The 70,674-nt window shown below is 44.2% G+C and overlaps 1 protein-coding gene across 1 annotated transcript; it reads right to left on the bottom strand.

The window, feature by feature from the left end:
* Nucleotides 1-18,329: 18,329 nt before the first annotated feature.
* Nucleotides 18,330-38,793, bottom strand: LOC147340995 (histone-lysine N-methyltransferase PRDM7-like). The gene is made up of 9 exons (XM_086389405.1): nucleotides 38,719-38,793; nucleotides 38,191-38,314; nucleotides 37,777-37,884; nucleotides 33,350-33,399; nucleotides 22,183-22,339; nucleotides 21,244-21,345; nucleotides 20,759-21,030; nucleotides 19,769-19,836; nucleotides 18,330-18,645 (listed from the first exon to the last, which is right to left on the bottom strand). Exons 1-9 carry the CDS (start codon nucleotides 38,791-38,793, stop codon nucleotides 18,381-18,383), a joined length of 1,221 nt encoding a protein of 406 aa, XP_086245531.1. The 3' UTR covers nucleotides 18,330-18,380.
* Between the last annotated feature and the right edge of the window lie 31,881 nt (nucleotides 38,794-70,674).

Genomic DNA, 70,674 nt, shown 5'->3' with positions numbered 1-70,674 from the left:
GTAAGCAGTGAGATGCCTCTGCCACTGCTAGTTCTGGAGAGAGGACAAAACCTTGCTCCCTCCTTTTATCCAGTCTTAACGCACTGTGGCATAGCATCAGGCAACTTGAACGAAGCCAGTGTGCTGAAGCTTGTTTGCCAGCAAGAGGTGAAGAGCGTTGGTGGTGGTAGCAGATGCCAGCACTGCGTCTCTGCTTTCCCCTCCCTGGTGGTTAGGGAGGTGGCTGAGTCCTCACCTGCTGGGACTCCGTGTTTGGAGAACCCAGAAGTGATGTCACATGGAAGCATCTATTTCAGGTAGAAGGTGATGTGAGAGGAGCGTCCCTGGCCTTCATGCGTGGTGAGGACTGGGTTGAGTAACCTTGAATTTGCATAGAATTTGGCTTCGGCTTACATATGAGCCACCAGCACTGGGTGGAGTTTTGGCCAGGGGCTCACTGCCCTCCTTGAAGCTTGTCGGGTAGAAGGTTGAAAAGAAAGAGTGACTGGGTGGCCTCAAGTCAGCAGAAACCTTCCTTCAGAACTCTTTTGTGTTCATCACTCAAAAAATAAGGCACCTTTGCTGGAGGGCAGCCCCACAGAATCTTAAACTTTAAAAGTCTTTCAATCCAGCTGTCTGGCTTCTGAAAACTTAGATTGTGGGACTGCTTACACACAGTGTGCACAGAGAAATACACAGAAAAGTTCGTTGTGGTTTTATCTGTCATGGAAGAGAATCTGGAGATTGACACATTCTAGGCCATCCACCTGTGTCATTAGAAGAAAGTGGTGGATCCACATGTGTTGTCATAGAAAGATGTCAGGGATTGAGTAAAACACAAGTTACTGAGGTGTATGTGTGGTGTTACCCCATATGTGTTAAAAAAATACTACGCTGATGTGTAGAAAAAAATCTGCTTGAGTTTCTCTCCGGAGGATGAGATGGTGACACATTCTGTGTTGTATGTGTTTATTTTTACCTTGAGCATGTATTTTTTTTTTTTCATAAACCAAAAGAAGGTTAAAAGAAAGTCTCCTGTTTCAAAGTGGTCAGCCCAAGGAGCTGTGAACCCTTGGTCAGGAGTGAGAATCGGGGCCCCTTCTACCTACTGTTGTAGCTGCCCTCATGGCAGATCCTCCATCACTTTGTTGTCCACCTGTTTGCTGTTCATAGTGAGCTTTCAGTCTTTGCAAGCAGAAGGCTGTGAAGGAAGGCAGAGGACTGGCCGTCCTGTTAGGGGTCAGTGAGCAGACCTCACATGTTGTCCAGTTTCTCATTCTCTTGGCCAGCCTAGGAGTCTGTTGAGGGGAGGTATTTTTATCCGCCAGAGGAGGTTGGAATGTGGAGGGACCCTGAGGCCATGGCCTGTCTGATCCTCACGTCTGTCCTGCCTTTGTCCAGTTCCAGTGTTATGGCCTCTCAGCCACCGGAGTTGCTGCCACAGCCAGGTTTGCAGAAATCTGCCTCCAGTTTGCAGAAGCCGAGACAGTCGATCAGTCAGAATGTAGGTGCTGGGGACACCATCACTGAGAAGGGTAGCTCTGCGTGACCTGGCCATTCCAGAGGCCAACCTGAAGAGTGACTTTCAAGAAAGACCCCAGATTCAGGATAGAATGTAGATGTCTAGTTCGACTCCTGTTGGCTTAGCTCAAGGTGAGTAACCTGGGCAGCTGCATGCTAGATTGGGGCCCTCAGTGTCTCCCTGGAAACAACAGCCATAAGGAGACAGCCAGTGCTAGGCCACAGGAGGTTCAACAGTCTGGTGAGTTTGGAAAACAAAACAAAGCAGGCGTTTTCACTGGGTTTTCTTACTGTCAGACTTTCTCTCTGTGTCTTCAGTATGCTGATGTGTCCTGTGTCTCCAGGGGAAAGACATTGTGGACTGCAGTCCCCAACTTTACTTGTCCTTGGAGATGTCTTTTAGTAGACTATCTCTGGGGACTAGTGTTTCTCAGAACAAGCTTTGTGGACTAATGAGCTCTAATCCTTCATTTGTCGATGCATTTCAGACACCTCTCTAAACAGAAAGGCATGATTTAACCAATAGCTCGTAGTGTACTTGGTCTGTCAGCATCTGTGGGTTACAGAGGCCAGCAGGTGATAGCTAGAAGTCTGGACAGATACTGGGCACTCGCTGGCTCTCTAGAAAAGAACCACTCTGTGGGGAACATTCATGACTTTGCCAGAGGGACACCCTCCTCCAGCCAACACTGAACTGTGTTTTTAAATCAAAGGAAAAGAAGAAGAAAAAAATCCACATGTGTGTGAGACTCCATGTTCACCAGCTTAAGTCCACTGGGGCCTGTGGATTAGTGGGTAGCGTGGAGTTTGTGTCTCTTGCCCAGGTTTGAAACTGAGTGCGGTTAAGGGGCCTTGGTTGTTTATGCAGCCCTGGCTCTATGCCAGAGCTGGCTCTGCGAGTGTGTTAGAGATGAGCTCGCTGTGTCCCCATCACGCATGGCCTGGCCTTCTGGGGAGAACGGGTGCTGTGGGACTGTCAGGTGTCAGGTCAGGCCTTGTCCTGGAGTCAACCTATGGCCCCTGTGTCTGTCGCTTCCTGGTTTTCCTGTCCTGCAGAGATGGTGAGGGGAAGAGACCACCAGTGTTTTCCGGGTTTGAAACCTCATCTCAGAGGCAGTACAACTCTGGGCATAGTAATCAAGCCTTCGTCAGCTGGTCCCGTAGGCCTTCTCTTCCAGTTTAGTGCCCTTGGTGGGTGAGGGCCAGGAGTCCTGTGATTGAAGACCCCAAGGGGTGGGTGTGGGATAACAGTGACCCAGGGCCTCTGCCTCCTGGTTTGGGGGCCCAACCCCCACCCGCAGCTGTTCAGCCCAACCAGGGCCTGTGGGCATTCCAGGCTACTCAGGGAAAGTCTGTGATAAATGGGTTGTTGCTCCTGGTCAGCTCTGACTTGGAGGCTGGAGAGACTGCCGTCTGCCCTGAGTGTGTGTGGAGGTGGCAACTGGGGGAGGATGGGAGGAGGGAATTATTTGATCTGGGATCCTGTCCAGTGAGTGATGAGACATCTCGCTGCATCAACTCGGTTTTGTGTATCTTTACCTTCAGTTGTTAAGTCATGTTGCTGGAAGAGGCAGTGTCGAGACCAGCTCGACAAGCAGGGTTTCCGAAAGCATGATATGGCGAGAGAATGAGAAATGGGACACAAGAATTTAGAGAAAAGTGAAGATCAGGGACCAACATCGCTCCAAGGTGAAGGTGCCAAAACTGAATCCAAGCCAGCTTTATTATACTTTCAGCTGTGAAAGAAATAATAAGCGGGGAGTTAAACTATAACTAATGTGGCCTTCAAGGCCCAAGAACAAAATGATCATTAACCATTGAGTAATTAGGAAACAGTAATCAGTATCCATGCATGATACTGGATGCTTGGGGCTGGTGCACTGGGATGACCCAGAGGGATGGTATGGGGAGGGAGGAGGGAGGGGGATTCAGGATGGGGAACACGTGTACACCTGTGGTGGATTCATGTTGATGTATAGCAAAACCAATACAATATTGTAAAGTAATTAACCTCCAATTAAAATAAATAAATTTATATTAAAAAATAACAAATCAGTAACTAAGACTAATATTCTTACACATAGATTTTCCACCACATAATGTAAAACATGTGACTCTGAGATGCCAGTTGAGAAACAGTCTGGGGTCAGTTTTAGGATCATATCTTGTTTTCAAGATTATGAACTGTTCCCTCTGGACTTGTTCCAAGAGTCTCATGCCTTATAGCATCCAGTTTGTCAATAATTAGAAATTTCTTTCGCGACCCTTGCTGGGGCTTGCTTTTCTTTTATTCTTCCTGTCTCCTACATCTCCCCCTTTTTGATTTTGCACATGATGAGAAATGATGAGAAATGCCAGTTGCTGTTGTTGGCTTCTTTGTCACTTGATTGTTCTCCAGACTACACAGAAACACAAATACATAATTAATGGCACTCCCATAACCAGAGCAATTCGGTATCCAAATGTCTTGATCTGTTTTAAGGGATTAAAAGAAGAAAGATTATCAGCAACAGTATCAAGAAAATATGATCCAGAAATTACATCAAGATATTTATTAAAAGCTTTTAATACATCTTGTTGTAGATCTTGAATATCTACAGAAATATTACCTTGGTTCAATAGGTGTTGTTTAACTTTATCCCAATTGAATTGTGTCTTATTGTATTTGAAAGGCGTTACACAAAAGGAAGTATAGTTCCAATCACATCTTAGTCTCACCTGTTTTTGTAAACTGACTAATTGATCTCCTAAAAAAATAACTGATTGTTGAAGGTCGGCCACTTGGGAGGCCAACTTTCCATCAATTTTTTGTTGAGTGGTCCAAAGGACATCAGCATCTTTATGTCATTTTTGTACAAAATGAACTGTTTGTACAGATTTATGAAGAGCCATTCCAGCTATGGCTGCCGTAGTGGTAATAGCAATAATGTCTAAGATGGCAGCAATTAGTAATCCCAGAAAATGTTTAACATGTTTAAGATTTTTCAATATTTCTTCAGTAACATATAACGTAGGGCTTTCTTGCCAAGGTTGTTGTAAATCAACCAGAACCCATATGCCAGTTCTGGTTTTAAGAATGTAAATACTCTACCAACTTTCATCAAAAGGAATGGTATTATTTAAACATGTATGAAATGAACAGTTAATACATGTTACTAATCCCAAATCAGAATCATATTTTGCTGGTCTGATCATAAAAACAAAAGGAATTCTTACACAAGTCTGAATAGTGTGGGTAGAGTTTTTTGTAAAATTAAAGGTAGCTTTTGGGTTATTTAAAATATATGCAGTATATTGTCCCTTCCAAGCAATTAGTTCTTTTAATGCCATGGGTATTTTCCATAATTCATCATAAATAGGATAATGATCTAGACGAGGCACAGGGGGAGCTAATCCTACCCTGTGCCATATGAGGGGTTGACTACCATAAGTACTAATTGTCTTTTCATTATATACCCATGGGGAAGACTTTTTAGATTCTATACATTTAGGGGTTCCTGAGGAAATGGCAACCCACTCCAGTGTTCTTGCCTGGAGAATCCCAGGGACAGGGAAGCCTGGTGGGCTGCCATCTCTGGGGTCGCACAGAGTCAGACACTACTGAAGCGACTTAGCAGCAGCAGCAGCAGCAGCAGGGTCCCAAATTGATAATGGAGCCTTCTGCAACATTTAATAATAAGTGACCTTTTGATCCTTTACATAATTTCCATCTTAACCAATTTTCAATACCATGGCTAATTTCAGGAACACAATCAGGAAGGTCAGGTGGATTCATCATGCTGGAAGTTTCTTCTTTTTCTAAAAAAGTAAGGGCAGTTAACAGAAAGAGGGACATCTTATCCTCATTTGATTCTTTGACAACTGACAGCCACTTTTGATATCCTGTTTTAAGACATATACTTCCAAAACCAATACAAATAGGAGTGGCATCAGAGCCAATAGTATAATTTATTAACTGACTATCTTCTTCTTCCTTTACAATCTATTTTAATGTGTCCTAATTTTCCACATCGGTGACATTTCATATCTGTCTTTTTATTAGCCTTAGACAATGCTTGAGCCAGAAGTTGCATTTTATATGGTTCTGACTCAATATCCCGGCAAACTTTTAAGATATTCTTCTAGAGGGGCACCATGTCCTTTGAGAGGCTGAATCGCCTTTTTACATTCTGAGTTAGCATTGTCATAAGCAAGAACTTGTATCAGCATATCTCTCAAACCAGGTTGTGAGACTGTTTTATTTAAATTTTGATGTAGCCTTGCAATAAAATCTACATAAGGTCCCCCATTTGATTATTTAATTTGGGTAAGTGAAATTGAGGCTTGTCTGGGTGGATTTAGTCTCTCCCAGGCTTTTAAACATATCATTCTCACTTGAGTGAGTAATTGATCATCAAATTGTAACTGAGCTTGAATGCCAAAATGTGCCCCACTACCCATTAATTGATCCAGTGTTATATCAACTGGTGGGTTGGCTGTCGCATTTCGGTGAGCTTGTTGATTTGCCTCATCTTGCCACCAGGTCCTAAATTGTAAAAATTATGAGGTGGATAGGCAAGTTCTGGCTATCATTTCCCAATCATAAGAAATTAATTGTTCAGCTTGTGAAAGTCCCTGAATTAGTCCCATGGTATAAGGAGAATCAGTTCCATATTGGGTACATGCCTGTTTTATCTCCTTTATGGTTTTAAATGCTATGGCATTATAATCATAATGTATTCTTCCTTGTGGAAATTGAGGATCTGGTAGGATTTGAGTTACAGCCACAGGGAGAACTAAAGCATCTTCATCCCCCTGCAACTGTGCCATACGAACTCCCTTTTGTAAAGGTGTCATTTTAATAGGCACAGTTATCTGTGGTTTAAAAGCAAATCCACCATCCCAAGGGGTTTCAGGATTGAAAGGAAGGGGCTTGACCAAAGGTGCAGTTGGTCGAGAGAGAAAGATCTGTTCTTGACTTCTATCATTCTTTTAGCTCTTATTTTTCAATTTTATTGATAGTTTCTCTTCCTCATCACCTATGTTATTATATAAATTCATTTCCTCCATTTGTTCTTGTATTTGTTCTACAGAATCCCCTGAATCCGAGGTTTTGGATTGCAGTGGTCCTAAAGCTGTGCTAATAAGATTCCCTACTGACCATACAGACAAAGGAATCTTTTCGCTGCATTGGGCGCAGGCAATGCATAACTTCTTGCCATTCCTCATGCCTCAAAGTCCCTTTATCTGGATCTAGCCAGTAGCAATATTTTTCAATGGCAGAAAACAATTCTTTAAAAGAAGAGTGAGAAATCTCAACCTCCGAACTTTTTTTTTTTAATTTTATTTTATTTTTAAACTTTACAATATTGTATTGGTTCTGCCATATATTGAACTGAATCTGCCACAGGCATACATGTGTTCCCCATCCTGAACCCTCCTCCCTCTTCCCTCCCCATACCATCCCTCTGGGTCGTCCCAGTGCACCAGCCCCAAGCATCCAGTATCGTGCATTGAACCTGGACTGGCGACTCATTTCATATATGATATTATAACACCATACACAAAAATAAACTCAAAATGGATTAAAGATCTAAACGTAAGACCAGAAACTATAAAACTCAACCTCCGAACTTTTTAACAAAGTTTTTAACACTTGCATATAGTCACTATGCTTAGAAGGATTTTGCCCCATTGTTAGCCTGATTGACAAATCCGCAGGGGTGTACTTACCAAGTACTTTCCTTGTCCACCGAGCTGGCCTGATTTCCCTGCATTCTCTGCCGCTAGGAGCTAGCCTCAGAGGCTGGATTCACTTTCGGATCCCCGTTGGGGTTGACAAGCAGGATTTCCAAAAGCACGATATGGCGAGAGAATGAGAAACAAGACACAAGAATTCAGAGAAAGGCGAAGGATTAGGGGACCAACACAGCTCCAAGGTGAAGGTGCCAAAACTGAATCCAAGCCAGCTTTATTATACTTTTAGCCATGAATGAAAGAATAAGTGGGGAGTTAAACTATAACAAAATAATCATTAACCATTGAGTAATTAGGAAACAGTAATCAATAACAAATCAGTAACTAAAACTAATATTCTTATCTATAGCTTTTCCACCAGATGCGTAAAACATGTGACTCTGAGACGCCAGTTGAGAAACAGTTTGGGGTCAGTTTTTCAACCCCAGGATCATATCTTGTTTTCAAGATTATGAACTGTTCCCTCTGGACTTGTTCCAAGACTCGTGCCTTATAGCATCCGGTTTGTCAATAATTAGAAATTTCTTTTGTGGTCCTTGCCGGGGCCTGCTTTTCTTTTATTCTTCCTGTCTCCTACAAGGCAGCTGAGCTCAGTGGTTGGGGACCTGAAGGGGCTTTGGATCCAGATAGAGTGGGGACAATTCCTGGTGCTCCCTCCCTAGCTAGGTGTCTAACCCAGGTGACCCCCGTGTGCCTGCCACCTGGCCTGCATGTAGGGAGCTTTCAGCAAAGGTGTGCTGAGCTGGCGAGCCCAGATGAGGGGGCAGCGGAAGGCTGGGCTTGCAGAGTAGGGCCTTGGGGGATGACAGTAGCTGTGGGAAGTGATGCCAGGCTGGCCAGTGACACAGCAGGTATGTCAGCTTTCCCACACATGTGTTCTCTTAGCAGTGGCACAGTTTTTAAAGCATGCACTAGAGTTGGGGTTTGGTCTTGTCCCTGGATCAAGATAGAGGAGTTCTGTGGGGGTGCTTGTTCCAGGGTGTGACCCTGGCTTGGCTGCTTGCCCTCTGGCCTGCTCCACATCTGTCACATGGTCAGTGCTTCCTGAGCCTGGGCTGCTTCCTGAGTGGAAGGATATGTGGCAAGCATGTGTGGTTGGGTCCTGCCTGGCTGGTGGTAGTGGGTACAGCAATGTAGCCTCAGAGCACCTTGCTCCAACATGGTCAGGGCGTGGACAGCAGCTCTGTTCTCATTCCCTTCCTTCTTTTAGGATACAAACTCAGCTCCAGGTGGACCAAAGTCATGGGCACAGCCAGATGGAAAGCCAGCAGGCCATGAAGGTGGGAAGTGTGCCTGTGGCATTGAGGTAGGTCGTAGGAGGGTTGGGTACTTTTTCTGGACTGTCTCGGTTCAGTCCAGGCAGTCTTCAGCCTGAAGCTCTGCTCGCTGAGTGAGTCATTGCCTTTGCCCGGCATGAAGGCACTGATTTTGTGGACCACGTCAGCTCTCTGGTCTCGTTGAACATTATCACTAAAGACAGTCCCCAGGTGTGTGGAGGAGACCGCAGCACTGGCCCTGCACACCCTGGTTGACTGAGCTTCTAATGGAACAAGTTCTCGCTCAATGAACACCCACCTCCTCCCTTGTGGGGCAAGGTGTCATGTGCAGGGCACTGGCTTGTGGCCTGGATTTGTAAATCAACAGCCCTGGTAGCTGAGCTGCTTGCTTTTGGACGGTGGCACCAGAACAGGCAGAGGTTATGTGGGGTTTGTTGCCATGGTACCCTGCTTGCCACAGGGAGACACTCAGATAACTGCTGTGGTTCAGCCAGGGATGACTGAGGGCATGTGGGAGGAGGAAGTGTCCAGAGCTGTAGGTCAATGCCGAGCAGCAAGCTGAGGTGGCTCCAAGGCAGGCCGGGGTACAGTGGCTGTGTGGTGTGGCCAGGGTGGGGTGGGGCCAGGGCACCCGGCTGCCTTGGGTCTGTGGGCCCAAGGTCAGCAGGTGTTTTTGTGAGGAACCAAACATCCAGATTTCTCTCTGAATTCTCCTGGTTTTCCAGTGTTTGGGGCATATTTCTAGCACAATGCGTAGACGGCACCAGGCAGTGCCCCGAGCTGGAAGGAGAGAGATGGAGGTGTGAGTGGCTAGACCACAGTTGCCCTTTCTTCCATGACCAGCATGGGCCACCATCTTTACCCTCAGCCCTGTCCTGGCATTGCTTCTGTCTTCTGCATCTCCCTGCTGGCCAAGGCCTTGCCAGACCTCACATGTCATGGTTGAGAGTAGACACCAGCTCCACATGCCAGCTGCCCTGCACACCTGGCTGCTCTGATGCCCTGACCATGGGCCCTTCTGAGTCGGGTTGCCTTGCAGATGAAGGCTCGCCTCTTCCTCCATCTCCAGTGGGGATGTCAGTCAGTCGGTGTGGTGGGGGACATGCAGCTCCAGCCTGGAGGGTGAGGTGGAGGGAACCAGACAAGCAGAGACGGGTGGGTGGGGAGACTGTGACAAGGCCTTTCAGACCTAAACAAGGTCCTTCCAGAAGCTTTATGGAGACTGTTCACTGGGCTGTTCACAGTGGTTCTTTGCCCTCTGTAACCTCTGTTTCTGTGAGGTGAAATTTTCTTAAGGAAATTCAATGTATTTGTTTTTAATTAACAGGAAAGACAGAGGTTATTTAAATTAAAGTTGGCACAGCCCTTATGGAGGGCATCCTGGCACTGCCTGTCAATACCAGCCTGATACCCTCTGACCTGGCAGTTCCACTGTGGGCCAGTTACCCTGAAAGTGAAAACTGTTACAGCTGTGTGACACAAGATGACTCACTGCCATGTTGTAATGGCAAAAGATTGGAAGCAGCCACTTGAAATGTCCAGCAAACAATGGTACTGTAATGAAATGTTTGGCTAGAAGGAGAAAATGCAGTTTTTTACTGATCTGGCAAGCTCTGCAGGACATATTCTTAAGCGAAAAAAGTGTAGAATAGTACATAGAGTATTTTACCATTTGTTCAATAAATTGGGACTAATGAAAATACATTTTTAGAAAATGTATGTGCGTTCAAAAAAAAAATCTCTGGGGAGGCACATAAGAGGAAGGAAGTGAGGGACGAAATAGAAAGGTACATATTTTGTGAGGACATTTGATGCAGATTTGGGCTTTCCTGGTAACTCAGACAGTAAAAAATTCTGCCTGGAATGCAGGAGACCCCAGGTTGAATCCCTGGGTTGAGAAGATCCCCTAGAGAAGGAAATGGCAACCCACTCCAGTATTCTTCCCTGGAAAATCCCATGGACGGAGGAGCCTGGTGGGCTGTAGCCCATGGGGTCACAAAGAGTCCCACATGACTGAACAACCAACACTTTCACTTTTCCTTGATTTGGAAAGATGGGGCACCTGGGTGGGAGGAGTGCTTCTGTTGATTCTTCTTTCTACCTTTGAGACTTTTGATTTACTTATGGAAATAAAACTTGGTTTAGAAAATAATTCTAAACACAGTAAAATATCCTGTCAACATGTGGTAGCTTGTCTGGGAGGCAGAAGAACCCAGTAGCCCAAGAGGAAATAACAGATGTGTGCTGAATACGACCCCTCCTGATGGGGGTTACAGCCTGCCCCCCCTATATTGTCCTCAAATTTGCATAGTATCCATCCTACATTTAGATCTTTATCTTCTTTGAAGTTTACTTTTGTGTATGGTTTGAGGGATATTCTAATTTCACTCTCATTTTCACTGTTGATGCACGTCCATGCTCTCCTCCATGGTGGCTCTTACCTATTTTAATTTCCAGCAACGGAGGTGGAGGGTTTCCTTTTCTTCATGGCATGTGGTGGATTTAACATTCGTAGAGTGCTTGACAGTCACCATTCTGATTGGTGGTGTGAGGTGAGACTGAACGTGCGTCCCTAGTATTTAGCAGTGTTGACATCTTTTCATGTGATTTTTTTTTTTAATGTGTGAGTTAAAGGTACCTGTTAAAATTGGCTTTGTGGTGGTCTACTCAGTTATGAATTCTTTTTTGATGACCCCTCAGGAGACTCCAGGAGATCAATTGTTGTTTATTTAGAAACCCTTGAACCTTGTGAATATTGAATGCCCATCAACATGGCTTTCTGTTGATGGGCGGGCCTATGGCTCTCCCTGTTGTTTGACCTGAGACCAAATTATGGTGGAGGTAATGAAGACAATGGCGACCTCCTTCTAAAGATCCCATGCACGCACTGCTGCACTCAGTGCCCCTGACCCTTCAGCAGGCCACCCCCAACCCACACCTCTGTCAGAGGCTCCTGGACACTCACAGGCAAGCCTGGGTCAGTCTCTTTTGGGGACACTGCTCCTTTCTCCTATCTCCTGGTGCACACAAGGTTCTGTTTGTGCCCTCCAAGAGTCTGTTTCCCCAGTCCTGTGGCAGTTCTGTAATCAAATCCCACTGGCCTCCAAAGTCAAATTCCCTGGGGTTCTCACTCCTTTGCCAGATCCCCAGGTTGGGAAATCTGCTGTGGGTCCTAGAACTTTCTTAACAGCGCAAGAATTTTTTTTGGTGTAATGGTTCTGCAGTTTGTGGGTCATCTGCTCGGCATCTCTATGTTGGGTTAATGGTGACCTCCTCCAAGGGTCTTATGCCACACCCAGGACTGCTGCACATAGAGCCCCTGCCACTGCAGCAGGCCACTGCTGACCTGCACCTCCACAGGAGATGCTCAAACACTCAGAGGCAAGTCTGGTCAGTCTCTGTAGGGTCTTGTGATTACACAAGGTTTTGTTTGAGCACCCTTGAGTTTCTCTGGCAGGTATAGGATTTGATTCTAAACACTATTTTGCCTTTCCTACCATCTTGCTGGAGCTTCTCCTTTGCACTTGGAAATGGGGTAGCTTTTTTTGGTGGGATCCAATATTCTCCTGTCAATGATTGTTCAGTAGTGAGTTATATTTTGGAGTTCTCATAGGAGAAGTTGAGCACATGTCCTTCTATTCTGGCATTTTGTCACTTTGGATTAAAGATTTACTAAGCATGGCCCCCCCTATCAGAACAAGACCCTGTTTTCCCCACAGTCAGTCTCTCCCATGAGGAAGCTTCCATAAGCCTCTTATCGTTATCAGTCAGAGGGATAGTGGTACTGTGGTCTGTGAGCGGACCTTGTTGGATGGAGTTGGAGTGGTCTGTGTGCTGACCTGGCATGGTTTGAGTTGGGGTGTTCTTAGTGGTGACCTGGCATGGATGGAGTTTCAGTGGTCTGTGTACTGACCTGGCATGGATGGACGTTGAGTGGTCTGTGTGAAGATCTGGTATGAATGGAGGTCAGGTGTTGGTGTGCTGACCTGGCATGGATGGAGCTGGTGTGGTCTTAGTGGTGACCTGAGTGGAGTTGGACCAATGCCTTGTGAAGGTTTCCTGGTTGGGAGGATTTTTATTTATGTTCTGGTGGGTGGAGCTAGATCTTGTCTTTCTGAAGGGCAGTGGCTGGGTCCAGTAGTGTGGTTTGGGGTGTCTATGGGTTCAGTATGACTTTGGGCAGCCTGTTTACTGATGTGCAAGTTTGTGCCCCTATTTGGCTGAAGGATAGGTGAAGGGTTTTTGGCACTACAGCTTGCTGGCTTTCAGGTGTGGCTTAGTCTTAGTGTTGAGATGGAGGCCTTTGGGAGGGCACTTGCCTATTAATGTTCTGTGGGACCGGCAGTTTTCTAGTGATTGGAAGACCTAGAGTCATTAGCCTTCAGCCATTTCCTTCTCCAGGGGATCTTCCCCACCAAGTGATTGAAGTCAGGTCCCTTGCATTGCAGGCAGATTCTTTACTGTCTGAGCCCCCAGGGAAGCCCCTAGAGAATGCCTAACACCGATTAAATATTCAACAAATACATGTTAAGAATGAAGAGTATAGTCATGAATAGCAGGGATTGATTATCATGACGATTATTGTTCTTATTTCACAAGTCTTTGCTGTCAGATTATAGCAGGAATGCGCATGGTAGGATGTAAGAACACAGTACACTTTCCAACTGTGTGTTCATCTGAAAGTTTCTACGGTTGATGACAGGTCCTCAATTACCTACTAAAGACAGTGACAGGATTTTGCATTGGTTTTTATTCTCTCTCTTTCTTTAACCTTCCTTCACTTTCTCATCTACTCATTGTTGTTGAGTAGTGGCTAGGTCATGTCAGCCTCTTTGTGAACCTATGGACTGTGGCCCACTAGTCTCCTCTATCCATGAGATTTCTAAACCTCTCCTCCAAAAAAAAGCCAGGTTTGGGGAAAGAGCACATGGGCAGAGACTTCTGAGGACAGAGGGATGGAAAGGCCCACCAGGATGGGATGAGGGTCAGAAAGCTTCAGGTTTATGCGAGATCTGGGCAGGAACCACAGCTCCCAGGCCTGGCCATGGACACTGCCCAGCACCCCTTCTTCCTGCCATCTGTCTGCCCTGCCCCACATTTTCCAGGAGTGCTGGGGTCTAGACTGTGGTACTTGCTGAGCTCTAGACACAGCTATCTGCTTGCTGGTGTGTGGGAGGGGTGGAGTGCTCTTTAAGGCTGCTTGAAAGTGAAAGTGAAGTTTCTCAGTCATGTCTGACTCTTTGCGACCCCATGGACTGTAGCCCACCAGGCTCCTCCATCCATGGGATTCTCCAGGCAAGAATACTGGAGTGGGTTGCCAAGACTGGTTACAACTCTGGAAAGCGGGACTGAAAGGTGGGGGTTAATCTGGCTCCAAGAAGCTGAGGGACCTATATTGGTCCCAGGGCCAGAGGCCAGACCAGAACTGCTAAAGAAGGAGCCCAGAGGATTTCTTGAAAAACCTCTGAAACTGATTACTAGGAAGCAACACTGAAAAGACTACAAACAGAAACCTGATATAAACTGAAGTGTGAAACAAATGTAAGGAATTGTCACTGGTGTTTCATAGAAAGCTGGATTAAATGTGTTCCATAATCAGCACATTTATCATAGAACTTTCAGTTATATTTCCAACACACAGCATCACAACTTCATGGAAGGTATTTTTCATTTTCACAAAAATGAGGGGTGACAATTTGCTGGGAAGGAGGCTTGAGCTGGAATGCTCAGCACCAAGGCACGTGGTGGCTTAGTAGTATTTGTTCCCAAGTCCCTGGACGCCTGGATACCACTGGGGAGGCTGGTCCAAGCTGGAACAAAGCAGAAAGTAAACATTTAAAAAGGGTTCGATGCTGGGCACCATGCCAGGCTCTCTCGAACTCACCCCAGTCAAGCAGTGGGACCTAAGCCTGGTTAGGCTCCAGGGATTGGGTAGCAGCCCCAGTCAGGGAGTCTGGGGGGAATAAAACAAGCACTGGTTTTCTTTCCTTCTCTTTAATACCATGCCTCTGCTATGTTGCAGTATAGTCAATTTGCAGTGCTGTGACTATTGTCAGCATACAGCCGCCTGATTCAGGTATGATGAATCTATGGGAGATCTATACCCTTTGTTAGATTTTTTTCCCCTAGAAGTAAAGCAGATGGCTGAGTATCAGGTCCTCTGGATTATGTATATGAGATTCAGATTTTGTGTATACAGTGAAAGATTATTTGTGTGGATGCTCTCCTAGAGTTACACATGTAGGTTACAGATACAGATTTCTGTGTTTATGTAGAAGGAAGGAAGAAAGGGTCCCTGGAAGTTCACCGTGGGCATCCTGGAGGTTCAACAGAATGGAGGCCTCAGGACCTTGTCCTGGAGCTCAAGATGTAGGCGTGGGCCACCGCCCTTTCGAAGGAGGAGGTACAGTTCAGCGAGGTGCTGGCGGCCTCCAACCTGGACCTCTCAGTCCTGACACTCATGTCCTGCAAGCTGAAGGTAGGCCTTGAGGGCTGCAGGTAGGGCTCCGTCCCTGCAGTGCAGACCCTCATTCAGCCTCCAGGAGGGGCCGTCGTGGTTTCCTGGCCAGAGCACCCAGGCCAGTGTGCTCCGTGGTCTCCTGGCTCCAGTGTCTTCAAGGTCTCTCCAGCCCCTTCCTGGCCTTCCAGCCATCCTAGCCCAAGTCCACTCCCTGTTGCAGCTTGGCCTCTTAGCCAAGGCCACAGCTGCCATCTGCCTGGACACTAAGATGAGCTGGAAGAAGCCACAACAGGAGAGGAAGGTCTGTGGTGGCCTGTGTGGTGGGTGCTGGGAAGGCTTCCCTGGGAGGCACTTCTGGGTGCAGGCTGAGTGTCTGTTCCCTGGTGTTTCCGTGGTGGTGTGTGGCATTCCCCTGGGCTGGGCTGTCCCTGTCATTGGGCGCTGCCGGGACGGGACAGACGAGGCCTTGGTGCCCAGGGGCCAGAAGGCCAGACAACACCTGGCAGACACCCTGCCTGGAGCCGAGCCTCGTCTCTCTGCCCTCTGACCTGGGAGATGTCACAGAAAGAGTGGGCGATGTGGACAGGGGACTCTGTGTGGTCAGGCCTGGCTCTGGGGTCCTGGCCAATGGGGTGACCTGAGGCAGCCAGCCCCAAGGCTAGGTCCCCCTGGGGTCTGGGGATGGATACACACCGGGACCTCGCTCAGAAGCCTTCCTACGGCAGTGCCTCCTATGTGGATGTCCCTGCGGTGGAGTCAGGCCACACTTCCCCGACACCTTCCTCTCCTCAGTCATTCTGGAATCGAAGACCAGCACCATAAAGAATCTGCAGTACAAGCTGGCCCACGTCTTCAAGGTGCTGGGAGACCCCACCTCTCCCTCACCCAGGAGCTCCCTGGTCTTGAAGTCAGGGTGCTGACACAGTCTGAGGCCGTCTGTGTCTGCCCAGGGTCACTGGGCCTGCATGTGGCCTGGAGTGTTTGCTGCTACTGCCCAGTGCACATCCTGCCTGGTGTCCTGGGTGACCCTTGTTCTGGCAGCATACTGCTAGCCTGTCCTCTGGGGCCATTGTCAGAGGCATGGGGATCTCTCTGGTCTCTTAGGTGAACATCCACGTCCTCCAAGCAGGGGCAGGTGGGACTCTGGCCCTTCTCAACCACTCACAGAGACTTCCTGTGCAGTGCTCTGACCTTGGTATTGTCTGTCCTTTACCAAGCATCCCCAGCACTCCAGCCAAGCCCATAGCTCTGTCAGAGCTTGGTCTGTGGGGACACAGATGCAGTGTGGCCTGCATACAGCAGACACCACCACACAAGTGTGACTCAAACAAGAGCCCTGGGTCTTGGAGCCCCAGGTTAAGGCAGTGCTGTCATGGGCCCTCTCTGGTGACCAAATCCCTCGGGCTTCCCTGCCCATCAGGCCCTCCCTGGTGCTCTGAGAACCCCCGTATGTCCTGGCACAAAATTAGGGCCGTGAACTGGGCGCATGTGCCTCTCGGGAGAACTTCCATAACTCACATCTGATTGTTGGGAGGGCTGAACCCCAGAGAAGGAGTGGGGCTGGGGCCCAGCCCCTGAGTTCTCCTGGAGCCCGGCCCTCACTCCTCCTTTCCTCTCAGCTCCAAGCACTTGACTGTGTTGGGGACAAGGGGTCCCTCTGAGCTTTCTTCCTGAGTCAGACCAGGCTTTCAGCATGTAACGTGCTCTGCTCTTGAAAGGCTTACCACCACATTGTGAAACGTGCCCTTTCAAAAACAGTGGGGGGACAGAGATCCTGCCTGCATGGGTCCTGCCAGCACTGTTACCCAGATCTCAGCTTTTCTCGGAAGGGGGAATGGAATAGATGATGACAGACATGGCAGAGATGGTGGTCCCCAGGAAGGCAGGGATGGTGAACCTGAGTAACAAATGCCCAAGGGGACCAGGAACTCTGAGTGCACCCCCTCTTCAACCTCCCCAGCCATAAATCAGGGACATTACCTGAGGTCCCACACATGAAGTGGTTGGGTAGCCCCCTGTGAAGTCCTTAGACTTGAACCAAGCTTCTTCTGGACAGTAGGGACGCCACTGGCTACCATCCAGCTAAGCTGGGTAGTGTCTGTCACCTACTCACCTGGACCCACACTCCTGAGGGTGGAGACTCACTGACTTCGATCCATTTGGCTTCAAAGGGTGGCTCTTTCCATGGGGTCTTTCTTTGATGGGTATTGTCTTGAGGACGCCAATCACCAAGGTGTGTCCTGCTTACTTTAATTATCCCCTGGTGAGTCATGTGCTCTAAAAAGCTTTATATGCCTGTTTATACCACTAACCGCTGGGCAAACACTCTCCTTAAGACAGGGACATTAAGAAGATGGGTGACTGCAGCCTTGTGGTCACTCTTACCTGTCACAGACCTCTCAGAGGCTGTCCATTGGGTGAATGCAGAATAATGGTTGCTTTGGTGTGTCATAGACCTCTCAGAGGCCATGTTCAGGGTGAATGCAGGCTCATTTATTTCATTGACTCTTAGTCCATTTAACATGCACTAGGAAGCCCTGGTTAAAAATACATCTCCAGCCAGACTCCTCACACCCTCACTTCCATGCATCTTCAGCCAGCCCACTCTCCCCTCATGTCTGGCAATGAACTGACCTCTGAGGGGACTCCCCACTGCTGTCTCTTCCCAAAAATGAACCGAATCATCATCTTGGCACAAAGAATATACCGCTTGCAGCTGAAAGCCGCATGGTTGTTCTGTGTCATCCAGGAAGACCCCTGGGGCCTGCACATGGACACAGGTGCTGAGGCTTTGGTGTTCTGTCCAGCCTCCTTCCTCTCCCTCTGTGTTTCCTCCCAGGACCACTGGCATCGCCTCTCTTCCCGGCCCAGGGGCTGCAATACTGGCTGCTCCCCTGCGTGAAATCCTTTCCCAGAGGTGTTATCTCTGCAGAGATTCTGCTACACCATCCTGCTCCACACCCCACCCCCTGCTCACTCTAATCTGAGGCACTTTTCCTGCACCAGTTTTGCTTAGAGCACCAGCCCCTGTCTAGTATGAATCCAGTGCTGCCCCAAGGCAGTGGTTCTGTCTGTTTCAGTGCATGGGGCCCTAACTGGCACAGAATATGAACTCACATGACAACAACCTGAAACAGTAACTGAATGCAAATCACTGTACACATGTCACTTAGAAATGTGGAGTAAATGAGGGAGAAACAGGTAAAAGTGAGAGTGCTGGTAGGTGCTAGAAAACTTGCTTTTAGCTTCTAAGACTTTCAGCAGAAGGTGATGGTACAGGTTTTTTGCATGAAGTATTGAAAATTAGAACTAACATTTTAATATAAATATTTTTCATAACAGTCATGAAATGAATCAAATTTTGAGGAATTTTAATTGTGACTTGACTGACTTTACACCAGATTGTACTATGGTTCAGAATCGGACCTGGGAAGCTCCCCAGAATGGGGTGGGGTGCTGGAAGAGGGGTGACCCTCTACTCCCCCGGCTGCAAACATGCTCTTCCCCCTGCTTTCACACTTGATGCCAAGTTTCTCGCCATACTCATCCCCATACCAGACCAGCAGCTCACAGCCAGGCCTGACCACCTGGCAGGTTCTGTAGAAGATCTGCCCATGATACTGGAAGGCCACCAGGTTCTGCTCCTCATAGTGTCGGGCACAGTTCACATACCTGGGGTTGAGGCCAAGAAAGGGAAAGAAACCACAGGTGATGAGTCCCCTCTACTGTCAGACCATGCCCAGCTCCTTGCCTTCAGGCTGAGGCCACCATGGCTCCCACTGCCCCTCATGGGGACTGTCTGTTCACACCTTTGACCATGGCATGTGAATTCCTATTTCCAGATCCTATTTCTCATCCTCTTCCTAGCTGGAATGCTTTCCTCTCCTTACCTAATTAGCCATTGTACAGAGCCCAGTTCCAGACTTGTTTCCACCTGGACTGTCTGTAAGACTGGTAACCTCCAGCTCCTCTAAACTCTGAATTAAGTTCTCTTTCATTTCACAGGACTTGGTGCTCTTAGGCTAGCATGCATCCCTCAGCACTCACCCCAACCTGCCTTTTCTCCCGAGGCTTTTCTCCAATCTCCCCATGTGTATCCAGGGTCCTATTCACTTGCCCACCCCCTCCCATGGAAACTTGTAGAGTGCTCTGACATAGCTTGAGACACACCACAGTAATAGTTTATTCACTTTCTCTCTGCATTGATGAAAGGAGAGGCCCTCAGAGAGGGGGCATGCTCATGGCCATTCTGCCCCACATTCCTCCCCAGGCCTCAGGGCCCACTTCTCACTGGAACCCAGCCTAGGGAGGTTGTTGCCCACGTGGACTCAAGGTTTCCCATTTTAGGTTATCCTGGCACTGTGCAGTTATTCAAAAATAGAAAAATTAAGGTTACTATTTGTAAAATCAACTGGCTCATGTCTGTCTTCAGCATCTTCTCCAAAAGGACATGGGTTGTGTGATCTGCTTCAGTAATGAAGTTCACTGTCTAAACTGGGGCATAAGGTGCTTGGTAAGTGTCAATTAAGTGAATTAAAGTGTCCCTGGTGAATCTAGACTCCTCAAGTTGTTTTCAAGTACCTCAGTTTTGTTGAGCATATAGACTTATATTTTGAGGGCACATGCTATATTTTTCTTCTTTTCTTTCTAACATATTTTGAAATGAAAGAGCATGATATGGAGGGAAAAGAGGAAAGAAGATGTAAAAGCTATTGAGGGAGACGGGTTGAGAAGGAAAGGGGTGTGGGCTTCAGGGAGGAGTGGAGTCTACAAACTGCAGACTCATTGCACTCACCTCATCCAGTTGGCCACAGACGTGTCCTTTCCATCCACATACTCGTAGCTGTTTCTCCCTTTGGTGATCTGAATGTCAGAAAAGAGATACAAGCTTTCATCTTTATTTATTTTTTTGGTGGAAGTAATAGAATAAATTATTCCCTCTGCTGTCATTCTGCTCTTCAGCCTGCATGGATTCAGCTTCCAGTCAGACCACATGGTAAGCTCCTTAATCATAATTTTAAGTCTGAGTCTATTGGCACATTGAAGGCAAGGGCTCCACAAGGAAGGAGTCACTTCTGTATGCCTGTACTGCTGTCTCTCACCTCTCCTCTGATCTTTAGCTAGAAGTCCTGTGTGCCTGTACCACTGTCTCCCACATTCCTCTGATCTTTATATAGAAGTCCTGTGTTTATGTAGTCCAGTAGTCATGTATGGATGTGAGTTGGACTATACAGAAAGATGAGTACTGAAGAATCCATGCTTTTGAACTGTGGTGTTGGAGAAGACTCTTGAGAATCCCTTGGACTGCAATGAGATCCAACCAGTCCATCCTAAAGGTGATCAGTCCTGGGTGTTCATTGGAAAGACTGATGTTGAAGCTGAAACTCCAATACTTTGGCCACCTAATGCGAAGAGCTGACTCATTTGAAAAGACCCTGATGCTGGGAAAGATTGAGGGCAGGAGGAGAAGGGAACTGCAGAGGATGAGATTGTTGGATTACATCACTGACTCAACAGACATGGGTTTGGGTAGATTTTGGCAGTTGGTGATGGACAGGGAGGGCTGGTGTGCTGCGGATCATGGGGTCGCAGAGTCAGACACGACTAGCGGTTGAACTGAACTGAATCTGTGTTCATGCCCAGTGCACACAGTACACAGGGCTGACTGTGTCATTGCCGACCATGTCATCACCATCTGCATCCTTTAATGTAGATATGAAGTACCCCTCCCAACACACACAAGCGATTAGTGGCCAGAGGACATAGAAAGAGGGTTATTTCTCACCAGCCAGGAGTATCCACTGTTGATGGCCTCTTTATCATCTGTGATTTGGCCCTCGTAGGGGCCAAAGTGCAGGCCCAGAGGCAGATGAGACGCCTCGTTCCACACTCCAAGCCCAGCCTCAGGGATGCCTGACAGTTTGATACTTAACCCAGGGGGCAAAGTGAGGACTGAGCGGTTGGCATGCCCCTTTTCCACTGCAGAGTCCTTTACAAAGGTTGGGGGCCCGTGGGCATCACAGCTGTCAATGAAGAAGTTCTGACACTCCTGACAATCTGGAGGTGAGAGCAACAGGGATGAGGGGAGGTATAGTGATGTTGGTGGTCGTAAAGACCTTCAGAAAGAACTGGGGAACTCATGGCATTTGGCCTTGATCCTGTACCCCAAGACATAGAGGAAGGGGATGATAGGAGAACCAAATGGTGAAGTGAAGTTATTGGATCAAGGCCTCATAACCCCTTCATGAATGGGCCAGCGGGGTCACTCACAGAGGTAGTCATCATCCTGGGGCTCGCTGACCTCTTGGTACACATGGCCCTTTCTTTCTCGCAGACTGTACCTCTTCATGTCAGTCTCCTTTCTTCTGAGTTCTAAGATGGAGAACAGAAGCTAAGCAAGGATGGTGGGGTCTGGAGAGTTAGTCACTGTTTTATCAGAAAAAACAGTGATCTGTGAGATCTCATACTTGTCAGCTATACACTTTGTCAAAACTTTTTCTTTCCATTTATTTTTCAAACTTTTACTTTTGTATTTTATTGTTTTCATGTTACATTATTTATTTATTGGCCACGCTGCATGGCCTGTGGGATCTTAGTTCCATGACTAGGAATGGAACCCACACTTCCTGAAGTGGAAGCATGGAGTCTTAACCACTTAACCACTAGAAAGTCCCTTCTCTATACTTTGTTTGTTCTGCCTTTATCTAGTAGTTCAGGATACTGAGATTCCACAGATGCCCAGTTCAGTGTTATCTTCCTGCACTTCCTGTTAGTAGGTTTTACTTCCCAACCTTCTTACTTAGGAAATGGTTCACTGACACATCTATTCAGAAAATAAATGTTAAGGGCACATGACACATAAGGCATTGAGCAGAGGTCTGGGCATAAACACTAATAAAGCATGGTCCCTATTATCACAGCTGGATTTATTGAACCACTTGTATGTGTCAGCAGTATTGCATTTAATGTAATGCTTTCAAACACTGTATGAGTTATGTATCCTTATCTTCACTTTACAGATGAACAATCAGGACCTCAGAAAATGTATAAGATTTTCCTCAGGTCCCAGTGCTAACTTCATGTCTCAGATCAGTCCACCTTAAACCCATGTCTACCCAAAGTCCACACCACACACCTACGCCATACTTTTTACCTTTTCTACAGGAATTAGAGGAACCAATTAGAGCAACTCTCCAAGTTTTCTCTTACCGACTTTTTGTCTGGAGTGCTGTTCAAGGGTCCTTGTTTCTCGGGGAGGGTTCGCTGGTTTCTGAGCCCACTTGGAGCCACTTGTATTCAGCAATTTTGCTGCTCCTTGCAATTTCTTCAAACTGGACACCTTACTTAATGGTCCCCTGGACTTTCCCTTAGATGTGAGTAAAAGAGAATATGTATTTCTTTAGTTCTTTAGGACTGTATGAAGTGTTTTCACATGCATGACTTTAGTTAATACTTTTAAAATTATTGGAAATACCTGATGGAGGGGAAGTCTGAACACTGGAATGTAAAACAAGGACCTAAGTGGGTAATGAATCAAAACTATAATTCATATCTTAAGGTTATTCCCCTTCAACATTCTGCATAAAGGTAAGAGCAAGGCAGGGAGAATAGTTGGAGGTCAGGGAAAGAAGAGGGTAAGGGCTCATAAGGAAATCCGTGGTTTTTCTATTAATTAGTGGATGTTTGATGGTTGAGGAAGGATGAAAAATTACAGAGGGGACAAAACACATCTGGAAAGTATGGTGACAAAGCAGTGAGATTGAGAAGAGAAAAACGACTGGCAGAAGGACATTTAGACAATAAAGAAAATGAGCTGAACGTTGCAGGTTGCTATGTCCTACAATGTTCGAATTAAAGTAGCTGGACTCATCAATTCTGCTTGAAGAAGGCTGTACGACTAGCTGGTTCTCCTCAATTTCCTGATGCATAAATAGGTATACATTCTAATTCTCAATGTTACAGTGGACATGAAATTTAATAATATTCAACAAATCGTTGTGTGAGCTATTTAATACAGTATGAATGTCAGCATACACCCTTGCCATCAATATATTCCCTCAACTGCCTCTATAATTGAAGTCTAGCTCACAAATACTATCTTCAGCATTCCTTGAATTCTTATTCCTAGATGAAAACTTAAATGTGGAGTCACTCATTCACAAAACATTCAGGAGGCCCTCAGGGGCTTTGAGCTGAGCCTGGACTTCTGAGAATTAAGGGGTATGGGCTAGGCTCTCAAAGCTGACAACACAGGGGCAGGCTAAACAAATGATTCCATACAGGATAGTTGCCTAATCAGAGCTCAGAGGAAGGGCTTGTTACTTCCTCCTACAAGAATAAGCATTTGAAATCATGTGCAGATGATGAGTTTCTACTCAAAAGCAAGTAACCTATGTGAAGTCCTTCAGTTACCTTTTTTTTTTTTTTTTTGGCCACTGACTTAGCAGTTCATTTATCACTGTTATTTTTGTTTTCTTTACAATATTGTATTGGTTTTGACATACATTGACATGAATCTGCCACGGGTGTAGATATGGTCCCAAACCTGAACACCCCCCTCCCACCTCCCTCCCCATCACATCTCTCTGGGTCATACCAGTGCACCAGTCCCGGAACCCTGTCTCATGCATCAAACCTGGATTGATGATTCGTTTCACATATGATAATATACATGTTTCAATGCCATTCTCCCACCCTCGCCCTCTCCCACAGAGTCCAAAAGACTGTTCTATACATCTGTGTCTCTTTTGCTGTCTTGCATACAGGGTTATTGTTAACATCTTTCTAAATTCCATATATATGTGTTATTATACTGTATTGGTGTTTTTCGTTCTGGCTTACTTCACTCTGTATAATAGGCTCCACTTTCATCCACCTCATTAGAACTGATTCAAATGTATTCTTTTTAATGGCTGAGTAATACTCCATTGTGTATATGTACCACGGCTTTCTTGTCCATTCATCTGGTGATGGACATCTAGGTTGCTTCCATGTCCTGGCTATAATAAACAGTGCTGCAATGAACATTGGGGTACACGTGTCTCTTTCAATTCTGGTTTCCTCGGTGTGTATGCCCAGCGGTGGGATAGCTGGGTCATATGGCAGTTCTGTTTCTAGTTTTTTAAGGAATCTCCACACTGTTCTCCATAGGGGCTGTACTAGTTTGCATTCCCACCAACAGTGTAAGAGGGTTCCCTTTTCTCCACACCCTCTCTAGCATTTATTGCTTGTAGACTTTTGGATAGCAGCCAATCTGACTGGCAATAATGGTACCACAAGGTGGTCTTAATTTGCATTTCTCTGATAATGAGTGATGTTGAGCATCTTTTCATGTGTTTGTTAGCCATCTGTATGTCTTCTTTGGAGAAATTTTTATTTTGTTCTTTGCCCATTTTTTGATTGGGTCATTTATTTTTCTGGAATTGAGCTGCAGGAGTTGCTTGCATATTTGGGAGATTAATTCTTTGTCAGTTGCTTCATTTGCTATTATTTTCTCCCATCCTGAAGGTTGTCTTTTCACTTTGCTTATAGTTTCCTTTGTTGAGCAGAGTTTTCAATTTTAACTAGGTCCCATTTGTTTATTTTTGCTTTTATTTCCAATATTCTGGGAGGTGGGTCATAGAGGATCCTGCTGTGATGTATGTTGGAGAGTATTTTGCCTATGTTCTCCTCTAGGAGTTTTATAGTTTCTGGTCTTACATTTAGATCTTTAATCCATTTTGAGTTTATTTTTGTGTATGGTGTTAGAAAGTGTTCTAGTTTCATTCTTTTACAAGTGGTTGACCAGTTTTCCCAGCACCACTTGTTAAAGAGATTGTCTTTAATCCATTGTATATTCTTGCCTCCTTTGTCAAAGATAAGGTGTCCATAGGTGCGTGTATTTATCTCTGGGCTTTCTATTTTGTTCCATTGATCAATATTTCTGTCTTTGTGCCAGTACTTCCTCAAGACTCAAGACTTCCTCCAGGGAGCATCTGTACAGCCCTCTGTCCGTCAGAAACTCAGCCATATACCAGAACCCCAAGGACGGCCCTTCTAGCTCCTTCTCCCATCTGATGGCTCCTCCTCTGGCCTCCAGTTCCCGGCAAAAAAAAAAAAAAAAAAAAAAGATGACTGTGGTTTTGTAGTAGAGCCTGAAGTCAGGCAGGTTGATTCCTCCAGTTCCCTTTCTCAATTTTGCTTTGGCTGTTCGAGGTTCTTTGTATTTCCATACAAATTGTGAAATTATTTGTTCTAGCTCTGTGAAAAATACCGTTGGTAGCTTGATAGGGATTGCATTGAACCTATAGATTGCTTTGGGTAGTATACTCATTTTCACTATACTGATCCGTCCAATCCATTAACAAGGTATATTTCTCCATCTACTTGTGTACTCTTTGACTCATTTCACTAGTGTTTTATAGTTTTCTATATATAGGTCTTTAGTTTCTTTAGGTAGATATATTCCTAAGTATTTTATTCTTTTCGTTGCAATGGTGAATGGAATTGTTTCCTTACTTTCTGTTTCTATTTTCTCATTGCTAGTGTAAACAAAGGTAAGGGACTTCTGTGTGTTGATTTTATATCCTGCAACTTTACTATAGTCATTGATTAGCTCTATTAATTTTCTGGTGGAGTCTTTAGGGTTTCCTATGTAGAGGATCATGTCATCTGCAAACAGTCAGAGTTTTACTTCTTCTTTTCCAATCTGGATTCCTTTTATTTCCTTTTCTGCTTTGATTGTTGTGGCCAAAACTTCCAAAACTCTTTTGAGTAGTAGTGGTGAAAGTGGGCACCCTTGTCTTGTTCCTGACTTTAGGGGAAATGCTTTCAATTTTTCACCATTGAGGATAATGTTTGCTGTGGGTTTGTCATATAAAGCTTTTATTATGTTGAGGTATGTTCCTTCTCTTCCTGATTTCTGGAGGGTTTTTTTTTTTTATCATAAATGGATGTTGAATTTTGTCAAAGGCTTTCTCTGCATCTATTGAGATAAACATATGGTTTTTATTTGTCAGTTTGTTAATGTGATATATTACCTTGATTGATTTGTGGGTATTGAAGAATCCTTGCATCCCTGGGATAAAGCCCACTTGGTCATGATGTATGATATTTTTAATGTGTTGTTGGATTCTGTTTGGTAGAATTTTGTTAAGGACTTTTCCATCTATGTTCATCAGTGATATTGGCTTGTAGTTTTCTTTTTTTGTGGCATCTCTGTCTAGTTTGGGTATTAGGGTGGTGGTGAGCTCATAGAGTGAGTTTGAAAGTTTACCATTCTCTGCAATTTTCTGGAAGAGTTTGAGTAGGATAGGTGTTAGCTCTTCTCTAAATATTTTGGTAGAATTCAGCTGTGAAGCCATCTGGTCCTGGGCTTTTGTTTGCTGGAAGATTTCTGATTACTGTTTCAATTTCCATGCTTGTGATGGGTATGTTAAGATTTTCTATTTCTTCCTGGTTCAGTTTTGGGAAGTTCTACTTTTCTAAGCATTTGTCCATTTCTTCCAAGTTGTCCATTTTATTGGCATATAGTTGCCAATAAATATTAGTCTCCTATGATCCTTTGTATTTCTGTGTTGTCTGTTGTGATCTCTCCATTTTCATTTCTAATTTTATGGATTTGATTTTTCTCCCTTTGTTTCTTGATGAGTCTGGCTAACGGTTTGTCAATTTTATTTATCTTCTCAAAGAACCAGCTTTTGGCTTTGTTGATTTTTGCTATGGTCTCTTTTGTTCCTTTTGCATTTATTTCTGCCCTAATTTTTAAGATTTCTTTCCTTCTACTAACCCTGGGGTTCTTCATTTCTTCCTTTTCTAGTTGCTTTAGGTGCAGAGTTAGGTTGTTTATTTGACTTTTTTCTTGTTTCTTGAGGTATGCCCATATTGCTATGAACCTTCCCCTTAGCACTGCTTTTACAGTGTCCCACAGGTTTTGGGTTGTTATGTTTTCACTTTAATTCATTTCTATGCATGTTTTGATTTCTTCTGTGATTTGCTGGTTATTCAGCAGCGTGTTGTTTAGCCTCCATATGTTGGAATTTTTAAATCGTTTTTCTCCTGTAATTGAGATCTAATCTTACTGCACTGTGGTAAGAAAAGATGGTTGGAATGATTTCAGGCTTTTTTAATTTACTAAGGCTAGATTTATGGCCCAGGATGTGATCCATCTTCGAGAAGATTCCATGTACACTTAAGAAAAAGGTGAAATTCATTGTTTGGGAGTGAAATGTCCTATAGATATCAATTAGGTCTAACTGGTCCATTGTCTCATTTAAAGTTTGTGTTTCCTTGCTAATTTCCTGTTTAGTTGATCTATCCATAGGTGTGAGTGGGGTATTAAAAGTCTCCCACTATTATTGTGTTATTGTTAATTCCCCCTTTTATACTTGTTAGCATTTGTCTTACATATTGCAGTGCTCCTATGTTGGGTGCATATATATTTATAATTGTTATATCTTCTTCTTGGATTGATCCTTTGATCATTATGTAGTGTCCTTCTTTGTGTCTCTTCACAGCCTTTGTTTTAAAGTCTGTTTTATCTGATATGAGTATTGCTACTCCTGTTTCTTTTGATCTCTATTTGCCTGGGATATATTATTCCAGCCCTTCACTTTCAGCCTATATGTGTCCCTTGTTTCGAGGTGGGTCTCTCGCTGACAACATATATAGGGGTATTGTTTCTGTATCTATTCAGCCAGTCTTTGTCTTTTGGTTGGGGCATTCAACCCATTTACATTGAAGGTAATTATTGATAAGTATGATCCCATTGCCATTTACTTTATTGTTTTGGGTTTGAGTTTATACACCCTTTTTGTGTTTCCTGTTTGGAGAAGATCCTTTAGCATTTGTTGAAGAGCTGGTTTGGTGGTGCTGAATTCTCTCAGCTTTTGCTTGTCTGTAAAGCTTTTGATTTGTCCTTCATATTTGAATGACATCCTTGCTGGGTACAGTAATCTGGGCAGTAGGTTATTTTCTTTCATCACTTTAAGTATGTCCTGCCATTCCCTCCTGGCCTGAAGAGTTTCTGTTGAAAGATCAGCTGTTATCCTTATGGGAATCCCCTTGTGTGTTATTTGTTGTTTTTCCGTTGCTGCTTTTAATATTTGTTCTTTGTGTTTGATCTTTGTTAATTTGATTAATATGTGTCTTGGAGTGTTTTGCCTTGGGTTTATCCTGTTTGGGACTCTCTGGGTTTCTTGGACTCGGGTGACTATTTCCTTCCCCATTTTAGGGAAGTTTTCAACTATTATCTCCTCAAATATTTTCTCATAGTCTTTCTTTTTATCTTCTTCTTCTGGAACTTCTGTGATTCGAATGTTGGGGTGTTTAACATTATCCCAGAGGTCTCTGAGGTTGTCCTCATTTCTTTTAATTGGTTTTTCTTTTTTCCTCTCTGATTAACTTATTTCTACCATTCTATCTTCTACCTCACTTATCCTATCTTCTGCCTCCGTTATTCTACTGTTGGTTCTCTACAGAGTGTTTTTGGTCTCACTTATTGCATTATACATTATATACTGACTCTTTTTTATTTCTCCTAGGTCCTTGTTAAACCTTTCTTGCATCTTCTCAAATCTTTCCTCCAGGCTATTTATCTGCAACTCCATTTTATTTTCAAGATTTTGGATCATTTTCACTATCATTATTTGGAATTCTTTATCAGGTAGATTCCCTATATCTTCCTCTTTTGCTTGGTTTGGTGGGCATTTATCCTGTTCCTTTACCTGCTTGGCATTTCTATGCCTTTTCATCCTGTTTGTATCGTTGTGTTTGGGCTGGCCTTTCCCTATTCTGGCAGTTTGTGGTTCCTCTTTATTGTGGTGGTTCCTTGCTGTTGGTGGGGTTGAATGGTAGGCTTGTCAATGTTTCCTGGCTAGGGAAGCTTTTGTCGGTATTCTGGTGGGTGGAGCTGGATTTCTTCTCTCTGGAGTGCAATGAAGTGTCCAGTAATGAGTTTTGAGCTGTCAGTGGGTTTGTTGTGACTTTGGACAGCCTGTATATTGAAGTTGAGGGCTATGCTCCTGTGTTGCTGGAGAATTTGCATGGTATGTCTTGCTCTGGAACTTCTTAGCCCTTGGGTGGTGCTTGGTTTCAGTGTTGGTATGGAGGCATTTGATGAGCTCCTATCAATTAATGTTCCCCAAAGTCAGGAGTTCTCTGGTGTTCTTAGGATTTGGACTTAAGCCTCCTGTCTCTGGTTTTCAGTCTTATTCTTACAGTAGCCTCAATTCTCCATCTATACTACACTGATGATAAAACATCTAGGTTAAAGATGAAAAGTTTCTCCACAGTGCAAAACACTGAGAGAGGTACACAGGGTTACATGGAGAAGAGAAGAGGGAAGAGGGAGATACAGGTGAACAGGAGGAGAAGGGGGGGAATCAAAAGGGGAGAGAGTGAGCTAGCCAGTAATCTCCTTATGTGCTCTCCACAGTCTGGATCCCTCAGAGATGTTCACAGTGTTACAAAGAGAAGAGAAGATGGAGGAAGTATACAGAGGTAGCCAGCAGGATAAAAGGGGGAATCAAAAGGAGAGAGACAGATCTAGCCAGTAATCAGTTTCCAAAGTGTTCTTCACAGCTCAGAATACACAAAGAGATTCACAGAGTTGGGTAGAGAAGAGAAAGGGGAGGGAGGAATTAGAGGCAACCTGGTGGAGAAAAAGGAGAGTCCAAAGAGGGAGAGAGCATTCAAGCCAGTAATCTTGCTCCCAAGTAAAAACAGGTACTGAAGATTGTGTTCTTTAGTTACAAAATTGATAACAAATACCAAAAAGCAAAGATTAAAAATCTAGTGTAGAGGTTAGATTCTCAAAAAAAAAAAAAAAAATATATATATATACACCTGAAGTTTGCTTTTAAAATAGTTTTTTTTTTTTTGCAAAGTAATAGTAGGTTATAAAAATGAAAATTAAAGGAGTAATAGAGGTCTTAAATATTAAAAAAATTTAAAAATGGATAGTAGTAAAAATATATCTAGGACTTTCTCCACTGTTGTTGTGGACAGTGTGTGGTCAGTTCATTTTCAGATAGTTCCTTGATCTGGCTTGTACTTCACAAGATCTATAGGACCCTTCCTATGTTCAGTTCAGTTCAGTCGCTCAGTTGTGTCTGACTCTTTGCGACCCCATGAATTGCAGCATGCCAGACCTCCCTGTCCATCACCAACTCCCGGAGTTCACTCAGACTTATGTCCATTGAGTCGGTGATGCCATCCAGCCATCTCGACCTCTGTCGTCCCCATTCTCCTCCTGCCCCCAATCCCTCCCAGCATCAGAGGGATTTTTCAATAAGTCAACTTTTCCAATAAGTCAACTCTTCTCACGAGGTGGCCAAAGTACTGGAGTTTCAACTTTAGCATCATTCCTTCCAAAGAACACCCAGGACTGATCTCCTTTAGAATGGACTTGTTGGATCTCCTTGCAGTCTAAGGGACTCTCAAGAGTCTTCTCCAACACCACAGTTCAAAAGCATCAGTTCTTTGGTGCTCAGCTTTCTTCACAGTCCAACTCTCACATCCATACATGACTACTGGAAAAACCATAGCCTTGACTAGATGGACCTTTGTTCGCAAAGCAATGTCTCTGCTTTTGAAGATGTTATCTAGGTTGGTCATAACTTTCCTTCCAAGGAGTAAGTGTCTTTTAATTTCATGGCTGCAATCACCATCTGCAGTGATTTTGGAGCCCCAAAAAATAAAGTCTGACACTGTTTCCACTGTTTCCCCATCTATTTGCCATGAAGTGATGGGACCAGATGCCATGATTTTAGTTTTCTGAATGCTGAGCTTTAAGCCAACTTTTTCACTCTCCTCTTTCACTTTCATCAAGAGGCTTTTAGTTCCTCTTCACTTTCTGCCATAAGGGTGGTGCTATCTGCATATCTGAGGTTATTGACATTTCTCCTGGCAATCTTGATTCCAGCTTGTGCTTCTTCCAGCCCAGCGTTTTTCATGATATACTCTGCATATAAGTTAAATAAGCAGGGTGACAATATACAGCCTTGATGTACTTCTTTTCCTATTTGGAACGAGTCTGTTGTTTCATGTCCAGTTCTAACTGTTGCTTCCTGACCTGTATATAGGTTTCTCAAGAGGCAGGTCAGGTGGTCTGGTATTCCCATCTCTTGTAGTTGGTGCTAACTACAGGGTTTTAATCTATTGCACCTGTTACTTCCAAGGAGGTTCCCTATGTTTCAGCTTCTTCTGTTTGCTGGTCTCTTCAGTGTCTAATTTCCGCCCTGACACAAGGGGGTGGTGGTGATCACTTTTTTAGGCTCATTTGTTCAGTCATTCTGTGGGGATGGAGGAACACTGCCAACAAATATCACTGGAGTGTGCTTGCAGTGGCTCGGCCACACTGGGTTTGCCCATGCTCATGGCGTGTGTGCTTTCCCTGTATACACTGCTTAGGCTCTGGGTTGCTTTGCTGGGAACTGTCTGAGGCAGGCCCTAAGTTGTATGCACTTCTCAGGTCTAAACCACTCAGGTTCAGGTTCTTGGGTACTCCACAGAGGCACAGACTTGATTGGGCCTGTGTTTTGTGCTCTTCCCAGGTCTGGGCAGCTCAGGTGAGCAGGTGCTTGGTAGGCGCGGTTGCCCCCAGGTGGGGGCTGCAACTTATTGCCTCCCCCATCCCAGCTGCTTGGTTTTCTGGGTGTACAACGGGCATGCCTTCCAGGTGTGCTGTGCATCTCTTCTGGGGCGCTGATCTCTGCCTGCAACCCTCCCGGCAGATGTTGACCGACCAGAATCCCAAGAAGTCTTGGTTAGCAACAAAGCCTGCTTGCAGTTTGGTAGAGGATGCCTCTCTGGGGCCGCTATTGACCTTTTCTGGCTCTGGCTGCCCCCGCCTGCCTGTCTCCAAGGGGGGATGGGCTGGTCCGCAGCCGGCTACCTCTGCTCAGTCCTTTGTTCTGTGAGCAGGCCTGGTTGTGTCTTAGGTTAGGGCTTTTCGTGGGATAGCTATCCCACAGTCTGGGTTGCTATCTCAGGTTAGTTCCCTCAGATTGCCTTTGGGGCATTCAGGCCTGGTCCTTACCCTAAGCAATGCAGCCTATACCTCCCTGTCTGGCCCCCGTTTGGTAGTGGCGGGTGCAAGTGTCTGCGCTGCTTCTCGGCTGAGAGTTGTCGTTAGGCACATAATCTGTGGGTTTTAATTATTTATTTATTTTTCCTCCTTATGTTGCCCTCTGAGGTTCCAAGGCTTGCCACTGACTCGCCAGTGAGAGTGTTTCCTGGTGTTTGGAAACTTCTCTCTTTTTTAAGACTCCCTTCCCAGGATGGATCTCTGTCCCTACCTCTTTTGTCTCTCTTTTTATCTTTTATATTTTTTCCTACCTCCTTTTGAAGACAATGGGCTACCTTTCTGGGTGCCTGCATTCAGAAGTTGTTTTGTGGAATTTACTCAGCATTCAAATGTTCTTTCGATGTATTTGTGGGGGAGAAAGTGGTCTCCCTGTCCTACTCCTCCACCATCTTAGGACTGCATCCTACAGTTATTTTCTTACTTATTGTTTTTGAGTCTTAAACCTGAGGTTTGTCATGGCTGCGAGTTGCTTCCTCTTATTAGAGTGGGAGGCTCTGAGGTAGGGATCATGTCGCTTTCTTCATCTTGGACTGTCCATTCTACAAACTGCTCAACATATCCTTAAGCTTCTTCATCTTGGACCATACACTCTACAAACTGTCCAACATGTCCTTAAGCGTCTTCATTTTGGACCGTCCACTCTACAAACTGCCCAACATGTCCTAAGGCTTCCCTTAGTCAGATGTCTTAGCATATCCCTCACTCAGTTCGGTTCAGTCGCTCAGTTGTGTCCGACTCTTTGCGACCCCATGAACCGCAGCACGCCAGGTCTCCCTGTCCATCACCAACTCCCAGAGTCCACCCTCACTAGCACAGCACAAAAGAACTGAGTTTTAAAACATCTCTCAGGTGAATGATATAAAGATGTATGAATTAGATGTATGAATAAACTTTATTGACCTATGAATGTTTTAACCAGTTTGTAAGGGGTTTAGAGAAGGTGCTTTGGATTAGATTGTGTTACCATTGATATGTAATCAAACATTTTTTTAAACCTCAGTTCCTTGATCTATAATGATGATAGCTATATACCTACTTATAGGTACTGTAGGATTATTTTAAGGTTTAAGTAAGTTTATTCACATAAAAGGCTTAAAGTCTATAATATTGTGAAAATAATGTAACAAATAGAACAGCCTACTATTGTTGCTGTTCTTACTAACTATAAAGATGGTGATGATATCAGGCATTGTGCTAAAGTTTCAGGACAGGAAGGCAGCAGTCTCCAGGATCTCTGTTTTTTCCTATTCTCACCTGTGACTGGATCCATGAAGAGGATTTTTTTGTCAATAGGATTTAGGAAATACTCACCTTTTGGTGTTTTCTGTGCTCCATTCTGAAGGCCTTCCTAGAAGGTTTACCTAGAAAATGATGAGAAACAGTGTTTTGGTGGGTAAATATTTCCAATCTCTGGGCATTCTAATTAAGGACAAAGAATTCTGAGCCAGAGAGTGACAAGAACAAGGAATAGCAAAGGAGGAATGGAAACTGATTTCTGTATCATCAACTCCTATGCTTCCACTGGGATCATTACATAATTTTCTTAAAATTAAAAAAAGAAACTTCATTTGTGCTTCATCTGAGGTCCATAAAGTATATAATAAATTTACTAGCCTTTCATGACAAAAATATTCAACAAAGTAGAAATAGACAGAAGTGACTGCAATATAATAAAGGTCAATGTGAAAAGTCTGTCTCTAACATCATAGTCACCAGTGAAAAGCTGAAAACTTCTAAGATCAAGGGAAAAAGGCAAGGATGCCCATTCTCAACATTTCTATTCAATATAATATTAGAAGTCCTCGACAGGGCATTAGATTAGAAAAGGAAACCAAAAACTTCCATTTGGAAAGAAAGAAGTAAAATTATGTCTGTTCACAGATGACATGATTTTAAAAAATCTTTAAAATTCTACACACACAAAAAAACCTGCACAGAAAGTTGCACAGTACAGAATCAACATTCAAATACCTTTCCATGCATGAACAATCAACATTCCAGAAAGGGAAATTAAAAAAAAATCCTATTTATATTTTTAAAGCTGTAGTCAAGAGCTAATTTGAATTAAAAAAAAATTTTTATTTATTTATTTGTGCCAGGTCTTTGTTGTGGCATGTAGGATCTTGTTCCCTGCTATGGGACTGACCCCAAGTTCTCTGCATTGGGAGTGTAGAGTCTTAGCAAGTGGACCCCCAGAGAAGTCCCGATAATCTTATTTATAATAGTATCAAAAAGAATGAAATAATTGGGAGTAAACTTAAGGAGATGAAAGAATTATACATTGAAAATTACAAAGTATTGCTGAAAGGAATCTGACACAACTAAATAGAAAGGCATCTCACATTTATGGATTTGGAGACTTAATATTATTAAGCTGTTCATACTACCCAAAGCAATTTAAAGATTCAGTGTCCTATTAAAATCCCAATGGAATTTTTTTCAGATATAGAAAGTCCATCCTACAGTTAATACGGAATCTCAGAGGACCCCAAATAGACAAAATAATCTTAGAAAGAACAGAAAAACTGGAGGTCTCTGATTTCAGAACATATTACAAACGTACAGGAACCAAAAAGCGTAGTTTCAGCATAAAGTGCGTGCTTAGTCACTCAATTGTGTTGACTCTTTCCGACCTTTTGGACTGTAGCCCACAAGGCTCCTCTGTCTAGGGGATTTCTCAGGCAAGAATACTGGAGGGGATTGCCATTTCCTTCTTCAGGGGATCTTCTTAACTCATGGATTGAACCTGCATCTCCTGTGTCTCCTGCATTGAAGCAGATTCTTCACCTGCTGAGCCACTGAGGAAGCCCACTGGCATAAAGACAGAGGTACCAATCAATGGAACAGAATAGACAGCCACAAGTAAACGCTTGGATACATGGTCTAATGATCTTTATCAAGGGTGTCAAGACAACAGGGAAAGTTTAATCCCTGTAACAAATGGCCCTGGAGAAACAAAATATCCATATGCAAAATAATGAAGATCTTACATCACAAAGAAAAATCAACTCAGAATGGATTAAAGATCTAAATATAAGACTTGATAAGACTCTTAGAAGAAAACAAGGGTGAAGCTTCATGACATGAATCAGGAATGATTTCTTAGATATGATACCAAGTGCGCAAGTATTAGTAAAAGGTAAAAATAGACAAATGAGATTATGTTAATCTTAAAACCTCTGTGCAACAAAGGACACAAAGTGAAATGGATGAATAGAGTGAAACAAAGGAACAGAGTGAAAGACAAACTACAGGATGGTAGAAAATATTGTAAAATACGTATCTAATAAGGGGTTCATAAGTATACACCAATATGAAGGCTACTTATAAGCCAGGAAGAGAACCTGATTGACCATGATGGCACCCTGATATCACACTTCCATGCTCCAGCATTGGAAGAAAACAAACTTCTGTGGTTTAAGCCATGCAGTCTGTTTCATTATGGCAGCCTGAGCTGATGAACATGGTGGGAGAAGGCATTGAATAGACATTTCTCCAAAGAATATCCACAAATGCCAATAAACATATGAAAAGATGCTCAATATTACTAATCAATAGGGAAATACAAATTAAACCACAATGGAAATTATCTCATACCTTCTGTGATGGCCAATATGAATAAGAGGACAATAGCAAGTTTGGTAAGTATATGGAGAAATTAGAACACTTATACACTATTGTTGGAAATGTAAAATGTTGCAACCTTTACAGAAAACAGTATGGAGTTTCCTCAGAAAATTAGAACTGCTGTATGATCTAGTAATCCAACTACAGAGTATATTTCCATAAAAAATTGAAAGCGAGATCTTGAATAAATCTTGTGCACATCTATGGTCATCGCAGCATTATTCCCAGTTGGCAAGATGTGGAAGCAATCTAAATGTTCATTGGTGGATAAACAGATAAAGATTATATATATCATATATATTATATACCCATGCACACAATGGGATGTTTTGAAGCCTTAAAAAAGTATTTTATCATATGTGACCTCAGGGATAAGCCTTGATGATATTATGCTAAGTGAAATGAACCAATTAAAAAAAAGGCAAATATTGCATGATTCCACTTCTGTGAGGTACGTAAATTAATCAAATCCATGGAAACAGAAAATACAATTGTGGTTGCCAAGGACTATGAGGAGAAAGAATTGGAGAATTGTTGCTCAGTATGTGTAAAGCTTCAGTCATGCAAGATGAAAAAGTTCTACAGATTTGCTGTAGAGCAATGTGTACATAGTCAGCAATAGTGTACCATACACTCAGAAATTAAGAAGGTAAATAAAGATGTGTAGAGGTATGGTGAGAGAAGGCAATGGCACCCCACTCCAGTACTTTTGCCTGAAAAATCCCAAGGATGGAGGAGCGTGGTAGGCTGCAGTTCATATGGTTGCTAAGATTCGGACGTGACTGAGCGACTTCACTTTCACTTTTCATTTTCATGCATTGGAGAAGGAAATGGCAACCCACTCCAGTGTTTTTGCCTGGAGAATCCTAGGGACCTGGGAGCCTGGGGGGCTGCTGTCTATGGGGTTGCACAGAGTCAGACATGACTGAAGCAACTTAGCGGCAGCAGCAGAGGTATGGTGAACTATGGGGTATGTATTCCCTATGAAGAATCTCTCTTCATGTCAAAACCTTTGGTTTTCATTTCTCTTACACTAGTTTTCATAACCTAAGGGAACAGATGGTCTTCCCTGGTGGTAGAGTGGATGAGAATCTGCCTGCCGATGCAGAGGACACAGGTTTAGTCACTGGTCCAGGAAGATTTCATTTTCTGCAGGGCAACTAAGCCTGTGTGTCACAAACGACTGAGCCTGCATGTGCTCTGCCACGAGAAGTCAGTCACTGCAACCAGAGAAAGCCCCTGCACAGCAGCAAAGACCCAGTGCACCCAAAATTAAATAAATAATTTTTAAAAATCTGGGAGAACAGAAATCCATTGATGGAGAATCCTAGAATTATCAAAATTGTTTTCTCCAGTCTAGGCAGATTACCTCTTGTAAACTCTCTGAGCAGCAGAAGAGGAAGTGAGCTGCTCACTTTTATTTTATAGTGAGTGTACTTAATTTTTTATTTACCTGAGGCTGTTTCTGGTCAGTGAAATGTGGGAAAGATAAGGGAGAATATACAGTTATCTCAAACCCTTTCCCAGATTCAAAACAAAGAATTTGTTTCACCTTAGGGTAAGAAGAAGAAGGAAATGGCAACCCACTCCAGTGTTCTTGCCTGGAGAATCCCAGGGACAGAGGAGCCTGGTGGGCTTCAGTCTATGGGGTCGCACAGAGTCGGACACGACTGACGCGACTTAGCAGTAGCAGCAGGGTAAGACGATCATGTGGTGTTAGTTTTTTACACACAAATAATGTATCTTGACATAATATGTTAATCATTTGCTCTTCTAAGAGATTTACTCCAATAACCGAATTATTATGAGATTACTATTAGAAATCTCTTTGATGAATTTATAGCCTAAGGTATCTTTAATTGCCTTTCATTAAGAATGTTTAGCAAAAATAATTCTTTTTAAAAAGAATCATAAATTTTAAAGAAAAAGCTTTTGAGAATTACACTGGAAAACCTATACATTCATCTTCATTCAGGCTTATGTCAATATTCAGCCACAACCACTTCAGAATGCTGAAAATTATGTTTTCTTTGCTAATGGCTGAGATGCAGTTGAGACCTTAGCCCAGGCTGGTTTTGGGAAGACACCTCTACATTCTCCTGGCCCCTCACCTTGATGCTGTGGTGTCCATTCTTCATCAGAATCCTCAGTATCATCTCCCTGGGGTTTGATGACCTGCCTGCGGTGATGCATGAAAGCTGGTTGAGTGGCTCTTAAACCTGGAAAGAAGCAAAATATATGTTCTAAGAAGGAAGCACAAAGCACAAAAGCAATGGAAAGTATCACAAAGTCAGGGAAATCAGTAGGATGGGCTGGGAGAATGTAGAACAAGGCAAGAGGTGAGCTCTGCACTGCCAGGGTCAATCCCACTTTGGTAAAACAATAAAAATTTCCTCCAGGTTAGTCTCCACACAAAAGGGAACTGTGAGCAGATGAAGCCACCTGAGAGACAGCCAAGGAAACACTGAGGCTGAAGACCTGTTTCATGTTTCCCAGGCTCACAGGCACCCAGCAGTTCCTGTTACCTATAGCAATCAGCACTTCATAGTTCCTTTTCACATTCCTATATCCAGTTTTTTCCCATTCTCCCATCTCTGCCCATTCTTCCTTGGAGAAGTATATGGAAATGTCTTTGAAAGCATCTTTGGCCTAAGGAAAATAATAGATTTCATCAGGGTCTTACTAATATAAGTCAGACCTTAGAGCTGACGTCTCCTCCACCTTTTGTGCAGGGACTAGCCTGAAGCTACTGAATGGTCTCTGTGAGACAGGAACAAAGACTTTCCTTCCCGCCTGTGTGCTACTTAACTGAAAAAACATTGAGCATTTTCCTAACTCTCGCTGGACACAGAGCAGTTGATGATGCTAGTGTCCTGTTTTGTTCTGCTTCACACCACTGTCTCAGACAGGACCAGGCATTCCCATCCTGTGTACACTCACAGAGAAGTTCACTCAGCTGCCCAGTCAAGCAGTCTGTTGTCCTTTAGGGACCGGGGCTGTGTCCTTCCTATAGAGCTGGCTTAGAGCCCAGCTTTGCCAACTCTGCCTCTCACCGTGAGCTTCCACTCTGTTCTCCCAGCGTCTCCCTTAGTTCTCTCCTCTGGAGACCTGTTTTGGCTCATGGCCATGGGAATGCCTCAATGCCAAGGTGCCTATGGAAGGAGAAGATGCTGAGATAGCCCAGACCACTGTCCAGAGCCTGGTCTGTCTTCCTTGGGTGGAGTGTCTAGGGCAGGAAGGTGTAGGGAAAGTCAGAGTGAGGGTGTTGGTGGGGTGGACAGATCCTGTCCAGATATGACAGGCCACCCTAATGTGAACTAGATATGGTTTCTTTGGTTCCCCTACAATTCAGCCCCTCTGAGGAAAGGCACTGGGAGGGATGTGTCTGTGGGTGACATAGGGAATCTTGAGGAGACCTGGAAGCCCCTAACTGCTGGCCTGGGGTCAGGCTGAAATCAGGGCTCTGTTCCAGTGCAGGAGAGAGAATATTTCTCCAAGAAGGGTTTTGAGGATCTCCCCCTGGGGACTGAAAAGTCTGGGCCAACATGGGTTCTATGTATAAGGGAAAAGTTGTTCAGCTTGAGGAGGAGATCTGGGACACAGGGGCTGAAGGAACTGGGATCCTCAGACAGAGGGGACTGGGGATCTTTTAGCTGATGTCAAATGCACAGGGTGAGAGAACTTGGGATCTTTGAGGCTGAGAAAATTGGAGGTTTCTTATTAAGGGGCTTTAAGTCTTTGACAGGCAGGACAGTGGGGGTCTTGAGGACGAAGAGTTTTAAGAGCTCCCAGGCTGAGGTATTCAGGGTCTCTGAGATTAAGGAAATTTGGTCTCTCTGTGGGTGCTATTTTCAGGGTGCCTCAAGCTGACAGGTGGAGAAGGCAATGGCACCCCATTCCAGTACTCTTGCCTGGAAAATCCCATGGACGGAGGAGCTTGGTAGGCTCCAGTCCATGGGGTCGCTAAAGTTGGACACGACTGAGCGACTGCACTTTCACTTTTCACTTGCATGCATTGGAGAAGGAAATGGCAACCCACTCCAGTATTCTTGCCTGGAGAATCCCAGGGACAGAGCAGCCTGGTGGGCTGCCGTCTATGGGGTTGCACAGAGTCAGATACGACTGAAGCAACTTAGCAGCAGCAGCAGCAGGCTGAAGGGAACTGGGGTTACTCTAGGTATTTGAGAGTTGCAGCACTAGGGTATTCAGTGTTTCTGCCAGTGAAGGGACTTGGAGTCCCTGAAGCTGATGAATTGCAAGCTCTCAGGTTAGGACCCAGGTTCCTCAAAGCTGATGGGATTTGGGGCCTCTCACCCTGGAATTAGAAGCCGTCACTCTGAGGGTTTACGAAGGTTGCACAGCGTGCGTTCCGTTCAGTCTCCTCGCTGTTCTGCGGCACTTCCGACCCCGGCCCGTATCGCGATAACAGCTTAGCGGTTAATCCTCCCGCGCTGAGGCAAAATGAAGGGGGCGCAGCCGTCTTGTACGGTTCCAGGCACAAGCGACCAATCGGTGCCGCAAGTGAGGCAGTCCAGCCAATAGGCACTGGGAGGGTGCAGAGAGCGAAGGAGGCCCCACCCAAACACTGGGGAAATGGCTTCTCGGGGGCGTGTCAGTCAAGAAGCCTCCAGTGCGCAGGCACATCTTGGCCGATTTCTTTCCTTGTTTTCAGGCATGACCTCTTAGGCCTGGATCTTCCAGTGGGCGTGTTGTCTTCAGGCTGGATGTTTCCTTCCAGTGCCCTCAACTGTAATCACGACTCCACCAGACTGTAGTCATGCTCCCGGATTTTCTCCTAGGCCTATGTAATACCTGGTCAAATCTAGTTTGGGGAAGCACTCTATGTGGTGCTGCAGCTGCTAAGTCGCTTCAGCCGTGTCCAACTCTGTGCGACCCCATAGACGGCAGCCCACCAGGCTACTCCATCCCTGGGATTTTCCAGGCAGGAACACTGTAGCGGGTTGCCATTTCCTTCTCCAATGCATGAAAGTGAAAAGTGAAAGTGAAGTCGCTCAGTCGTGTCCGACTCTTAGCGACCCCATGGACCACAGCCCACCAGGCTCCCCCGTCCATGGGATTTTCCAGGCAAGAGTACTGGAGTGGGTCGCCATTGCCTTCTCCCTCTACGTGGTGCTGCTGCTGCTGCTAAGTCGCTTCAGTCGTGTCCGACTCTGTGCGACCCCATAGACGGCAGCCCACCAGGCTCCTCTGTCCCTGGAATTCTCCAGGCAAGAATACTGGAGGGGGTTGCCATTTCCTTCTCCAATGCATGAAAGTGAAAAGTGAAAATGAAGTCGCTCAGTCATGTCCAATTCTTAGCGACTCCATGGACTGCAGCCTACCAGGCTCCTCCGTCCATGGAATTTTCCAGGCAAGAGTACTGGAGTGGTGCCATTGCTTCTATGTGGTGAGTACTGCATTATTCAGGGGAAAACTGTGTAATTAACTAAATTCTGATGAGACACAAGATAAACAACATATGGTCAAACATTTAAATGCAACACATGGAATAAGAAAGTTAGAAAAACTTGGAGGATTTTTAATCTCAAAGTAGAAGTAGCATTTATGAGTAGTCTGTATATTTAATGTAGGTATCAAAAGCCTTCAAAAATCAGGTATAAATAAAAACTCAAAGCCTTGCAAGTGTTTTCTGTAAAACGAGGCATTGAAGTGGAGGACAATGGATCCACAGAGATGAGTTTGCTTGACCCCTACTGGCATCTCAAGATAAAATAAGGACACTGTTTCTGGCCCTTACCTAGATTGCTCACAGAACAAAAAGGTGATTTCCATGTATTGGAAGCAAGAGGACTGACTGTAGAATTAGTATCAAGTGGTGGTTGGGAGTCTGGATGGAGAAATGTTACCAGAAAAGTGAATTCATCTCATGGTGGTGTTGAGCCAGAAGATACAACCCAGCCAAAGCTCATGGGAAGGAAAAGTGTATTACTTGCAGGACTATGGAGAACACCATGCAGCTTTCTGGAGCACTGTCTGTCTAAAGCGCAAAGGTGGGGAAGCTTTAATCTATGGGAACAGGCATGTTGAGGCTTCCATGGTGGCTCAGACCGTAAACAATCTGCCCACAGCAGAAGACCCAGGTTCAATCCCTAGGTGGGGAAGATCCCCACAGGAGGGCATGGCAAAGCACTCCAGTATTCTTGCCTGGAGAGTCCCATGGACAGAGGAGCCTGGTGGTCCATGGTGTTGCAAAGAGTCAGACACGAGTGAGTGACTAACAGTTTACCTTTACAGGCATGTTTATTAAGGGTCTTGGGCTGTGCGAGACTCCAAGCTTCAGTTGATTGAAGTCCTGAGAGTCAGAACCAGTCACCATCAGCATCCCTTATGTTCCACCTGGTCTGGTGTAGATATAGATATCTATTCTTCTTAATATTCTTTTCCCTTATCAGTTCAGTTCTGTCGCTCAGTCGTGTGTGACTTTTTGTGATCCCAAGGACCGCAGTACGCCAGGCTCCCGATCCATCACTAACTACCAGAGCCTGCTCAACTTGTGTCCATAGAGATGGTAATCCAATCCAATCCATCATCTTATGTCATCCCCTTCTCCTCCCACCTTCAATCTCTCCCAGCATCGGGGTCTTTGCCAATGAGTCAGTTCTTTGCATCAGGTGGCCAAAGTATTGGAGCTTCAGCTTCAGTATCAGTCCTTCTAATGAATCTTCAGGACTGATTTCCTTTAGGATGGACTGGTTGGATCTCCTTGCAGTCCAAGGGACTCTCAAGAGTCTTCTCCAACACCAAAGTTCAAAGGGATCAATTCTTGGGCACTCAGCTTTCTTTGTAGTCCAACTCTCACTTCCATACATGACTACTGGAAAAACCATAGCTTTGACTAGATGGAACTTTGTCGGCAAGGTAATGTCTCTGCTTTTGAATATGCTCTCTAGGTTGCTTAGAGCTTTTCTTCCAAGGAGCAAGCGTCTTTGAATGTTATGGCTGCAGTCACATTTCCAGGGATTTTGGAGCCCAAGAAAATAAAGTCTCTCACTGTTTCCATTGTTTCCCTATTTGCCATGAAGTGATGGAAACAAATGCCGTAATCTTTGTTTTCTGAATGTTGAGTTTTAAGTCAGCCTTTTGACTCTCCTCTTTCACTTTAGTCAAGAGGCTCTTTCATTCTGCTTCACTTTCTGTCATAAGGATGGTGTCATCTGCATATCTGAGTTTATTGATATTTCTCTTGGCAATCTTGATTCCAGCTTGTGCTTCATGCAGTCCAGCATTTTGCATGATGTACTCCACACCTAATTAAACATGGTGACAATATACAACCTTGACATATGCTTTTCCTAATTTAGAACCAGTCCGTTGTTCCATGTCTGGTTCTAACTGTTGCTTCTTGATCTTCATACAGATTTTGCAGGAGGCAGGTAAGGTGGTCTGGTATTCCCATCTTTTGGGAATTTTCCAACAGTTTGTTGTGATCCACACAGTCAAAGGCTTTGGCCTAGTCAATAAATCAGAAGTAGATGTTTTTCTGGACTCTCTTACTTTTTCTATGATCCAGTGGATGTTGGAAATGTGATCTAAGGTCCTTTCCCTTTGCTAAATCCAGCTTGAACATCTAGAAGTTCTTGGTTCACGTATGTTGAAACCTCACTTGGAGAATTTTGAGCATTAGTTTGCTAACATGTTAGATGAGGACAATTGTGCAATAGTTTGAACATTCTTTGGCAGTTCCTTTCTTTGGGAATGAAATGAAAACTGACCTTTTCCAGTCCTGTGGCCACTGCTGAGGTTTCAAAATTTGCTGGCATATTAAGGGCAGCACTTAACAGCATTATTTTTTAGGACTTGAAATAGCTCAGTTGGAATTCCATCACCTCCACTAGCTTTGTTCATAGTGATGCTTCCTAAGGACCATTTGATATCGCTTTCCTGAATGTCTGGCTCTAGATGACTAATAACACCATCGTGGTTCTCTGGGTCATTAAGATCTCTTTTGTATAGTTCTTCTGTGTAATCCTGCCACCTCTTCTTAATATCTACTGCTTCAGAAATGGCCCATAGCATTTATTTCCTTTTCTGTGCCCATCTTTGCATGAAATGTTCCCTTGGTATCTCTAATTTTCTTAAATAGATCTCTATTCTTTCCCGTTCTGTTGTTTTCCTCTTTCTTTTTACATTGTTCACCTAAGACGTTTTCTTATATCTCCTTGCTATTGTATGAAACTCTACATTCAGATGGGTGTGTCTTTTTCCTTTTCTCCTTTGCCTTTAGCTTCTCTTCTTTTCTCAACTATTTGTGAGGCCTCCTCAGACAACACCTTTGCCTTTCTGCATTTCATTTTGGTGGATGATTTTGACCATGGCCTCCTGTACAATGTTAGGAACCTCCGTCCATAGTTCTTCAGACACTCTGTTGACCAGATCTAATCCCTTGAATCTATTTGTCCCTTCCACTGTATAATCATAAGGGATTTGATTTAGGTCATACCTGAATGGCCTAGGGGGTTTTCCCTACTTTCATCAATTGAAGTCTGAATTTTGCAATACGGATGTCATGATATGAGCCACAGTCAGCTCCCGGTCTTGTTTTTGCTGACTCTACAGAGCTTCTCCATCTTTGACTGCAAAGAACATAATCAGTCTGATTTTGATATTGACCATCTTGTGATGTCCACGTGTAGGGTCTTCTCTTGGGTTGTTGGAAGATGGAGTTTGCTATGACCAGTGCGTTTTCTTTGCACAACTCTTTTAACCTTTGCTCTGCTTAATCTTCAGAGAAGGCAGTGGCACCCCACTCCAGTACTCTTGCCTGGAAAATCCCATGGACGGAGGAGCCTGGTAGGCTGAAGTCCATGGGGTCGCTAAGAGTCAGGCACGACTGAGTGACTTCACTTTCACTTTTCACTTTCATGCATTGGAGAAGGAAATGGCAACCCACTCCAGTGTTCTTGCCTGGAGAATCCCAGGGACAGAGGAGCCTGGTGGGCTGCCATCTATGGGGTCGCACAGAGTCAGACATGACTGAAGTGACTTAGCAGCAGCAGCAGCTTAATTTTGTACTCCAAGGTGAAATGTGCCTGTTACTCCAGGTATCTCTTGGCTTCCTACTTAAAAAAATAATTTATTTATTTTAATTACAGGATGATGACTTTACAATATTGTGGTGGTTTTTCCCATACATTGACATGAGTCAGCCACTGGTGTACATGTGTCCCCCTGTCCCAAACCACCCTCCCACTTCCCTCCCCATCCCATCCCTCTGGGTTGTCCCAGTACACCAGCTTTGAGTGCCCTGTTTCATGCATCGAACTTGGACTGGTTGTCTATTTCATATATGATAATATACATGTTTCAATGCTATTCTGTCCTATCATCCCACCCTCCCCTGCTCCCACAGAGTCCAAAAGTCTGTTCTTTACATCTGTGTCTCTTTTGCTCTTGTGTTTAGGGTCGGTGTTACCATCTTTCTAAATTCCATATATATGCGTTAATATTCTGTATTGGTGTTTTTCTTTCTGACTTACTTCACTCTGAATAACAGGCTCCAGTTTCTTCCACCTCATTTGAACTGGCTCAAATGTGTTCTTTTAAATAGCTGAGTGATATTCCATTGTGTATATATACTACAACTTTTGTAACCATTCATCTGTCTATGGACATCTAGGTTGATTTCATACCCTAGCTACTGTAAGGATTGCTGCAATGAACACTGTGGTATGGGCGTCTCTTTCAATTCTGGTTTCCTTGGTGTGTTTGCCCAGCAGTTGGATTGCTTGGTTCTATGGCAGTTCTATTTCGAGTTTTTTAAGAAGTGTCCATGCTATTCTCCATAATGGCTGTACTAATTTGCATTCCCAGCAACAGTGTAAGAAGGTTCCCTTTTCTCCATACCATCTCCAGCATTTATTGTTTGTAGACTTTCAGATGAGAGCCATTCTGACTGGGGTGAGATGGTCCCTCAAAGTAGTTTTGATTTGCATGTCTCTGATAGTGAGTGATGTTGAGCATCTTTTCATGTGTTTATTAGCCATCTGTATGTCTTCTTTGGAGAAATGTCTGTTTAGTTCTTTGGCCCATTTTTTGATTGGGTCATTTATTTTTCGGGTATTGAGCTGCATGTGCTGTTTGTATGTTTTGGAGATTGATTCTTTGTCAGTTGTTTCGGTTGCTATTATTTTCTCCCATTCTGAAGGCTGTCTTTTCACCTTGCTCATAGTTTCCTTCGTTGTGCAAAAACATTTACATTTAATTAGGTCCTGTGTGTTTATTTTTGCTTTTATTTCCATTACTCTGAGAAGTGGGCAATAGAGGATCTTGCTGTGATTTATGTCAGAGAGTATTCTGCCTATGTTTTCTTCTGGGAGTTTTACAGTTTCTGGTCTTACATGTAGATCTTTAATCCATTTTGAGTTTACTTTTGTGTGTGGTCTTAGAAAGTGTTCTGATTTCATTCTTTTACAGGCAGTTGACCAGTTTTCTCAGCACCACTTGTTAAAGAGATTGTCTTTTCTCCATTGTATATTTTTGCCTCCTTTGTCACAGGTAAGGTGTCCATAGGTGCAGGGATTCTTCTCTGAGCTCTCTATTTTGTTTTGTTGATCTATATTTCTATCCTTGTGCCAGTGCCATACTGTCTTGATGACTGTAGCTTTGTAGTATAGTCTGGTTGACTTCCTACTTTTGCATTGCAGTCCCCTATAATGAAAAGCACATCTTTTTTTGGTATTAGTTTTAGAAGGTCTTGTAGGTCCTCATAGAACCATTCAACTTCAGCTTCTTTGGAATTAGTGGTTGGGGCATAGACTTGGATTACTGTGGTGTCAAATGGTTTGCCTTGGAGACGAACAGAAATCATTCTGTCCTTCTTGAGATTGCACGCAAGTACTGCATTTTTTACTCTTGTTGACTATGAGGGCTACTGCATGTCTTCTAAGGGATTCTTGCCCACAGTAGTAGATGCAATGATCATCTGAGTTAAATTTGCCCATTCCAGTCCATTTTAGTTCACTGATTCTTAAAATGTCAGTGTTCACTCTTGCCATTTCCTATTTGACCACATCCAATTTACCACGATCATAGAACTAACATTATAGGTTGCTATGGAATATTGTTCTTTTTGGCATCAGATTTTACTTCCATCACCAGTCACATCCACAACTGGGCACTGTTTTCACTTTTGCTCTGTCTCTTCATTCTTTCCCGAGTTATTTCTCCACTCTTCTCCAGTAGCATATTGGGCACCTACAGACCTGGGGAGTTCATCTCTCAGTGTCACATCTTTTTGCCTTTTCATACCATTAATGGGGTTCTCAAGGCAAGAATACTGAAGTGGTTTCCATTCCCTTCTCCAGTGGACCACATTTTGTCAGAACACTCCACCATGACCCGTTCATCTTCGGTGGCCATACACCGCATGGCTCATAGTTTCATTGAGTTAGATAAGGCTGTAGTCCATGGGATCAGTTTGGTTAGTTTTCTATAACTGTGATTTTCATTCTGTCTGCCCCCTTATGAATAAGGATCAGAGAGTTATGGAAGCTTCCTGATGGGAGACAATGACTGTAGGGGAAACTGAGCCTTGATCTGATTGGTGGGGCCATCCTCAGTAATCTTTAATCCAATTTTCTATAGATGCAGGAGACTGTGTTCCCTCCCTATTGTTTGGCCTGAGGCCAAAATGTTGACCCAGGCTTCCACCAGACACTCCTGGATTCTCACAGCAGATTCTAACTCAGTCTCATGTGGGGACACTCCTCCTTTCTCCTGGCTCCTGCTGCACACAAGGTTTTTTTGTGCCCTCCAAGAGTCTGTTTCCCCAGTCCTGTGCAAGTTCTGTAATCTAATCCTTCTGGCTTCCAAAGTTTAATTCTGTGGAGGTTCTCAGTCCCTTTGCTAGATCCCCAGTTTGGGAAATCTGTTGTGGGTCCTAGAACTTTCTTAACAGTGTGAGAATTTCTTTGATATAATTGTTCTGCAGTTTGTGTGTTGTCTGCTCGGCAGCTCTGTGGTCGAGCTAATGGCAACATCCTCCAAGAGAGCTTATGCCACATGCTAAGTGCCCCAGGTCTGCTGCAGCCAGAGCCCCTTTCCATGTGGCAGGTCACTGCAGACCCGTGCTTCTGCAGAAGACACTCAAACATTCAAAGGAAGGTCTGGTAAGTCTCTGTGGTGCCTCAACATTATCCTGTTGATGGTTGTTTAGCAGTGAGTTGCAATTTTGGAGTTCTCGCAGGAGAAGATGAGTACACATCCTTTTACCCTGACATCTTTCCCCTTATAGGTTATTACAAAGTGTTCTGTGTAGATGCCTGTGCTATACAGTAGGTCATTGTTGAGTATTTATTTTACTTTCATTTTTTAAAGTGTTGATTTATCTTGTTTATTTCATTTATCTATTTTTGGCTGCACTGTCGTTGTTGCTGTGCCCAGGTTTTCTCTATTTTCAGAGAGTGGGGGCTACTCTTACTTGTGGTGTGAGGGCTTCTCATTGTGGTGTCTTCTCTCTTTGTGGAGCACAGGCTCCAGAGTATGCAGGCTTCTGTAGTTGCAACACATGGGCTCAGCAGTTGTGGCTCCGAGGCTTCGAGCACAGGCTCAGAACCCCTCACACTGCACAAAAGAGAAGCCCACAGTCTCCTCAACTAGAGGAAAGTCTGTGCAGCAACAAAGACCCAGTACAGGCAAAAATAGACAATAAATAAATAAACAGAATTATGAAATAACAACAGCAATAAAACTCCACAAAAAGCAGAGCTGGTATCAGGTAGCCCAGTAACTAGGTCTGTTTGTCTCTGGTTCATTGCACTGCTGCTTTCTTTCTGAAATGCAAAAAGAAGGAAACCTACAAGGGGCAGTCTACAAGGGTTGGAAATCTACAAGGGTTGGAAAACTACAAGGGTGGTAAAGGCAAGCACCAGGGTGTAAGTAGCATGAGGTCAAAGGAGAATAGGTGCAGGGTGTAGGTCAAGTAGAGTTAGGGGGCACAAAAGCAAACTTAGTTAAAGAGTACAGATTAGGAGCAGTAAGGAAAATCTAGGAGAGATTAAGCCTGCTCACTGTTATCTTTATCTTCTTTGCTCTCAGCAAAGAAAAGAAAATCATTTCTCTTTTTTCTTTTTCACTGCAGCCCTGGGCTTGTGGCCCCCTCCCTCCCATCTCTGCCTCCGCCTTTAAGAGGCTTCCCCTCTGTGTCCTCTTTCGTCTCTTCAAAGGACTCTGTCAGTTGGATTGAAGATCATCCTAACCCTACATGAGCTTATATGGATATCCTTAACTACATCTACAAAGAACCTTTGCCCAGATATGGCCTTGTTCTGGGAGGATGCATCTTTGTTTGGCCATCATTCACCTCATTCTCTTTGTATAAAATAACCCTCATTTTAGGAGATCATCACAGGCCCATATAGACGGGCATAGACAGCAGCCACACAGGTGGAGTCTGGAGAGAATGAGTTACTTGCAGTCCCCTGGAACGTATGAAGGCCTGGCTTCATCAGGTGAGGTGAATCACAGGGAGTAGAGGGGCATGGTCTTGTTCAGACTTCAAAAAGACCACTTTGCAGTGGGATGTGAGATGCACTGTGGGGGCAGGGAGCTTCGTCAGGGCCTGATGGAGGGGTTAGGCTTGGGCCAGGGCCTTGGCTATAGAGCGGACGTAGTGTGGGAGTTGGCCATGCACCCTGGAGGAGGAGCTGACAGTCACTGGGGCACAAGGAACTGGGAACCTGGGAGGCCTCCGTGTTCCTGAACCTGAAGAGGAAATGTTAAAATTTTACATCACCTCCTGCTCCTACTGCCTCTGTAACTCAGCTTGCTCCTTGCAAAGTCTGGATCACCTAGGTCACACAGTCTCAGAAAGTGGAGATTTACAATACTCGGAGCTGGAGCTTGTCTCCCTCACCCTTGTCCTGCCCCCTGCATACCTGCTTAATCATGCCTGTCCATGATAATGCACAGCCTGTGTCCCTGACACTCCCCTCACCTCTAGGGGAACTCCCCGCTCTGCTGGAGCACTTCCAGTGGCTGTGGGTGGCCACTGACAGGACTCTGGTCTCCTCAGGACCCACTGGGACTTCAGCTTAGGGACAGTGTGAAGTTCAGCTCAGGCTGACAGGAGATGGGTCACCACAGGACCCACGTGATTTCAGCTTTGGGACATTGTGGGGTTCAGTTCAGGCTGATGGAATATTGTCTCCTCAGGACCCACTGGGGCTTCAGCTTTGGGACATTGTGGGCTTCAGTTCAGGGAGATGGGAGTCTAGTCTTCTAAAGACCTGCTGGTGCTTCAGCTTTGGGACTTTGTGGGGTTCAGTTCAGGGAGATAGGCAGCCTGGTCTCCTCAGGACCTGCTTGGGTTTTGGCTTTTAAACATTGTGGGGTTCACTTCAGGCTGATAAGTCTCCTCAGGACTCATTTGTGTTTCAGCTTTGGGACTTTGTGGGGTTCAGTTCAGGCTGATGGGATTCTAGCCACTGAGGACCTATTGGGGCTTTGGCTTTGGGACATTGAGGGGTTCAATTCAATCTGACGGGAGCCTGGTCTCCTCAGGACCCACTGGTGTTTCAGTCTTGATACATTTTGAGGTTCAATCCATGGTGATGGGAGTCTGGCCACTCAGGACCCATTATGGCTTTGGCTTTGGGACATTGTAGGGTTAGCTCAGGCTGATGGGAGTCTGGTCTCCTCAGGACCTGTTGGATTTTCAGCTTTGGGACTTTGTGGGGTTCAGTTCAAGCTTACAGGAGTCTGGTCTTTTCAGGACCCACTGGGATTTCCACTTTGGGACATTGTGGGGTTCAGTTCAGGGAGATGGGAGTCTGGTCACTGAGGACCCACTGGGGCTTTGACTTAGAAACATTGTGGTGTTCAGTTCAAGCTGATAGGAGCCTGGTCTTCTCAGGACCCACTGGGGTTTCAGCTTTGATACATTTTGGGGTTCAATCAAGGGTGATGGGAGTCTGGTCTCCTCAGGACCTGCTGGTGCTTCAGATTTAGGACTTTCTGGGGTTCAGTTCAGGCTGACAGAAGTCTTGTCTTTTCAGGACCCACTGGGGTTTCAGCTTTGGGACTTTGTGGGGTTCAGTTCAGCGAGATAGGAATCTGGCCATGGAGGACCCACTGGAGCTTTAGTGTTGTACATTGTGGGGTTCAGTTCAAGCTGATGGGAGTCCAGTCTTCTCATGATCCAGTGGGATTTCAGCTTTGATACATTTTGGAGTTCAGTCCAGGATGATGGGAGTCTGGCCCCTCAGGACCCATTATAGCTTTGGGACATTGTGGGCTTCAGTTCAGGCTGACAGGAGCTTGGGTTCCTCAGGACCTTCTGGGGCTTCATCTTTGGTACATTGTGGGGTTCCATCGAGTCTGAGAGGAGTCTGATTTCCTCAGGACCTGCAGGGAGGTACCGCTAAAGGAAAAGGTGAGGAAAATTGGGAAGAAACTTTCTGTGTGTGGCTGTTGCTGAGTGTCTGTCTTCAGAGGACCCAGGACTGTTAGGGCTTGATGTGGAAAGCTGTGTTTTTTCAGTCAGTTTTTGCCTGTGATATATAATGATTTCCAGTGTTGCTCCTTGGTGTGTGGTATCCATTTTCCCCAGCATAGTTTATTGAGGGGACTGCCCTTTCCTTGGTGTATGTTCTTGACTCCTTTCTTGTGAAGTAACTAACCACATGCCCTGCCTGTAGATTTATTTCTGAGCTCTCTGATCTCTGTGCCTGTCTCTGAGCCAGTTCCACACATCCTGTGGTGCCTTTAGGTGCGTAATGTGGATTGAAGTCAAGGAGGGAGATAACACCAACCTGTTCTCCTTTCTCAGGATCACTTGGGCTTTTCTGAGTCTTTTGTGACCACACACATGTTAAGATTGCTTTTGTTTATCTGAAAAATGTCACCGAAATGTTGATAGTGATCACATGAATGTGTACATTGCTTTGGTTAGAAGAGACATCTTAATGAAATTTTTACCCATTATCTTGGGATATATCTTTGTGTTGTTTAGTTGCATTGATCAGTGTCTTGCAGTTTTTAGCTTGTAGGTCTTTGAAGTCCTTGGTTGACTTCCTAGCTTTTCTGGGAGATGAAATTTTAAGTGGGATTATTTTCTTGATTTTATGAATTAAGTCTTTCAGAATAGATCTCCTTAATTTTACAAAGTCCACAATAATTTTATTTTATGGACTGACAGGCTGTGTGTTAAAACTCAAAAGCTCGTGATACACAGGACAAACCCAAGGCCATGTAGATTTTCTGTTTCAGTTTGGTCGCTCAGCTCCCAGAGCTTGCTCAAACTCATGTCCATCCAGTCAGTGATGCCATCCAATCATTTCATCCTCTGTTGTCCCCTTCTCCTCCCTCCTTCAGTCTTTGCCAGCATCAGAGTTTTTTCGAGTCTGTTCGTCACATCAGGTGACCAGAGTATTGGAGTTTCAGCTTCAGCATTGATCGTTCCAAAGAATCTTCAGGACTGATTTCCTTTAGGATGGATTGGTGGGATCTCCTTGCAGTCCAAAGGACTCTCAAATGTCTTCTCCAACAACACAGTTCAAAAGCATCAATTGGCCTAAGGCTTTGGCATAGTCAATAAAGCAGAAGTAGATGTTTTTCTGAAACTCGTTTGTCTTTTTGATGATCCAACAGAGATGCTGGCAATTTTGCCTTTCATTCCTCTGCCTTTTCTAAATCCAGCTTGAACATATGGACGTTCATGGCTCATGTACTGTTGAAGCCTGGCTTAGAGAATTTTGAGCATTACTTTGCTAGCATGTGAGATAAGTACAATTATGTGGTAGTTTAAACATTCTTTGGCATTGCCCTTCTTTGGGATTGGAATGAAAACTGACAACCTTTTCTAGTCCTGTGCCACAGCTGAGTTTTCCAAATTTGCTGGCATACAGAGTGCAGCACCTTAACAGCATCGTCTTTTAGGATTTGAAATAGCTCAACTGGAATTGCATCACCTCCACTAGCTTTGTTTGTAGTGATGCTTCCACAGGCCCCCTTGGCTTCACATTCCAGGATGTCTGGCTCTAGGTGAGTGATAATACCATCATGATTATCTGGGTCATGAAGATCTTTTTTGGTATAGTTCTCCTGTGTATTGTTGCCACCTCTTCTTATTATCTCCTGCTTCTTTTAGTTCTCTACCATTTCTGTCCTTTATTGTGCCCATCTTTGCATGAAATGTTCCCTTGGTATCTTTTATTTTCTTGAAGAGATCTCTGGTCTTTCCCATTCTATTGTTTTCCTCTATTTCTTTGCACTGATCCCTGAGGAAGGCTTTCTTATCTCTCCTTGCTATTCTTTGGAACTCTGCATTCAAATGGGTATTTTCTCCTTTCTCCTTTGCCTTTAACTTCTCTGCTTTCCTCAGCTATTTGTAAGACCTCCTCAGACAACCATTTTACCTTTTTGCATTTCTTCTTCTTGTGGGTGGTCTTGATCACTGCTTCCTGTACAATGTCACAAATCTCCATTCATAGTTCTTCAGACACTCTGTCTATCAGATATAATCCCTTGAATCTATTTCTCACTTCCACTGGATAATCATAAGGGATTTGATGTAGGTCATACCTGAATGGTCTAGTGATTTTCTGTACTTTCTTCAATTTAAGTCTGAATTTTGCAATAAGGAGTTCATGATCTGGGCTCCAGTCAGCTCCCATTCTTGTTTTCCCTGACTGTATAGAGCTTCTCCATCTTTGGCTGCAAAGAATAAAATCAGTATGATTTTGGTATTGACCATCTGGTCATGTCCTTGTGTAGAGTCTTCTCTTCTGTTGTTGGAAGAGGGTGTTTGCTATGATCAGTGTGTTCTCTTGTCAAAACTCTGTTACCCTTTGTCCTGATTCATTTGGTGCTCCAAGGCCACATTTGCCTGGAGTAACACTCCAGGTATCTCTTGACTTTTACATTGCAAGACTGGTCCAAGAAATGGCCCAAGACTTTGCTTTAAATGCTGTCACCAATTAAGAATGAAAGGATCAAAATGAATCCACCACAGGTATACATGATTCATTTTGATATTTGGCAAAACTAATACAATTATGTAAAGTTTAAAAATAAAATAAAATTTAAAAAAAAAGAATGAAAGGAGAAGGTTAGGGAATGGAAGAAGCCATTTAAGGGAGATTATTAGGTGAAGCACAGTAAATAAGGGTATGGTGGTTTTGCAGAATAACATCCAGGTCCATTCCTTAGACAAGCTTTTCTTGATATTTAGTCATCATCCAATTCCTAGCCCAGAGAGGGACACACCCTTACAGATGGAGATATCATTAATAAATGTAAATTTGCTTCATAAAATGGCATTTCTACTTGGTTTTCCAAGATTCTCCTGGTGCTGCTGTTTTCTAAAATTAATCAGTTCAAAATAATCCTTTTGTCAAATGGGCATATTTTAGGTGTCCTGTTTTGTGCTCCCCTTGACATGTCTGTGTCCTAATTTACTTATGAATGCATCTGTGGAAGGACATCCTGATATCTTTAAGTTTTTAACTATTATGCATAGAGCTCTTGTACATTACTTGAGGCGAGATTTTACTTCACAGTTTTGCAAAGCAGTTGTCTAAATACAAGAGGTACACTTCTTGGATCCTAAGATGAGACTGTTTATATTTGGAGAAAAGTGCCAAGCTGTCCTCCAAAGTTGACTGTCCATGCATTCCACCAGCATCTTGAATGACTTCTTGTATGCTTGTTTACTCTCTCTTTATCTTCTTTGGCCAGCTGTATATTTCAATCTTTAACAAATTTTAAAGAGGTCGTTTGGTATAATTTGATTCAGATCCTTTTTCAGATATGTGTTTTGCAAATGGCACTAGTGATAAAGAACCTACTTGCAAATGCAGGAGACATAGAAGATGTGGGTTTAACCTCTGGGCTGGGTGGATCCCCTGGAGGAGGGTGTGGCAGTCCACTCCAGTATTCTTGTCTGGGGAATTCCATGGACAGAGGAGCCTGGCAGGCTACAGTCCATAGGGTCATAAAGAGTAGCACATGACTGAAGCAACTGAGCATGCATGCAGTATGTACTTTGTCTTTTGGTTTTATGAATAAGGTCTCCCATAGAGTAGACATTTTTAATTTTATAAAGTCAACATTATTTTTTCTTTTGTTGATACACTTTTTTATTAAAAGCTATTTTTTGTATTATTTTTAATTTTGGCTGCACTGTGTCTTTGTTGTGCACAGGCTTTGTCTAGTTGTAGTGGTGGGGCTACTCCTAGTTACAGTATGTGGTGTTCTCTTGGAAGTGGCCTCTCTTGCTGTGGAGAATGGGATTCTAGGCTCTTGGGCCCAGTAGAAAATATTTTAAAAATATTTTTCCTGATGCGTGAGCATAGGATATTTTTCTTTTCTGTTTTCAATTTCTTTATCGATGTCCTATAGTTTTCTTTTTTTAATATAAAATTGGAGGCTAATTACTTTACAATATTGTATTGGTTTTGCCATACATCAACATGAATCCACCACAGATGTACATGTGTTCCCCATCCGCATTCCATATATATGCGTTAGTATACTGTATTGGTGTTTTTCTTTCTGGCTTACTTCACTGTGTATAATAGGCTCCAGTTTCATCCACCTCATTAGAATTGATTCAAATGTATTCTTTTTAATGGCTGAGTAATACTCCATTGTGTATATGTACCACAGCTTTCTTATCCATTTGTCTGCTGATGGACATCTAGGTCGCTTCCATGTCCTGGCTATTATAAACAGTGCTGCGATGAACATTGGGGTACACATGTCTCTTTCAATTCTGGTTTCCTCAGTGTGTATGCTCAGCAGTGGGATTGCTGGGTCGTATGGCAGTTCTATTTCCAGTTTTTTAAGGAATCTCCACACTGTTCTCCATAGTGGCTGTACTAGTTTGCATTCCCACCAACAGTGTAAGAGGGTTCCCTTTTCTCCACACCCTATCCAGCATTTATTGCTTGTAGACTTTTGGATAGCAGCCATTCTGACTGGCATGAAATGGTACCTCACTGTGTTTTGATTTGCATTTCTCTGATAATGAGTGATGTTGAGCATCTTTTCATGTGTTTGTTAGCCATCTGTATGTCTTTGGAGAAATGTCTGTTTAGGTCTTTGGCCCATTTTTTGATTGGGTCGATTATTTTTCTGGAATTGAGTTGCAGGTGTTGCTTTCATATTTTTGAGATTAATTCTTTGTCAGTTGCTTCATTTTCTATTATTTTCTCCCATTCTGAAGGTTGTCTTTTCACCTTGCTTAGAGTTTCCTTTGTTGTGTAGAAGCTTTTAATTTTAATTAGGTCCCATTTGTTTATTTTCAGCTGTGAAGCCGTCTGGACCTGGGCTTTTGTTTGATGGAAGATTTCTGATTACAGTTTCAATTTTTGTGCTTGTGATGGGTTTGTTAAGATTATCTATTTCTTCCTGTTTCAGTTTTGGAAAGTTGTACTTTTATAAGAATTTGTCCATTTCTTCCAAGTTTTCCATTTTATTGGCATATAATTGCTGATAATAATCTCTTTATTTTTTATTTTTTTAAATTTTATTTTATTTTTAAACTTTACAATATTGTATTAGTTTTGCCAAATATTGAAATGGATCCGCCACAGGTATACCTGTGTTCCCCATCCTGAACCCTCCTCCCTCCTCCCTCCCCATACCCTCCCTCTGGGTCGTCCCAGTGCACCAGCCCCAAGCATCCAGTATTGTGTATCGAACCTGGACTGGCAACTCGTTTCATACATGATATTATACATGTTTCAATGCCATTATCCCAAATCTTCCCACCCTCTCCCTCTCCAACAGAGTCCATAAGACTGTTCTATATATCAGTGTCTCTTTTGCTGTCTCGTACACAGGGTTATTGTTACCATCTTTCTAAATTCCATATATATGCATTAGTATACTGTATTGGTGTTTTTCTTTCTGGCTTACTTCACTGTGTATAATAGGCTCCAGTTTCATCCACCTCATTAGAACTGATTCCAATGTATTCTTCTTAATGGCTGAGTAATACTACATTGTGTATATGTACCACAGCTTTGTTATCCATTCATCTGCTGATGGACATCTAGGTCGCTTCCATGTCCTGGCTATTATAAACAGTGCTGCGATGAACATTGGGGTACACGTGTCTCTTTCCCTTCTGGTTTCCTCAGTGTGTATGCCCAGTAGTGGGATTGCTGGATCATAAGGCAGTTCTATTTCCAGTTTTTTAAGGAGTCTCCACACTGTTCTCCATAGTGGCTGTACTAGTTTGCATTCCCACCAACAGTGTAAGAGGGTTCCCTTTTCTTTGTATTTCTCTGTTGTCTGTTGTGATCTCTCCATTTTCATTTCTAATTTTATTGATTTGATTTTTCTCTTTGTTTCTTTTTTATTTTTTAAAATATAAATTTATTTTAATTGGAGGTTAATTACTTTACAATATTGTATTGGTTTTGCCATACATCAACATGAATCTACCACAGGTATACACGTGTTCCCCATCCTGAACCCCCCTCCCTCCTCTCTCCCTGTACCATCCCTCTGGGTCGTCCCAGTGCACCAGCCCCAAGCATCCAGTATCATGCATTAAACGAATCGCCAGTCTCCCTTTGTTTCTTGATGAGTCTGGCTAATGGTTTGTCAATTTTATTTGTCCTCTCAAAGAACCAGCTTTTGGCTTTGTTGATTTTTGCTATGGTCTCTTTTGTTTCTTTTGCATTAAATAAATGCAAATTTATTATTTGGGGCAATTAAATAAATGCCCTAATTTTTAAGATTTCTTTCCTTCTACTAACCCTGGGGTTCTTAATTTCTTCCTTTTCTAGTTGCTTTAGGTGTAGAGTTAGGTTATTTATTTGACTTTTTTCTTGTTTCTTGAGGTATGCCTGTATTGCTATGAACCTTCACCTTAGCACTGTTTTTACAGTGTCCCAGAGGTTTTGGGTTGTTATGTTTTCATTTTCATTCGTTTCTATGCATATTTTGATTTCTTTTTTGATTTCTTCTGTGATTGTTGGTTATTCAGCAGCGTCTTGTTCAGCCTCCATATGTTGCAATTTTTAATAGTTTTTCCTCCTGTAATTGAGTTCTAATCTTGCTGCATGGTGGTCAGAAAAGATGCTTGGAATGATTTCAATTTTTTTGAATTTACCAAGGCTAGATTTATGGGCCAGGATGTGATATGTCCTGTAGAAGGTTCCGTGTGCACTTGAGAAAAAGGTGAAATTCATTGTTTTGGGGTGAAATGTCCTGTAGATGTAAATTAGGCCTAACTGATCTGTTGTATCTTTTAAAGTTTGTGCTTCCTTGTTAATTTTCTGTTTAGTTGATCCATCCATAGGTGTGAGTGGGGTATTAAAGTCTCCCACTATTATTGTGTTCTTGTTAATTTCCCCTTTCATACTTGTTAGCAATTGTCTTACATATTGCAGTGCTCCTATGTTCGGTGCATATATATTTATAATTGTTAAATCTTCTTCTTGGATTGATCCTTTGATCATTATGTAGTGCCCTTGTTTGTCTCTTTTCACAGCCGTTTGTTTTACAGTCTATTTTATCTGATATGAGTATTGCTACTCCTGCTTTCTTTTGGTCTCTATTTGCATGGAATATCTTTTTCCAGCCCTTCACTTTCTGTCTGTATGTATCCCTTGCTTTGAGGTGGGTCTCTTGTAGATAATATATATAGGGGTCTTGTTTTTGTATCCATTCAGCCAGTCTTTGTCTTTCAGTTGGGGCATTCAACCCATTTACGTTTAAGGTAATTATTGATAAGTATGATCCCGTTGCCATTTACTTTACTGTTTTGGGTTCGAGTTTATGCACCTTTTTGTGTTTCCTGTCTAGAGAAGATTCTTTAGCATTTGTTGGAGAGCTGGTTTGGTGGTGCTGAGTTCTCTCAGCTTATGCTTGTCTTTACTTGTGTGTCTCTCTCTTGTGTGTGTGTCTCTGTGTGTCTCTCAGTGTGTGTGTCTCTCAGTGTGTGTGTCTCTCAGTGTGTGTGTCCCTCTCAGTTTGCATGTCTCTGTGTGTCTCTTTGTGTGTCTCTCCGTGTACTTTTGTCTCTCTCTCAGTGTGCCTCTCTCTCTGTGTTTCTGTGTCTCTCTCAGTGTGTGGGTGTGTGTCTTACTCTCCTTGTTTAAGTTTCTCTCCCTCAGTGTGTGTGTGTATATCTCACTCTCAGGAGTGTGTGTCTCTTCCTGGATGAGGGTGTCTCAGTGTGTGTGTGTCCCTCTCAGTTTGCATGTCTCTGTGTGTCTCTGTGTGTGTCTCTCTGTGTACTTTTGTCTCTCTTTCAGTGTGTGTCTCTCTTTCAGTGTTTGTGTGTCTCTCTCAGTGTGTGAGTGTGTGTCTCACTCTCCTTGTTTAAGTTTCTCTCCCTCAGTGTGTGTATGTGTCTAGCTCTCAGGAGTGTGTCTCTTCATGGATGAGGGTGTCTCTCTGAGTGTGTGTGTCCCTCTCAGTTTGCATGTCTTTGTGTGTCTCCGTGTGTGACTCTCAGTGTGTTTTTGTCTCTCTCTCAGTGTGTGTGTCTCTCAGTGTGTGTGTTTCTCTGTATGCTGTGTGTTCACTCTTTCACAGTGTGTGCCTTTCTCAAGTGAGTCTCTTTCAGTGTGTGTGTGTGTCTGTCTCTCTCAGTGTGCATGGCTAACTCTCAGTGTATGTGTGTCCCTTTCAGTGTGTGTGTCTCTGTATGTGTGTGTCTCTGTGTGACTCTCACAGTGTCTCTGTTTGTGTGTCTCCCAGTGTGTCCCTCTCTCCATGTGTGTGTTTCTGTCTCATTGTGTGTCTGCCTCAGTGTAGTGTGTCTCGTTCGTAGTGTCTGTGTGTTGCTCAATGTGTGTGTCTCTCCCTCTAAGTTGTGTGTGTGTCTCTCTCTCAGTGTTTGTGTGTCTCTCTCAGTGTGTGAGTGTGTGTCTCGCTCTCCTTGTTTAAGTTTCTCTCCCTCAGTGTGTGTGTGTGTGTGTGTTTGTGTGTGTATATATATATGTATATATATCTATATCTATCTATCTATCTATCTATCTATCTATCTCGCTCTCAGGAGTGTGTATCTCTTCCTGGATGAGGGTGTCTCCCTCAGTGTGTATGTGCCTCTAGTCTGCTGTCTCTGTGTGTCTCTGCATGTGTCTCTCAATATTTGTGTGTCTCAGTGTGTTTGTTTCTCTCTCTCAGTGTGTGTGTCTCTCTCAGTCTGTGTGTCTCTCTCATTGTGAGTGTGTCTGGTTCTTAGAGTGTATGTGTGTGCGTCTCTCTCTGTATGTGTGTGTCTCTCAGTGTGTGGGTCTCTCTCAGTCTGTGAATGTTTGTCTCGCTCTCTGTGTTTAAGTTTCTCTCCCTCAGTGTGTGTGTGTGTGTGTGTGTGTGTGTGTCTAGCTCTCAGGAGTGTGTGTCTGGATGAGTGTGTGTCTTGAGTGTGTGTCCTGGATGAGGGTGTCTCTCTCAGTGTGTGTGTCCCTCTCAGTTTGCATGTCTCTGTGTGTCTCTATCTGTGTCTCTCCATGTACTTTTGTCTCTCTTTCAGTGTGTGTCTCTCTCAGTGTTTGTGTGTCTCTCTCAGTGTGTGAGTGTGTGTCTCTCTCTCCTTGTTTAAGTTTCTCTCCCTCAGTGTGTGTATGTGTCTAGCTCTCAGGAGTGTGTCTCTTCATGGATGAGAGTGTCTCTCTCAGTGTGTGTGTCCCTCTCAGTTTGCATGTCTCTGTGTGTCTCAGTGTGTTTTTGTCTCTCTCTCAGTGTGTGTGTTTCTCAGTGTGTGTGTTTCTCTGTATGCTGTGTGTCCAGTCTTTCTCAGTGTGTGTCTTTCAATGTGTGTGTCTTTCTCAGTGTGTGTGTGTATTTGTTTGTCTGTCTCTCTCAATGTGCGTGGGTAACTCTCAGTGTGTGTCTGTTCCTTACAGTGTGTGTGTGTCTCTGTGTGACTCTCACAGTGTCACTGTTTGTGTGTCCCCCAGTGTGTCTCTCTCTCCATGTGTGTGTTTCTGTCTCATTGTGTGTCTGCCTCAGTGTAGTGGGTCTCTTTCTCAGTGTCTGTGTGTTGCTCAATGTGTATGTCTCTCCCTCTAAGCTGTGTGTGTGTCTCTCTCTCAGTGTTTGTGTGTCTCTCTCAGTGTGTGTATCCCTCTCAGTTTGCATGTCTCTGTGTGTGTCTCTCAGTGTGATTTTGTCTTTCTCTCAGTGTGTGTGTCACTCAGTGTGTTTTTTTCTCTCTCTCAGTGTGTGTGTCTCTCTCATTGTGAGTGTGTCTGGTTCTTAGAGTGTATGTGTGTGCGTCCCTCTCTGTATGTGTATGTCTCTCAGTGTGTGTGTGTCACAGTGTGTGTGTCTCTCAGTGAGTGTGTCCCTCTCAGTTTGCATGCCTCTGTGTGTCTTTGTATGTGTATCTCAGTGTGATTTTGTCTTTCTCTCAGTGTGTGTATCTCTCAGTGTGTTTGTATGTCGTGTGTTCACTCTTTCACAGTGTGTGACTTTCTCATGTGTGTGTCTTTCTCAGTGTGTTTGTGTGTGTTTGTCTGTCTCTCACAGTGTGCGTGGCTAACTCTCAGTGTGTGTGTGTCCTTTTCAGTATGTGTCTCTGTGTGTGTGTTTTTCACTGTGACTCTCACAGTGTCTCTGTTTGTGTGTCTCCCAGTGTGTCTCTCATTCCATGTGTGTGTTTCTGTCTCATTGTGTGTCTGCCTCAGTGTAGTGGTTCTCTTTTGTAATGTCTGTGTGTTGCTCAATGTGTGTGTCTCTCCCTCTAAGTTGTGTGTGTGTCTCTCTCTCAGTGTTTGTGTGTCTCTCTCAGTGTGTGAGTGTGTGTCCGCTGTCCTTGTTTAAGTTTATCTTCCTCTATGTGTATATGTCTCTAGCTCTCAGGAGTCGTGTCTCTTCATGGATGATGGTGTCTCTTTCAGTGTGTGTGTTCCTCTCAGTTTGCATGTCTCTGTGTGTCTCTGTGTGTGTCTCTCAGTGTTTTTATATCTCTCTCAGTGTGTGTGTCTCTCAGTGTGTGTTTCTCTGTATGTTGTGTGTTCACTCTTTCACAGTGTGTGTATTTCTCAAGTGAGTCTCTTTCTCAGTGTTTGTGTGTGTCTGTCTGTGTCTTTCAGTGTGCATGGCTAACTCTCAGTGTGTATGTGTACCTTTCAGTGTGTGTGTCTGTGTATGTGTGTTTCTCACTGTGACTCTCACAGTGTCTCTGTTTTTGTGTCTCCCAGTGTGTCTCTCTGTCCATGTGTGTGTCTCTGTCTCACTGTGTGTCTGCCTCAGTGTTGTGGGTCTCTTCTTAGTGTCTGTGTGTTGCTCAATGTGTGTGTCTCTCCCTCTAAGTTGTGTGTGTGTCTCTCTCTCAGTGTTTGTGTGTCTCTCTCAGTGTGTGAGTGTGTGTCTCGCTCTCCTTGTTTAAGTTTCTCTGCCTCACTGTGTGTGTGTATATATATCTTGCTTTCAGGAGTGTGTGTCTCTTCCTGGATGAGTGTGTCTCCCTCAGTGTGTGTGTGCCTATAGTCTGCCTGTCTCTGTGTGTCTCTGTGTGTGTCTCTCAATATTTGTGTGTCTCAGTGTTTTTTTTTTTTCTCTCTCTCAGTGTGTGAGTCTCTCTCAGTCCGTATGTCTCTCTCAGTGTGAGTGTGTGTCTTGCACTCCTTGTTTAAGTTTCTCTCCCTCAGTGTGGGTATGTCTCTAGCTCTCAGGAGTGTGTGTCTCTTCATGGATGAGGGTGTTTCTCTCAGTGTGTGTGTTGCTCTCAGTTTGCATGTCTCTTTCTGTCTCTGTGTGTGTCTCTCAGTGTGTTTTAGTCTCTCTCTCAGTGTGTGTCTCTCAGTGTGTGTGTGTCTCTCAGTGTGTGTGTATCTCTCTCTGTATGTGTATCTCTCTATGTGTATGTCTCTCAGTGTATATGTCTCTCAGTGTGTGTCTCTTAGTGTGTGTGTCTCTGAGTTTGTGTGTCCATCTCAGGTTGCATGTCTCTGTGTGTCTGTGTGTGTGTCTCTCTGTGTGTTTTTGTCTCTCTCTCAGTGTGTGTGTCTCGCACTGTGTGTGTTTCTCTGTATGTTGTATGTTCACTCTTTCACAGTGTGTGTCTTTCTCAAGTGAGTCTCTTTCTCAGTTTGTGTGTGTGTCTGTCTGTCTCTCTCAGTGTGCATGGCTAACTCTCAGTGTGTGTGTCTCTTTCAGTGTGTGTGTCTCTGTGTGTGTGTTTCTCTCTGTGACTCTCACAGTGTCTCTGTGTGTCTCCCAGTGTTTCTCTTGACATGTGTGTGTTTCTGTCTCATTGTGTGTCTCCCTCAGTGTAGTGTGTCTCTTTCGTAGTGTCTGTGTGTTGCTCAATGTGTCTGTCTCTCCCTCTAAGTTGTGTGTGTGTGTCTCTCTCTCAGTGTTTGTGTGTGTGTCTCAGTGTGTGAATGTGTGTCTCACTCTCTTTTTTTTAGTTTCTCTCCCTCAGTGTGTGTGTGTGTGTGTGTGTGTGTCTAGCTGTCAGGAGTGTGTGTCTCTTCCTGTATGAGTGTGTTTCTCTCAGTGTGTGTGTGTCCCTCTAGTCTGCCTGTCTGTGTGTGTCTCTCAGTGTTTTTTGTGTCTCAGTACGTGTGACTGTCTCAGTGTGTCTCTCTCATTGTGAGTGGGTCTGGTTCTTGGCGCGCGTGTGTGTGTCTCTCTCTGTATGTGTATGTCTCTCAGTGTGTGTGTCCCTCTTAGTTTTCATGTCTGTGTGTCTCTGTGTGTGTCTCTGTGTGTTTTTGTCTCTCTCTCAGTGTGTGTGTCTCTCTAAGGATGTGTATCTCTCACAGTGTCTTTCTCCTTCTCAGTGTGGGTGTCTCTCTCTCAGTGTGTGTGTCTCTCAGAGTGTGTGGGTCTCTAGATTTTGTGTTCACTCTTTCACAGTGTGTGTCTCTCTCAGTCTGATTGTGTCTGGTTCTCAGTAGTGTGTGTTTCCATGTTTTTGTGTTTCTCTCTCTGCAAGGGTATGTCTCTCAGGGTGTGTGTCTCTCAATTGTGTGTCTCCATGTATCTGTGTGTGTGTCTCTAAGTGTTTTTTGTCTCTCTCTCAGTGGGTATGTCTCTCTAGTATGTGTGTGTGTCTCAGTGTGTGTGTGTCTCTCTTTGTATGTATATGTCTCTCAGTATGTGTGTCTCACACTGTATGTGTCACTCTTAGTTTGCATGTCTCTTTGTGTGTCTCAGTGTGTTTTTGTCTCTCTTTCAGTGTTTGTGTTTCTCTGTATGTTGTTGTCCAGTCTTTCTCAGTGTGTGTCTGTGTGTTTGTCTGTCTCTCTCAGTGTGCGTGGCTAACTCTCAGTGTGTGTGTGTCCCTTTCAGTGTGTGTGTCTCTGTGTGTGTGTGTCTCTGTGTGACTCTCACAGTGTCTCTGTTTGTGTGTCTCCCAGTGTGTCTCTCTCTCCATGTGTGTGCTTCTGTCTCATTGTGTGTCTGCCTCAGTGTAGTGGGTCTCTTTCATAGTGTCTGTATGTGTTGCTCAATGTGTGTGTCTCTCCCTCTAGGTTGTGTGTGTGTGTCTCTCTCAGTGTTTGTGGGTCTCTCTCAGTTTGTGAATGTTTATATTGCTCTCCTTGTTTATATTTCTCTCCCTCAGTGTGTGTGTGTGTGTGTGTATAGCTCTCAGGAGTGTGTTTCTCTTCCTGGATGAGGGTTTCTCTCTCAGTGTGTGTGTCCTTTAAGTTTGAATGTCTCTGTGTGTCTCTGTTTGTGTCTCTCAATATGTGTGTCTCTGAGTGTGTTTTTCTCTCTCTTTCAGTGTGTGTCTCTCACTGTGTTTTTCTCTCTCAGTGTGTGTCTCTCTCAGTGTATCACTGTCATTGTGAGTGTATCTGGTTCTTAGTGTGTGTATGTCTCTATCTCTGTATGTGTATGTCTCTCAGTGTGTGTGTCCCTCTCAGTTTGCCTGTCTCTGTGTGTCTCTGTATGTGACTCTCCGTGTACTTTTGTCTCTCTCTCAGTGTGTGTCTTGCTCTCAGTGTTTGTGTGTCTCCCTCAGTGTGTGAGTGTGTGGCTCGCTCTCCTTGTTCAAGTTTCTCTCCCTCAGTGCATGTGTGTATATCGCTTTCAGAGTGTGTGTCTCTTCCTGGATGAGGGTGTCTCCCTCAGTGTGTGTGTGCCTCTAGTCTGCCTGTCTCTGTGTGTCTCTGTGTGTGTCTCTCAATATGTGTCTCTCTGTGTGTTTTTTTCTCTCTCTCAGTGTGTGTGTCTCTCTCAGTCTGTGTGTTTCTCTCATTGTGAGTGTGTCTGGGTCTTAGAGTGTGTGTGTGTGCCTCTCTCTCTGTATGTGTATGTCTCTCAGTGTGTGTGTGTGTCTCAGTGTGTGTGTCCCTCTCAGTTTGCATGTCTCTGTGTGTCTCTGTGTGTGTCTCTCTGTGTGATTTTGTCTTTCTCTCAGTGTGTGTGTCTCTCAGTGTGTTTTTTTCTCTCTCTCAGTGTGTGAGTCTCTCTCAGTCTGTGTGTCTCTGTCATTGTGAATGTGTCTGATTCTTAGCATGCGTGTGTGTGTGTCTCTCTCTGTATTTGTATGTCTCTCAGTGTGTGGGTCTCTCAGTGTGTGTGTCTCTGAGTGTGTGTGTCAGTCTCAGTTTGCATGTCTCTGTGTGTCTCTGTGTGTGTCTCTCAGTGTGTTATTATCTCTCTCTCAATGTGTGAGTCTCGCAGTGTGTGTTTTCTCTGTATGTTGTGTGTTCACGCTTTCACAGTGTGTGTCTTTCTCAAGTGAGTCTCTTTCTCAGTGTGTGTGTGTGTGTTTGTCTGTCTCTCTCAGTGTGCATGGCAAACTCTCAGCGTGTGTGTGTCCCTTTCAGTGTGTGTGTCTCTGTGTGTTTTTCTCTCTATGACTCTCACAGTATCTCTGTTTTTGTGTCTTCCAGTGTGTATCTCTCTCCATGTGTGTGTTTCTGTCTCATTGTGTGTCTGCCTCAGTGTAGTGTGTCTTGTTCGTAGTGTCTGTGTGTTGCTCAATGTGTGTGTCTCTCCCGCTAAGTTGTGTGTCTGTCTCTCTCTCAGTGTTTGTATGTCTCTATCAGTGTGTGAATGTGTGTCTTGCTCTCCTTGTTTAAGTTTCTCTCCCTTAGTGTGTGTGTGTGTGTGTGTGTGTGTGTCTAGCTCTCAGGAGTGTGTGTCTCTTCCTGGATGAGGGTGTCTCCCTCAGTGTGTGTGTGCCTCTAGTCTGCCTGTCTCTGTGTGTCTCTGTGTATGTCTCTCAGTGTGTTTTTGTCTCTCCCTCAGTATGTGTGTCTCTCAGTGTGTGTGTTTCTCTGTATGTTGTGTGTTCACTCTTTCACAGTGTGTGTCTTTCCCATGTGTGTGTCTTTCTCATGTGTGTGTCTTTCTCAGTGTGTGTGTGTGTTAGTCTGTCTCTCTCAGTGTGCTTGGCTAACTCTCAGCGTGTGTGTGTCCCTTTCAGTGTGTGTGTCTCTGTGTGTTTTTCTCTCTATGACTCTCACTGTGTCTCTGTTTGTGTGTCTCCCAGTGTTTCTCTCGACATGTGTGTGTTTCTGTCTCATTGTGTGTCTGATTCAGTGTAGTGTGTCTCTTTCATAGTGTCTGTGTGTTGCTCAATGTGTGTGTCTCTCCCTCTAAGTTGTGTGTGTGTGTCTCTCTCTTAGTGTTTGTGTGTCTCTCTCAGTGTGTAAGTGTGTGTCTCGCTCTCCTTGTTTAAGTTTCTCTCCCTCAGTGTGTATGTCTCTAGCTCTCAGGAGTGTTTGTCTCTTCATAGATGAGGGTGTCTCTCTCAGTGTGTGTGTCCCTCTCAGTTTGAATGTCTCTGTGTGTGTCTCTCAGTGTGTTTTAGTCTCTCTTTCAGTGTGTGTCTCTCAGTGTGTGTGTGTGTGTCTCTGTATGTGTATGTCTCTCAGTGTGTATGTCTCTCAGTGTGTGTCTCTCAGTGTGTGTGTCTCTGAGTTTGTGTGTCGGTCTCAGGTTGCATGTCTCTGTGTGTCTCTGCATGTCTCTAACTCTCAGGATTGTGTGTCTCTTCCTGGATGAGGGTGTCGCTCTCAATATATGTATCCCTCTAGTCTGCCTGTCTCTGTGTGTATCTCTCAGTATGTGTGTCTCTCAGTGTGTTTTTGTTTCTCAGTACGTGTGACTGTCTCAGTGTGTGTGTCTCTCTCATTGTGAGTGTGTCTGGTTCTTGGCACGTGTGTGTGTGTCTCTGTCTATGTGTATGTCTCTCAGTGTGTGTGTCTCTCAGTATGTGTGTCCCTCTCAGGTTGCATGTATCTGTGTGTCTCTGTGTGTGTCTCTCAGTGTGTTTTTGTCTCTCTCTCAGTGTGTGTGTCTCTCTCAGAATGTGTGTCTCTCACAGTGGGTTTCTCTCAGTGTGAATGTCTCTATCTCACAGTGGTGTGTGTCTCTCAGACTGTGTGGGTCTCTGTAGGTTATGTGTTCACTCTATCACAGTGTGTGTCTCTCTCAGTGTGATTGTGTCTAGTTCTCAGTGTGTGTGTGTGTCCATGTTTTTGTGTATCTCTCTCAGCAAGGGTATGTCTCTCAGGGTGTGTATCTCTCAGTTGTGTGTCTCTATGTATCTGTCTGTGTGTCTCTCAGTGTTTTGTGACTCTCTCTCAGTGGGTATGTCTCTCTCAGTGTGTGTGTGTCTCTGTATGTTTATGTCTCTCAGAGTGTGTGTCTCTCAATGTGTGTGTCGCTCTTAATTTGCATGTCTCTGTGTGTGTCTCAGTGTGTTTTTGTTTCTCTCTCAGTGTGTTTGTTTCTCAGGGTGTGTGTTTCTCTGTATGATGTATGTCCAGTCTTTCTCAGTGTACGTCTTTCAAAATTGTGTGTCTTTCTCAGTGTGTCTTTCTCATGTGTGTGTCTTTCTCAGTGTGTGTGTGTGGGTGTGTTAGTCTGTCTCTCTCAGTGTGCATGGCTAATTCTCAGTGTGTGCCTGTCCCTTTCAGTGTGTGTGTCTCTGTGTGTGTGTTTCTCTCTGTGACTCTCACAGTGTCTCTGTGTGTCTCCCAGTGTGTCTCTCTCTCCATGTGTGTGTTTCTGTCTCATTGTGTGTCTGCCTCTGTGTTGTGGGTCTCTTCTTAGTGTCTGTCTGCTGCTCAATGTGTGTGTCTCTCCATCTAAGTTGTGTGGGTGTCTCTCTCAGTGTGTGAGTGTGTGTCTCGCTCTCCTTGTTTAAGTTTCACTCCCTTAGTGTGTGTGTGTGTGTGTGTGTCTAGCTCTGAGGAGTGTGTGTCTCTTCCTGGATGAGGGTGTCTCTCTCAGTGTGTGTGTCCCTCTCAGTTTGCATGTCTCTCTGTGTCTGTGTGTCTGTCTCTGTGTGTGTGTATCTCACTCTCAGGAGCATTGTCTCTTCCTGGATGAGGGTGTCTCCCTCTGTGTGTGTGTCTAGATCTCAGGAGTGTGTGTCTCTTCCTGGATGAGGGTGTCTCTCTCAGTGTGTGTGTCCCTCTCAGTTTGCATGTCTCTCTGTGTGTCCTGTGTGTGTCTCTCAGTGTGATTTTGTCTCTCTCTCAGTCTGTGTGTCTCGCAGTGTGTATATTTCTCTGTATGCTGTGTGTTCACTCTTTCACAGTGTGAGTCTTTCTCATGTGTGTGTCTTTCTCAGTGTGTGTGTGTATGTTTGTCTGTCTCTGTCAGGGTGCATGGCTAACTCTCAATGTGTGTGTGTCCCTTTCAGTGTGTGTGTCTCTGTTTGTGTGTCTCCCAGTGTGGCTCTCTCTCCATGTGTTTGTTTCTGTCTCATTGTGTGTCTACCTCAGTGTTGTGGATCTCTTCTTAGTCTGTGTGTTGCTCAGTGTGTGTGTCACTCCCTCTAAGTTGTGTGTGTGTGTCTCTTAGTGTTTGTGTGTCTCTCTCAGTGTGTGAGTGTGTGTCTCTCTCTCCTTGTTTAAGTTTGTCTCCCTCAGTTTGTTTGTGTATATCTCACTCTCTGGAGTGTGTGTTTCTTCTTGGATGAGGATGTCTCTCTCAGTGTTTGTGTCCCTCTCAGTTTGCATGTCGCTATGTGTCTCTGTCTGTGTCTCTCTGTGTACTTTTGTCTCTCTCTCAGTGTTTGTGTGTCTCTCTCAGTATGTGAGTGTGTGTCTCGCTCTCCTTGTTTAAGTTTCACTCCCTCAGTGTGTGTGTGTGTGTCTAGATCTCAGGAGTGTGTGTCTCTTCCTGGATGAGGGTGTCTCTCTCAGTGTGTGCGTCCCTCTCAGTTTGCATGTCTCTCTGTGTCTGTGTGTCTGTCTCTGTGTGTGTGTGTATATATATATATATACATATATATATATATCTCACTCTCAGGAGCATGTGTCTCTTCCTGGATGAGGGTGTCTCCCTCTGTGTGTGAGTGCCTCTAGTCTGCCTGTCTCTGTGCATCTCTGTGTGTGTCTCTCAATATGTGTGTTTCTCAGTGTGTTTTTTTCTCTCTCTCAGTCTGTGAGTCTCTCTCAGTCTGTGTGTCTCTCTCATTGTGAGTGTTTCTGGTTCTTAGCATGTGTGTGTGTCTCTCTCTGTATGTGTATGTCTCTCTGTGTGTATGTCTCTCAGTATGTGTGTCTCTGTGTGTGTCAATCTCAGTTTGCATGTCTCTGTGTGTCCTGTGTGTGTCTCTCAGTGTGTTATTGTCTCTCTCTCAGTGTGTGTGTCTCACAGTGTGTGTGTTTCTCTGTATGTTGTGTGTTCACTCTTTCACAGTGTGTGTCTTTCCATGTGTGTGTCTTTCTCAGTGTGAGTATGTGTTTGTCTGTCTCTCTCAGTGTGCATGGCTAACTCTTAGCGTGTGTGTGTCCCTTTCAGTGTGTGTGTTTCTCTCTGTGACTCTCACAGTGTCTGTGTTTGTGTGTCTCCCAGTGTGTCTCTCTCTCCATGTGTGTGTTTCTGTCTCATTGTATGACTGCCTCAGTGTAGTGGGTCTCTTTTGTAGTGTCTGTGTGTTGCTCAATGTGTGTGTCTCTCCCTCTAAGTTGTGTGTGTGTCTCTCTCTCACTGTTTGTGTGTGTCTCTCAGTATGTGAGTACGTGTCTAGCTCTCCTTGTTTAAGTTTCTCCCCCTCAGTGTGTGTGTGTGTTTGTGTGTCTAGCTCTCAGGAGTGTGTGTCTCTTCCTGGATGAGGGTGTCTCTCTGAGTGTGTGTGTCCCTCTAGTCTGCCTGTCTCTGTGTGTGTCTCTCATTATGGGTGTCTCTCCGTGTGTTTTTGTGTATCAGTAGGTGTGTCTGTTTCAGTGTGGGTGTCTCTCTCATTGTGAGTGTGTCTGGTCTTGGCGTGTGTGTGTGTCTTTTTCTGTATGTGTATGTCTCTCAGTGTGTGTGCCTCTCAGTGTGTGTGCCCCACTCAGTTTGCATATCTCTGTGTGTCTCTGTGTGTCTCTCCATGTACTTTTGTCTCTCTCAGTGTGTGTCTCTCTCTCAGTGTTTGTGTGTCTCTCTCAGTGTGTGAGAGTGTGTCTCACTCTCCCAGTTTGTTTCTCTCCCTCAGTGTGTGTATATATATCTCGCTCTCAGGGGTGTGTGTCTCTTCCTGGAGGAGGGTGTCTCTCTCAGTGTGCGTGTCCCTCTAGTCTGCCTGTCTCTGTGTGTCTCAGTTTGTATCTCTCAGTATGTGTGGCTATCAGTGTGTTTTTTGTCTCTCTCTCAGTGTGAGTGTCTCTCTCAATCTGTGTGTCTCTCTCATTGTGAGTGTGTATGGTCTTGGCGTGTGTGTGTGTGTCTCTCTCTGTATGTGTATGTCTCTCTTGTGTGTCTCTCAGTATGTGTGTCCTTCTCAGTTTGCATGTCTCTGTGTGTCTCTGTGTGTGTCTCTCAGTGTGTTTTATCTCTGTCTCTGTGTGTGTGTCTCTCTCAGGGTGTGTGTCTCTCACAGTGTGTTTCTCCATCCCAGTGTGGATGTCTCTCTCTCTCTCTCAGTGTGTGTGTCTCTCAGACTGTGTGGATCTCTGTATGTTGTGTGTTCACTCTTTCACAGTGTGTGACTTTCTCATGTGTGTGTCTTTCTCAGTGTGTGTGTGTGTTTGTCTGTCTCTCACAGTGTGCGTGGCTAACTCTCAGTGTGTGTGTGTCCTTTTCAGTACGTGTCTCTCTGTGTGTGTTTTTCACTGTGACTCTCACAGTGTCTCTGTTTGTGTGTCTCCCAGTGTGTCTCTCATTCCATGTGTGTG

The sequence above is a fragment of the Bos grunniens genome, chromosome X, assembly GCF_055505025.1.
Source record: "Bos grunniens cultivar Pamir isolate PY7600 chromosome X, Bosgru_T2T1.0, whole genome shotgun sequence".
NCBI classification, from domain to species: Eukaryota; Metazoa; Chordata; class Mammalia; order Artiodactyla; family Bovidae; genus Bos; species Bos grunniens.
Note: the sequence above shows the minus strand (reverse complement) of the source record. Positions and strands in the feature narration are given on the sequence as shown.

Bases quoted from the DNA above. Each gene is read 5' to 3' on its own strand.
- LOC147340995 (XM_086389405.1), bottom strand. From the start codon at position 38,793: ATGGCCATGAGCCAAAACAGGTCTCCAGAGGAGAGAACTAAGGGAGAC. The intron at 37,885-38,190 runs GTAACAGGAACT...GCTTCTTTCCAG, and splicing joins TGAAGTGCTGATTGCTATAG to GTTTAAGAGCCACTCAACCA. The intron at 19,837-20,758 runs GTGAGAAATAAC...TCTGACATTCAG, and splicing joins ACAGTGGATACTCCTGGCTG to ATCACCAAAGGGAGAAACAG.